Source organism: Arachis hypogaea, chromosome 10, assembly GCF_003086295.3.
Source record: "Arachis hypogaea cultivar Tifrunner chromosome 10, arahy.Tifrunner.gnm2.J5K5, whole genome shotgun sequence".
Taxonomy (NCBI): Eukaryota; Viridiplantae; Streptophyta; class Magnoliopsida; order Fabales; family Fabaceae; genus Arachis; species Arachis hypogaea.
In genome coordinates, this window is record NC_092045.1 from 6643559 (window position 1) to 6705532 (window position 61974).

At 32.9% G+C, this 61974-nt stretch overlaps 3 protein-coding genes across 13 annotated transcripts; 1 reads left to right on the forward strand and 2 right to left on the reverse strand.

Annotated features, from left to right (window-relative positions):
* Positions 1 to 25974: 25974 nt before the first annotated feature.
* On the reverse strand, positions 25975 to 30662 carry LOC112714981 (deoxyuridine 5'-triphosphate nucleotidohydrolase). Of its 9 annotated transcripts, none has more exons than XM_025766694.2 (5): positions 30340 to 30662; positions 28883 to 29231; positions 26678 to 27000; positions 26496 to 26587; positions 25975 to 26408 (listed from the first exon to the last, which is right to left on the reverse strand). In XM_025766694.2, exons 3-5 carry the CDS (start codon positions 26875 to 26877, stop codon positions 26164 to 26166), a joined length of 537 nt encoding a protein of 178 aa, XP_025622479.1. In that variant the 5' UTR covers positions 26878 to 27000; positions 28883 to 29231; positions 30340 to 30662; the 3' UTR covers positions 25975 to 26163. The 9 variants fall into 9 exon arrangements, with proteins under 9 accessions (XP_025622479.1, XP_025622476.1, XP_072060628.1 ...); XM_025766691.2 differs by having other exon boundaries at positions 26678 to 27007; XM_072204527.1 differs by having other exon boundaries at positions 28836 to 29231.
* A 489-nt stretch (positions 30663 to 31151) lies between these two features.
* Positions 31152 to 39757, forward strand: LOC112714983 (protein VACUOLELESS1). 2 transcript variants are annotated; one of them, XM_025766698.3, is made up of 16 exons: positions 31152 to 32167; positions 32754 to 33044; positions 33821 to 33960; positions 34118 to 34223; positions 34309 to 34401; positions 34501 to 34590; positions 34706 to 34819; positions 34980 to 35087; positions 35177 to 35250; positions 36557 to 36611; positions 36752 to 36933; positions 37150 to 37279; positions 37454 to 37556; positions 38150 to 38247; positions 39161 to 39352; positions 39524 to 39757. In XM_025766698.3, the coding sequence occupies exons 1-15, from the start codon at positions 31379 to 31381 to the stop codon at positions 39323 to 39325; spliced, it is 2538 nt and encodes an 845-aa protein (XP_025622483.1). In that variant the 5' UTR covers positions 31152 to 31378; the 3' UTR covers positions 39326 to 39352; positions 39524 to 39757. The 2 variants fall into 2 exon arrangements, with proteins under 2 accessions (XP_025622483.1, XP_025622482.1); XM_025766697.3 differs by having other exon boundaries at positions 39161 to 39757.
* Positions 39758 to 48078: 8321 nt separating this feature from the next.
* On the reverse strand, positions 48079 to 54713 carry LOC112714984 (3-hydroxyisobutyryl-CoA hydrolase-like protein 5). 2 transcript variants are annotated; one of them, XM_025766699.3, is made up of 16 exons: positions 54426 to 54713; positions 54259 to 54334; positions 53666 to 53749; positions 53501 to 53569; positions 52388 to 52451; positions 52128 to 52201; positions 51946 to 52029; positions 51644 to 51728; positions 51422 to 51507; positions 50657 to 50778; positions 50506 to 50566; positions 50313 to 50411; positions 49875 to 49976; positions 49708 to 49749; positions 48968 to 49074; positions 48079 to 48344 (listed from the first exon to the last, which is right to left on the reverse strand). In XM_025766699.3, exons 2-16 carry the CDS (start codon positions 54289 to 54291, stop codon positions 48299 to 48301), a joined length of 1158 nt encoding a protein of 385 aa, XP_025622484.1. In that variant the 5' UTR covers positions 54292 to 54334; positions 54426 to 54713; the 3' UTR covers positions 48079 to 48298. The 2 variants fall into 2 exon arrangements, with proteins under 2 accessions (XP_025622484.1, XP_025622485.1); XM_025766700.3 differs by having other exon boundaries at positions 54259 to 54321; positions 54426 to 54637.
* Positions 54714 to 61974: the final 7261 nt, after the last annotated feature.

Genomic DNA, 61974 nt, shown 5'->3' on the forward strand with positions numbered 1-61974 from the left:
AAATGCTAAAGGAATACCCGGAACTACGTTCACAAAATCTTCGTACCAAAATATACAAAGAAACCATCCAATTGATCACGACGCACAACGAGGATCGTATCCATGTGATGTATACAAAAAAATATAAATTACAAATATCGAATGATGGTAACTAAAATATCTGAAACAATGCTAACTATTTTACGATCACAGAACTATGTTTATAGTCACTACAATATATATTACAAATACAATTAGGTTTTTAAAGAAATACATATTACAGAACAATGTTTACATTGACCTTAATCAGATTCATCATCTTCTTCCTCTAGTTCACCATCATCCTCTTCTGATATAATTTTCTAATTATCATCGAACTCATCTTTCTCTTCTTTGTCGCCATCGATCCCATCTTCTTCTTGAAAATCATCGTCCTGTGATGGAAGTGCATCAGCATCTAGTCCAAGGTCAATGATGTCATCATCCATAACCGCAAACCTAATGGTGATGGGCTCACCAGTATCAACCACTGTTCTCGTAGGAGTAGTGTCGTCAATCTGGTAAGGTTGTTGACCATCTGTCCTATCATCAGACTCGATGCATCCTCTTGGCTTAGTCTTAATCACAACCACCCAACAGGACTTGCATGAACCGAAATAAGGCCAGGACTTGCATGAACCGAAATAAGGCCAATAGTATCCTGTCATGCATTTTGAGGTAGAATAAAAGGATCATAGTACCTATACTTCTTGGTTACATTAATTTCAATGATATCGTAGTCCTTGTGCTTTTGTGTTCCTTGCCACGAATTGGGATCATACCATTCACATTTAAATACACACACCTTGTACATAGTGCGACAGAAATATTCTAACTCAATTATGTTGTGCAAGATTGATGATTAGATTTTTGACGGTTTAGAATTTCACTAATGAAATCTCGTTGTAAAGTATAGTTTCTAAACCAAACAATAATCCTTTCATACAAAAAGTTGTTTGTCACTAGTACAAACCCCTAAAATTTATAAACCGAAGTATTGGACCTCGGGTCGTTCTCCCTAGGAATTGTAATGAAGTGTCTTGTTATTGGTTGTGAGTTATTTTGGGGTTTTGATAAGAAGCATGAAAGATAAATGACAAGAAAGTAAACTGAGGCCTAAGAAGATCTTGGCAAGGGTTGGTTGTCAAGGATCTCTATCCTAATCACTAACCACAATATGAGAATTGGCAAGGATTAATCTCATTAAATCATCCTCTAACTAGTAGCAAAGGAAAGTCAAATGAGCTATATCAATCCTAGTCCATAAGTCCTAACTCTCCACTAATTCAATTAGTGAGAACTAGAGTAAATGGCTCCCAATCATCAATTACTTCGACATTAGTAACTCAAGAGTTCCTAAGTTACCTTTCCAAGCCAAGAGTATAAAATGCTATTCTAAAATCCAACCAAGCATTTCATCAAACACTTGGAGGACACAAAAGAAAAGTATAGTAAATCACCACAAGAATGAATTCTAACTACAATTGAATACAAAGAATTAACAACAACAATCAAGGAAATCACAATTATCATGAATTACCTCAAATTGCATTATTGAAAGAAAACAAAGAAACAACAATCTATCCAAAACAAAATGAAGAATTACAATTATTAAAGCACATAACTAGAAAGAGGAAGAAGAGAAGATTAAGATTTGGTAAAGGAGAAATGAATCAAAGCATGAATTAAACCTAGATCTAAGAAGAGAGATTAACCTAAACCTAATCCTAATTCTAGAGAGAAGAGAGAGTTTCTCTCTCTAAAACTACTCTAAACTAATCCTAATGATGCTAAAATGATTCTTCCATCTCTTCCCCCTCAGTCCTTGATCCTTTTGTTCCTTTCTATCAGCAATTGGCACCAAAATGGGTTCAAAAACCCTTCCAAATCGCCAGGCACGTGTTGCTTTAATGAAGTCATGTGCGGACTTCGACGCGTGCGCGCACGGTACGCGTGCGCGTCCCTGGCCGATTCTGCAATGTGCGCGCGGGCGCCTTGTGCGCGTGCGCGTGCTTGGCCGAGATCAATTCTTTGTCTTTTGTTCTTCTCTCCACTTGCATGCTGCCTTCCTTGCTCCTTTGATCCATGTCTAGCCTATTTCAACCTGAGATTACTAGCAAACATATCAAGGCATCTTATGGAATCAAAAAGAATTAGAATTCATCAAAACAAGGCTTAAAAGGCATGTTTTCACACTTAAGCGCAAATACGGGAGAGATTACAAAACCATGCTGATTCATAGGTTAAATGCGAGAAAAGGTCATCAAAATACTCTAAATTCAATACAAGATAAACCCTAAAAATGGGGTTTATCAACCTCCCCACACTTTAACCTTAGCATGTCCTCATGCTAAAATAAAAAGGAACTACGGGGTAAGACATTCATTAAATGCAACTAAACTATATGAACCTACCTAAATGCAATTATTTAAAGCAAGTGGGAATGCTTAGTCCAAACATATCAATTCTCAAGAGACATGTATAAGCATAATAGCTAGGACAATAGGAATTAAGTCCAGACCACAATTGTATTGAATTATCAAAAGAAATTCATGCTTGCAAGAATATAGATAATATGAGTGAACACATGTGATTGAACTTTTGAACCCTCACCGGATGTGTATCCGCTCTATTCACTCAAGTGTTTAAGGGTTAATTCATTCAATTCTCTTCTAATCATGCTTTCCAAAAATTGATTTTCTTCTAACAATCAACACCTATTCAATGCATGCATACATTCATCATGAGGTCTTTCATTTAGGTTGTAATGGGGTTAGGGTCAAGGTATGATCATTTATGGTTAAGTGGACTAGAGTTTAGACCTTGGATTAGCATAGACTTTCCCACCTAACTATATAATAATCTATTCAAATTCAAACTACTCTAACTACCCATTCTTCACTTTTTCTTACATATTCATGCATCTTGTTTCTTGATTCGTAACACTTATGCATTGATTCCCTTTTATTGAACTTCACTTTGGGGCATTTTGTCCCCTTTTATTATTTTTCTTCTCTTTTTTTTTACTATATTCTTTTTTTTTCATTTTGTTTTTCTCTTCTCTTCTTTTTCTTTTTTCTTTTCTTTTCTTTTTTTTTATACTTTGTATAAGGACATCAATTGCATAAGGTCTTATACATTCAATCAATACATGAATATGTTTCCAATTCCTAAATATGGAAGTGTACCACCCCTTTTGTTTTTATCCCCTCCAATGTTCCCAAGCCTCACCAACTTTGAATAATAAACACTCTCACTAGCCTAGGCTAATCAAAGATCCAAGCAAGGGACTTTCATTGGTTTTCCGCCTTGGGCTTGTAATGTGCTAAAATGAGAACAAGTTAGTTAAGCATAGGCTCAAAATTGGCTAACAATGGAGAATAAAAGGTAGGCTATTTGGGTGAGTGGGCTAATGAAATAATGGCCTCAATCATGCAAATGCATGAATACAAGAAATAAATGGACATATAGAATCAAGCAAATCAAGAATCACAATCATAGAAAGAGAACAATTTCACACAAGAATGGAAAATAAGTGGTTATGAAGTGTAACCACATCAATAGGCTCAAGTCTCACAAGCTTGTGTTCTTAATTCAATACATGCTTCACAAAGTATGAATTCAAGCAAGTTTCACCAAATATTTTTTTCAATCAATTGGGTTGGTGCCCTATAATTAAATTCCTTGAAAAATCTCAGTATTTAACTAAGCAATCCAACTAAAAGTATGAAATCTATCATCCAAAACATCTAAAGATATCCAAAAGCATCAAAATATCTAAAATCCAAAATAAGCAATAAAGGTATTCAAAATAAACTCAAAATAGCAAGAGTATCCAAAATAAGCTCAAAATGTATCAAATATATACAAAAGGTATGCAAAGCAAGGTAACTAAGAAAGTGGCCAAAATATTCACCGGTCCTCTAATGATGCTACCGGTGACCTCCCCACACTTAAGATCGAGCATCGTCCTCGATGCTAAACTGGAGGATCAGTGGAAGGTACAACGGTAGGTGCTGAATCTGTCTGAGGCTGTGGGACTAGCTCCTCATGGGTCTGTGGAATCTCTGTAGTGTCAGGGGCAGCTGGAGGTGCATCTTGCTGAGTCGGCTCACCAACATCTGCCTCCTGATGATCCTGCTCATCGGAGGTCGGAGAGTCGGGAAGCAGAGGTAACGCAGCACCGAGGGAGATGAGGGCCTGATCCATCCGGTCCAATCGGCGCCTGACATGGCGCCTCTCATGCTCTAAGAACCGAAACAGACGCTGGACCAGTAGATAAGTCGGCTCAGGTGCTGAAGAAGGGGCTGAAGAAGATGGAGCTGCTGCTGCAGAAGAGGATGGGGCTGCTGGAGGTCCGGCTGTCCCTGCCACCGCCCTAGCCCTAGATCGGCGTCTAGCTGGGGGCTTCTCGTGCACCCAACCACCCCAAGGAATAGTAACCTCCTTGTCATCGTCATCTAGGGGTGGTGGTGTCACATCATCATCTGACCAGGGGACCTCAGCTAGGGCGGCCATGCTGATAACCAAGGTAGGGAACGGAAGGAGGCCACGAATGTGTGCTCGCCACATACACTGTCGGATCACTCGAGGAAAATAGACATCCTTCCCCTCCATAACACACCCAATCAGAAGTAGCATCTCTATAGAGATCTCAGAGAAGTGAGTGGTGGGTAAGACATAATGGGCAAATATCATCTGCCAAGTCTTGGCCTCTCTAGTCAGATGAGCAAAGAGCATCCCTTTAGGCTTAGTGTTGTTCGCATCCATGACCCAAGTAGCATCTGGTAAACTGATCACGCGCCTAAGCGCCTCATAGTCAAAGGTCATGCTGTGAATAGCCAACTCAGCCTGCTGATAGGCGCAGGTGCCATCCGAAAGATGTCGGCACTGCAATGCCTCCTCTATAGCAGTCTCAGTAATCATAACCTCTCTACCCCTCAACTGAACTGAATCCAAAGTGGGACGGAAGAAGTTGCAATAAAATTCCTTCACCCAAGAAATGTTGATGTCCCCCAAATCTCTGTCAACAAAATCCATACCCAACTCTAGGATCCGACTAGTAATTGACCGTCTCACATCATTGGGAAGGACAAGTTTCTTCTCGGTATTTAGTTTCGTCGTCCGATACTTAGACAGGCGGAGCTCACAGTAAAGATTGGGAAACTTGGTTGGATCGGTAGAAGGTAGCAACTGATTTTCCTTTTCTTCATCATTCAAAGGATTCTTAGCATAGTTCTTGTAAATGGAGGGAATAGAAGGTGTAGAATGTTTTCTTTTCTTGGAGGCAGTGGCTATAGCCTTTCCTTTATCCGTCATCCTGAAAAAAAAATATAATAGAATATAAGCAATAAAGCACTTAGCACAGACACGAAAACATGTTCAGGATGTAAAATAGATGGCAAGCAAACATGATGTGAAACATGGGCAGCAAGTAAGAACAGAAAACATAGCCATAAACCAAGAATTCAATGTTTCAAACAATGAGTATAATGCTTAAGGAATAGGCATGTTCATCATCATGACTCAAAAGAATGGTTAAAAGGTTAAAATGCAAGTGAAAGTGAAGTTAGTAAGTAAAGAAGTCAGCGAGTTAGAAAAGTGGAGGTAGAAATTAGTAGTATGATGAGAGATGAACCTATCAAGCACACGAATCATGTTCACAATCATGAGGGTAAGGACATAACAGAATTCGCTTTCACAAGAATTGGTGCTGTAAACACTAGAAAGTGAATGTGCAACTATAAACAAGTAGAAATCGAATTTAGAAGAAAGAAGAAGTTGCACATAGAAGTACACCAACACTTGTGAAGGAATGAGAATGGGTATACAGAGTGTTGGGAAATTCTTGATTCCATTAGGCCAATGCCGATTCCAGGAGTCAAATAGAAACGGAAATTAGCCCACTATGAACTTGGTATGCATTAAGCAAAGGTTTAGAAAATGTATATGCCAAGTTCAATTTGTCAATAGAAATTAGAAGGGAAAATAGTTCTTGAAAATTGGGCAGCATTCCGGCTTAAAATTGGACGGTCCCGGATGGAAAAATAGCACAAATAGCAAAAAGCAACATCAATTAAGCACAACAGTAGTGGTACAGCATTCAGGCAACAAGAAGTGCATAAAAAGCAGTCCAAAACCAGCATACAACATCCATATAGACAAACAGCGAATATGCACAAACAGAGCACTTATCAGGCCTAGAATCCTCTATCCAGTCCTAGCTACCTAACAGCAATTATTTCTATCTATCCTAACATACAAAATTCCAATTCTAACTGGCGGACAGAAAATTAACAGTAACTAACAGAATCAATCAATTAATAGCAAACAGACTTTGAGCAGGAACCTGGGAGCGGGGAAGAACTGAAAATGGAAAAGGAATTTGGAGTCGGAACGGAAACAACAGAATCAGTGAGTCACGCCGCCGTGGATGGTGGCGGTAAGGGCAGGGCGGCAGCTGTGGCGGCGTTCGGAAGAGTGAGGGACTGAGTACAGGGGAAGCTGGCTACGGTTGTGTGTGTGTGAACGAGGGAGTGAGGTTAGATGGGAGAGTGAGATCGGCGGCGGTCGGAGGGTGGTCGACGGCGGCGTGTAGTTTGTCCGAAAAAGAGAATGGGAAGAGAGGTAGAGGACGGTGACAGGGAGAAGAAGAGGGATGATAGGGAAAGGCCGAGGGGATGGGTGGCGACGGCGGCGCCGCTGTTAGCGGCGGAGGTTGGAGGTGGGAAGAAGAAGAAGATTATGGGTGAAGAGGAAGTAGACGGTGAGTGCGTGACTGCGCAGTGCTCTTCGCGCATTAGGGTTATCCTATTTTTAAATCCACGCGAGCGCGCACCATGCGCGTCCGCGTACATTGAAGAAACTAGGGACCCACGCGTGAGCGTACAACGCGCTCAAGCGTGGATGGGCAAACTATACCAAGGCGCGTGCACATACCGTGCGCGCACGCGTACATTGGGTTGGGCTGGAGGCCTAGAGTGGGCTCAATGCGCGCCCAACTCTCTGGACAAAGGCTAAAACGGTGGCATCATCGAGGGGACGCGAACGCGGCATGTGCGCGTTCGCGTACATTGGTAGTGCAACATAAAGCGCGCAAGCACGAAATGCGCACTCGCGTCCTTTTCCTTCTTTTGGCATACGGGCGCGCACACGGCAAGTGCACGTTCGCGCGAGTCGAGTTGGGCTGGGGCTTAGAGTTGGCCCAAATCCAGCGCAACTCTCTGGATAATGGCTCAGAAGTTGCTGCAGCAGAGCGACGCGGACGCAGCAGGTGCGCGTCCGCGTACATTTTCTTGTCCTCGTGATCGACGCGCACGCACGTAGTGCGCGTCAGCGTGGGTTGTGTTGGGCTCAGGGCATAATGTTTGCCCAAAAGAGGCCCAACTCTCTGGAATGTGGGTGATGGTGCATCCGCTCATGGACGCGTGCGCGTGCATCGTGCGCGCGCGTCCACCCCCTCTTTCTTTTTTTTTTCAATTGCTCTTTAAGCAGAAAAGTTGTGCTCAGGTGCTCCCTATGCTGGTCACAACTCTTTATTCAATCAACCATCATACAATTCACAAAAATGCAATTTGATATTAGTCATCTACTACTAAACACAACATACATGTGACTAGGCTAACAATTAAGTTGTACAAACAAATTTATATGAAACATCTACCTACAATGGCAACTCAAATCACTCATGGAGCAAAAATAGAAGGGAATGGAAAGAGTGTACCATGGTGGGGTGTCTCCCACCTAGCACTTTTAGTTTAAGTCCTTAAGTTGGACATTTCGAGGCGCTTATTGTCATGGTAGCTTATGTTTGTACTCATCCTTGAATCTCCAAGGATCTTTGCTCCTCAATTGGTTGACAGAATTTCCAATCATCTTCATCAAGCTTGGGCAAAGTTCTACCCAAGATATGAGTCCCCATAGTTGGTCTTCACATAGCGAACCGGGATCCCATATCTTGTTTTCGCACCCGTCTTCGATTTGATCTTCATGCTCTCTCTTTCCGGGTGGTTGACATATAGAATTCTCTTTAACATACCAAGCCTTCCATCGAGACCCTTGTAAAGTGGCATTCTTCCAATTATCGTTCCTATACCTTGAAGCTTTGACCTTAATAAGCCTAATTCCTAACTTGCAACCACTACACAACTCTCTTATACTTTTAACTCCACAAAGAGCTCTAAGTTGACCATCATTTTCAATTAAACCATATTCAAGTGAGAAAGTAAAGCTTAGGGATAAGAGTTTTACCCACTTGAATGTGGTGTTGGATGGTGACTTGGGAAGGGAGACCTCCCCACACTTAGACAATGCAAGGTCTACTTCCTTGTGCTCTTCTTTGTGTATTTCCACCTCTTTACGAGCTTCTTTAATTTCAACCTTTTTTCTTTTATCACTTGGCTTGGTGTTGTCTTCAAGAACCTTGATTTCTTGCCCAATAGGAGGTGATTCAATTTTGGATAGGAATTCATTGATGAATGAATCCATTTCTTGGTCAACCTCTTCATATTCCTCGATTTCGATATACACCATGCCAACGTTTTCCTCTTGGTAGTTCCCTTTCTCATTGCGCACCAAGGGTATGGGAGGTTGTGCACACTCTTCTATAATTTCAACTTCATGTCCAATGGAAGAGGATTCCATTGTAGAGAGAAATTCATCCATGATTGAATCCATCTCTTGATAAGCTTCTTCCAAGTCTCCAACGATGATATGTCTTGGAGGTTGCGCACCCTCCTCAACATCAATATCAAGCTTCTTGGAAGAGTGCTCCATGATGCTACATTCCCATGGACTTTCAATATCTCCTAAATCTTCGACCACTTCTTCCTTTTCTTCAATAATCATGGCTTCCTCTAGTTGCTCCAATACAAAATGGCATCCCTCATCCCCCACCGGAGTTTCCAATCTCTCCTTCATGCTTTGCTCTTCTTTAGGTTTTCCACATGTGGCTACGGGGGAAACTTGAGTATTCAAACATTGGTGGGCTAGAGCATGCACCACCTTGGTCAAATTGGTCACAAACTCAAATGTATCCCGCTTCATGGCTTCTTGCCCTTGAAGTAACAAAGTGAGAGAATCGTCCATTTGGGCTTGGGGTAAGTAGGAAGGTTCATTATTTTGGAGAGAGGATTCATGGTAGGAAGGTGGTTCCTCTTGATAAAATTGTGGAGATGGTGTGTATTGAGGTGGTTCTTGGGAGTAATCTTGATAGGATTGTGGTTGTTCTAAAGGTTCTTGCTCATAATGATCACAAGGATGTGGTATGGGTGATTGGTTATATGATGGATAAGGGTCACATAAAGGTACTTGGTAGAAAGGAGCTTGTGAGTATGGTTGAGCATCATGTTGAGGATAAGATTCATAGGTATATGGTGGTGGTTGATTGTCATAAAAGGAGTCACCAAAACCATTGAATTGACATGCATTATAGAATGGCTCTTCTTCATAATGCATTGGGGGGTTGTTGCCATGAAGATTGATCATATGCATATGGCTCCTCCCACCTTTGAATGTCCCATCCTTGATACACATCCTCATTGAAGCTTTCATCACCTACAACATAATTAGAACCAAACTCAAAGCCAAAGTGAGAATTCATAATGGAAAAACAAAATAAAACTAACAAAAATTAAGGAAGAAACAAAAGATAAACCTATTCACACTATTCACATATGTACAATAACCAATAACATAACACCATTACAAATCCTCCCCGGCAACGGCGCCATTTTTGATTATTAGATTTTTGACGGTTTAGAATTTCACTAATGAAATCTCGTTGTAAAGTATAGTTTCTAAACCAAACAATAATCCTTTCATACAAAAAGTTGTTTGTCACCAGTACAAACCCCTAAAATTTATAAACCGAAGTATTGGATCTCGGGTCGTTCTCCCTAGAAATTGTAATGAAGTGTCTTGTTATTGGTTGTGAGTTATTTTGGGGTTTTGATAAGAAGCATGAAAGATAAATGACAAGAAAGTAAACTGAGGCCTAAGAAGATCTTGGCAAGGGTTGGTTGTCAAGGATCTCTATCCTAATCACTAACCACAATATGAGAATTGGCAAGGATTAATCTCATTAAATCATCCTCTAACTAGTAGCAAAGGAAAGTCAAATGAGCTATATCAATCCTAGTCCATAAGTCCTAACTCTCCACTAATTCAATTAGTGAGAACTAGAGTAAATGGCTCCCAATCATCAATTACTTCGACATTAGTAACTCAAGAGTTCCTAAGTTACCTTTCCAAGCCAAGAGTATAAAATGCTATTCTAAAATTCAACCAAGCATTTCATCAAACACTTGGAGGACACAAAAGAAAAGTATAGTAAATCACAACAAGAATGAATTCTAACTACAATTGAATACAAAGAATTAACAACAACAATCAAGGAAATCACAATTATCATGAATTACCTCAAATTGCATTATTGAAAGAAAACAAAGAAACAACAATCTATCCAAAACAAAATGAAGAATTACAATTATTAAAGCACATAACTAGAAAGAGGAAGAGGAGAAGATTAAGATTTGGTAAAGGAGAAATGAATCAAAGCATGAATTAAACCTAGATCTAAGAAGAGAGATTAACCTAAACCTAATCCTAATTCTAGAGAGAAGAGAGAGTTTCTCTCTCTAAAACTACTCTAAACTAATCCTAATGATGCTAAAATGATTCTTCCATCTCTTCCCCCTTAGTCCTTGATCCTTTTGTTCCTTTCTATCAGCAATTGGCACCAAAATGGGTTCAGAAACCCTTCCAAATCGCCAGGCACGTGTTGCTTTAATGAAGTCATGTGCGGACTTCGACGCGTGCGAGCACGGTACGCGTGCGCGTCCCTGGCCGATTCTGCAATGTGCGCGCGGGCGCCTTGTGCGCGTGCGCGTGCTTGGCCGAGATCAATTCTTTGTCTTTTGTGCTTCTCTCCACTTGCATGCTGCCTTCCTTGCTCCTTTGATCCATGTCTAGCCTATTTCAACCTGAGATTACTAGCAAACATATTAAGGCATCTTATGGAATCAAAGAAGAATTAGAATTCATCAAAACAAGGCTTAAAAGGCATGTTTTCACACTTAAGCGCAAATACGGGAGAGATTACAAAACCATGCTGATTCATAGGTTAAATGCGAGAAAAGGTCATCAAAATACTCTAAATTCAATACAAGATAAACCCTAAAAATGGGGTTTATCAAAGATACCAAACCAATTAGAGTAACCCCATGCCTGAATCCCCACAAACCCAAACTCCAGTGTTATCTGTTATTTTTTTTTATCGACCACTGTAAGGTATGGAACTGATATCCATTAACAGTTCACATCGGATAGCTAGTGCCCTTATTTATCGAGCCCCAACTAATTGCAACTAGTTCCGAATCTGTTTAGTTAGTTGCATCTTGACGTATACGTGGAAAGTTGTTCAATGAGATATCATCAGAATTTTCCTCTTGGGTATGATTTGACTCTGACTTAATACTCATCATCCTAACACATGCAGACAACTCCGAATGAATGCACCCTTCGTATAAAGATTTCATAGCAGATTCTAACAGATGATAAAATGTCTTCACTTCCGGGTTAGGCTCTTCTTCAGCCTCTTCCAATTCCGTAACACGTGTTACATCACACACCATCTCGTTGTATTTCTCTTGGATAGCCTCCCAAGTCATGTCATCCATGTTTAGGTCTCTCGACATCTGAATCCTCGTTCATTGACAACCAGACCTATTCAAATTAGAGGCAGACCAGTTAATTCCCTACTCATCCACTTCTCCGTGTTCCGTCCACATCCAATACCCATCCTTGAACCCGTTACGGTAGAGGTGAAGCGTTATGTCTACCGGTCCTAACCACTTAGTCATTCGACATTTTTAACACGGACACCTAGAAACCTCTTCAGACATAAATGGTTCCATGCTCAAAACATGCGTAACAAACGCGTCAACTCCCTCAAAGAATTCCTGTTTTAAACCCCTGGTCATCGTTATCTCTCTCATTCATTCGTAGACGATGACTTGGAATCATATCAAAACACACACCCTAAAATTCAATGAACAACAGAAATTATTTAAGTTTTTAGAAAATTCGCCAAAGTGTCCCCTATAATTAGAATCTCCTGTCGAATACAATTAGTTTCTGACATACCAAACACGTAGCAAACAATTTAAATGATAATTCATAGACTTTCTCCTTAATTCAGCAACATCTGTTAAATAAAGACAACAATTTTCACATAGGAAATAGCTATAGGCATAAATTATTAAAATACAAGCATTTAGTAAAACATCAAATCCTAATCGTTCTAGTGTGCAACCCTTTATAACTCCACATTTTTTCTAGCAAACAAGAGTTTCGAGAAGGTGCCATTACGCAACATTTTTCCACTTCCGTCCTAAAACTCTATCATAAGAAAAGTAAGTCCAACATAAAATTTAAACAATTTATTATATATTCAGAGATAGAAAACCAACTTGAAATATTACTGTACAGACAACGAAAGAAAAAAACTCTAATTGAGCTCAAAGGCAAGTGCACCATCCTAACAAAATAGATTACTTATTAAATTCACAAGTTGAAACTAATTCGAAAACTAATTTTAAAAAAACGTAAAACTCATTATTCTAATTAATTAAAGCTTAATTCTTAACTCAACCAAACTAATAAAGAGGCATGACAAATTTAATTTTTACTTACATTAAATTAACACAACTCCTCCTAATAACATATTTCATTAAGCAAATTTAATCATTGATTTAACAATAACTAACCCCAACAAAATGTTAAACTCACAAAATAATATGAAAAATTATAATAACCATACCAACAAACCAATCTGATGATAGTGGCTGTAGATTCTCTTTAATATCGTGATGACAAAGGCAGCGACAACGGCAAAGTGAACATCAACTGTGCAACAGCAGATTCGCCAAGCACGTGTAGGGGCAGTGACAGTGGGTGCTTCCTCCTCGGTGGCAACGTCGGTGGCAAGTTCCGATGGTGGCCACGTTGATTGCTGCCCTCGGAAGTGTGAGCAGACTAGGAGAGAGAGAGAGAGAGAGAGAGAGAGAGAGAGGGCTTCACGTTTGAATTTAGCCTCAAATTTACTGTGAAAATATTTTTTGCGTGTCCAAAACGCAACGTTTCCCTAAACAATGTTACCTTTAAATCTAATCTCCAGTAAATTCGACAATAGTGAGCACGTTGAAAATTTTTTTTCCCGCCAAATGTTACTGTCGGAAATACTATTCCGACAGTAATAAATTAACGTGACGAATCTATTATTAAATTCGATGGTAAATACGATAGAAAATTTGCCATTAATATCTGATACTAAATTCAACGGTACTCAATATTTTTTTATAACAAGTTTAATCACCCGTGCCATGCACGTAATAAGATTGAAATTATAATTTTAAGTTGTTATGTTAAATTTCATTTTAATTATAATAATTTAATTAATAAAAAAATAACTTGTATGCGTTGTTTTTCTTTTCTTAATATAGTGTTAATTGTATTAACTATAAAATAGTTATTTAATCTACTTTTTTCAATAAATCAGGCATATATACTCAATATGACCATAAATAATCTAGTAATACTTAAATCTACCAACAAAGTTTTATATATTGGTATACTGTGAAGTAAAAAAATATTAAAATTAGCTCAAAATGAAGAACAAATTGATAGAGAATCCTAATGCAGAAAATTTTGTAATAAACAATAAATAATTTAAACCTACTGAATAACAATTCAATGCTATCCTTTAATACCTGCAAAATATATACATGAAATAACATTGTATCAATGTTTGTATATAAAATTATATGATTAACGTAATTATAAAATTGTTTGTCAAGAGAATAAAATTATACGAATTTTTATGATAATTTTAATATTCTCAAACTATTAATGTACAATAAGAATTCATCTATTAGTTCCTAAAATTTCTAAATTTTTTTAAGTGATAGTAATAAATTTTAATAAATAAATAGATTTAGTAAGACATTTTGTTATTACCTTTTTATTATAGGCTCTCAAAAACTTCTCTATATACCACATTCATCGTGCAGTAATTTCCAAGTGTATTAACCCATGCCATGCATGTGATAAGATTAAAATTATAATTTTAAATTATTTTGTTAAGATTAATTTAAATTGTAATAATTTGATTAATAAAAATATAACATGTTATGTATTATTTGTTTTTTATTAAGCTAGTGTTAAATATATTAACTCTAAATAGTTATTAATTGATTTTAGTAATCTACTTTCTTCAATAAATCAAACATATATACTCAATGTGACCATAAATAACTTAATAATACTTAGACCTACCAACAAATTTTTATATATTGTTTTCCTGTCAAATAAGAACATATCAAAATTAGCTCAAAATAAATAATAAATTATTGAGAATTCTAATGCACAAAATTCTCTAATAAATAATGAATAATTTAAATCTACTAAAAAATAACTCAACACTTTTCTTTGATGCCTGCAAAATATATACCTAAAATAATATTATATCAATGTTAGTATACAGTTTTACAATCATCGAGCATATTTACTATACATGACTCCTTCTTAAAAGTTATTCTATACACGTGTGCAGTCGGAAGATAAATTACTGGACTTTATTTTATTTTTCTAAATTATTATAATTATGCATTATTCATTAAATACTAATTGTAATATTATAATATAATTATAATAAAGATATTTTTCTAAAATAAATTTAGAAGAGAGAATAGTACTTTTTATTTTTGAGGAAAAATAAATTCATGAGGAATTGACACTTCACTTTTATTAGTTGATAATGTATTAAATATTAATTTTATATAATTATAATAAAAATATTTCTCTAAATTAGTATAATCGTACATTTCGTTAAATGTTAATTGTAATATAATTATAATAAATATATTTTTTAAAATAAATTTAGAAAAGAAAATAGTGATTTCATTTTAGAGAAAAAATGAATTCATGAGGAATTAACACCTCACTTTTATTAGTTGGAGAAAAAATCCAATTTTAGTATATTTTATCATTATTATACATTTTTCTCTAATCATATATCCGCTGTTTTCTTTTCTTTGTTTCAGCATTTTGAACTTGGGTTTAACTTCTCGTAGTTCTCACTTCTAAGTCATTCTATTAGATGTAGTTAATAACAATTGAAATTTTTTGATTAATATAGGAGAAAAATATATTATTATATGATAGAATTAATATGAGTATATTTTATTATTAAATAAACAAAGTTAATATAAAATAAAATTATACATAAAAAACAAAGAAAATAAAATTAAAATAGCAAAAGTGATAAAAGATTATTCTTATAATTTTGTTTTGTCATTTTTATGTATAGAAGATTAGAAAATAGTAAATTTTTAACTAAATTAATTTATATTTGTTGTATTCAATTTAAATAAGTAATAAATTATCTTATTTTAATTTATTCTTTAAATTTATATATCATAAAAATTAAATCAAATAATTAATATACATAATTTTAAATTGTGTGATACTTAAATATCTATTCAAATCAATTAGTTGATATAATTAATTCATCATAATGAATTGACTTTAATGAGTTAAACAAAATAATACAGAAGCATGCTACGTTGATTCTATCATTAAAGGTAAAAATTCGATTTTTATATGATAGGATAGATAATATAATAGACGGCGAAAAAGAGAAAGATAAACATTTTAGATCCTAAGTTGTTTTATTTAAATGTTGCAATGTGGGTATCACATTATTTTACTTATTTTATCCTATGGACCCTTTTGTAACTTTATTTCAGTATCAATAGAATTTCACTACATTTGAGTACTAAAATAAAATTCAAAATGAAACTTTAAAAAAAAGTAAAGAGTATAAAATTATTGATTGAAAAACACTCTAAATAAAAAAGCCAAATTAACTTTAATATTAAATTCATTAATACGATTTTAATTTTATATAATAGATAGAAAATATATTAGTAAAAGTAAATAGAAGAATAGCTTTAATTAGTATTTGATAAAATATTCATTTAGAATAATTAAAAAATATAAAATTATGATATTATTAAAAATAATACATTTTTATGTTAAAAAAATATATTTAAATAAAATATTTATAAAATATAAAATTTAGAGTAACATAGCTTTATAAACATTAATCATTAATCAATTATGAACTAACATAAAATTATAATATAATTTATTTATGAAAAAATAATTAATAATTAATATTAATAAATATAAAAATCATCCAAACACTTTAATTAAAAGTATGAATGGTTAATTATTATTCATTATTAATAATATTTTATTCATAAAAAAACTGAAAATATAATTATTCAGATTTAGATTTTAGAAAAATAAACGTATAAGTAACAAATAATCTGTTTTATCATGTATATTATAAATTAATGAATTAAACTAACTGATATAATGAATTATAATTAATTAATTGGTATAAATTATAATAAATTATATGATATTTAAAAAAAATAAAATGAATAAAAGAATAAAGAAAATAGAAGAATAGAAGACTACAATAAAATAAATTAAATGTAAGTTTTTTTCTTTTTACAAATTTTATATCACATCTGCTTCAATAATAATAAATAAAAATACATCAACTTAATATCTAAGAAAAAAGGATGAGATAAAATTATAACACAATTCTAAAATAAAAGCTTAAATTAAACCATAATATCATTGCACAACACAAATAAAAAGTAATTTCACACTATAATATACCACACAAATAGATAAATGACTTAAGCTTAATTATGGATTTTGTATTTATTTATGCAAACATGATAACACCATGGTCTATAAATGCTTAATGGATAACATATCATATATTGCTCTAAATGATGAGCACGGAATTGAAGAGTGTGTGCTGATTTGTGTTCATGATAGTTGCCTTCTTGTGATAGCGCCTCATAGGAAGAAAAAGAATTGTTGTAAAAGCTACCCAATGAAAAAGTAATTGGTAAATGAATGATATTTTCTTCTAGCATATATGGTCTTTTATAATAGTAAAATAAAAATGGAATGAATAAAATTTTGTATTTTTATATTAGAAATAGAATTTGATATTTATCCTAATAAAATTAAATAATTAATTAGTTATATTTAAATAAATAAAATAAATTAAATAAAAATATTTTTAAGAATTAATCAAATCAATTAGTCAAATACAAATAATTAGTATAATTAATTTTATTTGATTTATTGAATTCAAAAAATAAATTAAAAAATAATTTATTGAATTAATTAGTTGATATAATTAATTTATTATAATTGATTGGATTTAATGAATTAAAAAAAATAAATAGAAAAACATAGGAGACAGTGATTTTTTTTAACTAAATTAATATGTATTTATTGTATTTAATCAATATAAATAACAAACCATCTATGTTATTATATATCTTATTTAATCTTGCATGGCACGGGTAATTATAAGTTATATTTTGATTTCTAATTATTTACGTACATAAATGATTAAAATATATAACATAAATATCGTAATTATTATAATTCTATGATATAATTATAATTGACATATTTTATCATAATTAAATATTAATTTGATATAATTATAATGAAAATACTTTCCCCAAAATAATATAATCTACTATTATTCATCCACTAATTATTTGGCAATAAACCTTAATATGATTTTTTACATCTCCACTGTGGAAAATAACTACTTAGATATACCAAATAATATGTAACATATTACTACCTGTATAAGTTAAGGCACAAACACAGAATTTAATTAAGGTGATTGAAACTTTCACCAAACAGAATATGACCTACTCAATCGAATAAAAAAGGATACTCAATTTTGCATTAATTAGCTAGTCGAAGAAATAACATACTCATTTATTATTCATGTTTCATTATAATTTTTTAAATAATATATAGAAAATATATATCTTGTGCATAAAAATGTGACTATTAGTAATTTTATTAATAAACCTTTTTTTAAACTATTACTAATTTCAATTTTAATAGAAAATCTGAGAAAATAATTTCGCTTGCCATAAATAATATACTAAAACTGTTAGTATATTATCTTCTATATAGTTAATTGAATTTAACAATGATTTTTCCGTGTAAATCGTTATTACCCAATTTTTAATAACTACTTAATATACAAAATTTGAAATTGGAAATTATTATTACTAATTCAATTAACTGGTTAATTGAGTAATAATTGTCCAATTATTAAGGTACAAAATCATTGATTTACTCAATAAATTTTCATATATTATTTATATTTCAAGTAATAATTTAAAATTATATTATTTACCCAGTTAATAATACTATTATTAATAATTATTTTTTGCATTGATTTTTAAATCAATTATTAAATAATTATTTTTGTTAAGATAATTGTTTATAAATTATTTCAAGTTATATTTTGTTAAGATATAATTATTTAGATTATTACTGATGGCACGGGTATAATTTCATTTTATACCAATTAATCAATTATAATTATATGACACGGGTGTAATTTTAATTTTATTCACCGTTTATTGGTAAATAAATTTTATTCCAATTATAAATAAAATCTGTTTTTATTGGCAAATAAATTGTCTTTAGGTCAACGATTTAATATATGTATAGATTAATTTTTTGTCAAATATAATGAAAATACAAATAAAGAAATAAAGAATAAAAATAAACTTAATAATATCTGACACTACTTCATTTTATTAAATTATTTAAAAATAGCAAATCCACAAAAAATAATCATAATATATAAATTGAGGCAATAATTTAAAATTCTATAATTATAATTTAATCAAATACTAATAGTAAAACCAAATTACCTAAACAATATTGAACCTATTCTAGTTCTTAGTCACGTATAGTATAGAATCATTCTTATAACGAACCAACTGAAATAACATCGTAAGTTTCAATATTTAGAATTCGTGCAAAATCATACTATCCTCTTGTTAGATAAGCTTCATCATCCGCTATCCATGCAATGCGGCAAGATATAGAATTATCACACCGAGAAATCAAACTAACTCTTATTCCCCTCAATGGCATTGCATGCATGCAAAAGAAAGCTAGTAATTTCTGAAAAAAATTAAAATATGTTAAAAAGTTATTCTAATAATTAACAGTTTAAACTAAGAAAATTTAAATATATTACCAATCATTGAAATTGCATATCTGAATTTGTCACGAATTTAGCAAAACTTAACTGAAACTGAGGGAATTCAATTTCATTATGTGCTCCACTTCGAAGATTTTCGGGCAGAGGTAAAAAGTATGGAGGGGATGGAACTTGAACTTGCCCTATAAAGTTTCGTAGATGCAATTCCTCAATCAAAAATCGAGCTCCTCCTAAGAAATCTAACTTTAACCACATTCCATTGGGTTGGTCATAATAAGTGAGTAGATCTAACCATCCTTCGGTAAAGTAGAGACTATTGCCTCTTCTTTGAACGCTTACATCCATGTAGTTGGAATCCGAATCAGTGAAGACAACTCGATGAGGTATTTCATGGATGTGATACATTGTAAATGATTGTGGCAAAAAATAATCGAACTAGAACATTAGACGATAAGAATAACTTAGAGTAACAACAAATAAAAAATTATCAAAAGAATAATATAATAGAATGAGTATATGATATTATAAAAAATTATAAATTGTACCTTAAAAGGATCAACTTCAATAAAAAACGAAGAATATATTCTTATTCTATGAAGTAGTAAAAAAAAACACTAAATATAAAATTATGAATTGACTCTCAAATTTAGATTCATATACCACAGGAAAACACTATATATAGACTTTAGTAAAACAAAAATAAATATGTAAATTACTATTATTAAGGTAATTTTTTAATAATACATTAAATTTTGATTTGATACCATTATAATGAAGATATGTTTCTAAATTAGTATAATTATATATTATTCATTAAATATTAATTACAATATAATTATATTAAAGATATTTTTTATAAAATAATTTAGAAAAATTATTTGATATACGTGAATCGAGTAACAAAGATTTATTATTATTATTATTATTACTATTATTGATATTATTATTATCATTAAAATTATTAAAAGTATTTTTAATTGATAATTGATAAGTAGTTTAATAGTGCATTAAATATTGATTTGATATAATTATAATGAAGATATGTTGTTAAATTAGTATAATTATATATTATTCATTTAGTATTAATTATAATATAATTAGAATAAAATAATTTAGAATAGAAAAAAGATTTTATTCGTTTTGGAGGGAAAACGGAAGCATGAGAGATCGACACGTCACCTTTAGTAGCTGGGGAAAAATCCAGTTTTAGTATATTAAGTAGATATCTGTAAAAAATACTTTGACACTCAAATCAACTTAAATATTAAGATATCAGCGATATGAGCTCAAGTCTTTTATAAGTAACTTATTCATTCAAGATCAATGTAAAAAATAATCAATTATGTGTGCACTGTATATGCATATAGAGCTTATTGAGAGGAATATTCAATTCGCTATTATTCAAAAATGTTAGTTATGACTTGTGAACCCAAAAAGAAGAAGGCAAATAAGATCATTAGCTCATCAACAACTTGCTTTCCTTATTTCAAGGGGAATCTGATGGAAAGTTTAAATTGATTGGAACCCCACAACAATTTGTTGTTTGAAGTTACTTGATTAGTTTTGCTTTAGATTTTAGATCTTATCGTTTTCTAGTCTTTATATGCTAAGGGTTGAATATTTTAACCAATAAAGATGAGGAAACTGTCTTCGCTCGTAATGAAACTTCTCCGCAATTAAAGTCGTTTGTCTTAAATGAAGCTCCATATCGTATAGCCGTGTTTTCTTCTTCAAATATTTTCCAAGATTTTTTTTTACCTCGACTACTCTTTCAAAGGCTTAAGTTTGGATGAAGTTTTGATGCACTCCCTAATATTTAGACAAATTTTTATCTCTAGCATTTAAAGTTGTCTTAGTTTTGTTCTAAAACATTTTGAATGAATTTAATATTATTTTTTTCTAAAGTCTAGATTAAAAATTCTAAGATGCCTAAGACACATGTTTTATCATGTAGTTGAGAAAATTAAATTATGATTAAGATGACGATTAAACATTATTAGATTATTGTCAAATTATTTGTGTAATATATTTTGTTTAGTGTCAGAATTTAAATTAATTATACTAATCTAAAAAACATAAAAAACAAGTTCATATTGCATGTGGCCCAACATGAATTTAAATAAAGTCCTCATATCATATGTTGCATAGCAATGAAAACAAGCAATCATAAAGAAAGAAAGAAAGTGAGACTATGTCCATGACAAGCCCAATCAGTGAATCAAACTCAAATTCTTTTACTCTAACTTAGTCACTAACTAGGTAATCAAAATTCAATTCAATCTAAACACCACACTTCACCTACCGAACTGAAATTCGCTCTTCTCTGTTCTTTCACATCATATCACTTAAGCTTTCAAGAAGAAAGAAAAAAAAAACTATGAAGTTAGGGAAAAAGTGAAGAACAAAAAGTCCATTTTCAAGCAAAGAAAAGAAGAAAAAAAAGGGACTAGAGCAAAAGAGAAAATTTCATCAGAAAAGAAAATCACAAAAAGGAGATTTTTTCATTTATGCTTCATCAAAGAATATTGAAAAAATCAATTGGGTTATAAGCATCGAATTGGAAAATGAAAAAAGTAAACACAAAGGTGTTCTGCTGCTTATCAACGATAAAAAATCAAACTTGGAGCCAAAGTAAGAACGTACGACTCAGATTCAAGAAACAAGATGAAAAAGGTTGAAAGAGAAGATTGAAGTTATGGTTACATGTCATTGCTACTGTCCTCTCTCTCCTCTGTGAACGTCACTGATTTTGATTTTGGAAAAAGAAGTCAAACAAGGTGCTAAAGCAAATTTCAAGCCTAAGAAGCTTCACTCTTCTATTAAAGGAGAACGGCCCAAGATTGGAGTAAGGAGTGAGAGCACAACGTTTGAATTTTCATAGCTCACTGAACTGTTTATTCTTCTCCTTCGTCATGGTTTTCATTGAGTATTTATTTTTTCTCAATTTAGTCTTTCTGTGTTTCATTAGTGAAATGCGAAATGGTGAGGTTAGTAAGAAAAAATCAATTAATAGAAAAAATACTGAGAGTTAAACTTGGAGAAAATGCCTAAGTTATCTTAGAAATTCTGTTTTGCTATTTGTGTCATGATCCTGAGCAGATTTTCTTTCAAGTTGGGTTAGCACTTTGTTGTTGAAAAGTTAGGATAAGTTTCTAGTCAAGTTCGGTTTGGGTTAGAAACTGGACTTGTTCCAGATAAGATTGGGTAGAATCCTAGGGAGAATTAATGATTGTAATCTGTTGAAAGATAGTAAAATTCCATCACTATTGTGATAGAAACTGGATGTAGGCTATATTGCATTGAGTAGCACTGAACCAGGATAAATTTGTGTGTCATTCCTCTTTCTCTTCTCTGTTTCTGGTTCTGCATAATAGGAGACAAAACTAAATAATCTCCTATTTATTCTATTCTCCTGCACTTCTCTGCATCATTCATTGCTTATATCTCTGTTTTGGCTCTTAACTCGTCCAGAGACAAATACGAAATATCTTCAGTTTTCTATTTAAGATAACTCAATAGAATCCAAGCTTAAAAACAAATTAAAAGAAGTTAAGATTCACTCTCTTTTCTCTTAGTCACTGATAATCATCATAACCAACACCTAACTAACTAATTACCAATTAACTTGTCATCAATTAGTAATTCTAATTTTTTAAATTATCATTAATTAGTGATTATTTAAATTTTATTTTTTAAAAAATATAAAATCAATAATTATTAATTATAATTTTTTAAAATTAATTGATTAAAAATTATTTACCTATATTTTTTGTTTCAGATATAAGTGAACTTTAGCTGTATACAAAGTTATATTTGCCAAGTTCACTTTCCTCCATGTAATTATTTTTGTCTAAAGAGTTTTCTCTCATTAATTATTGATAAATTTTCTGTCTATACTGCAATTTGAAAAACATAAATTATTTTATTTTATTTGAATTTTTCTAACTTAAGGTTTTGCATACAGTAGTGCTACGTTACCAACTTTTTATCTGCTAAAATCTGCCAACTTGAGTTGGGTTGGACATAAAGCCCATCTACTAAATAAAGCCACATCTAAGTTAATCATGGTTTAATCCTAATTTATCACGTGTTGGTAATAGTTGGCAGACTCTCTCTTAGTACCGTATACTTTTCCTTTTGCATATGTAGTTTTTCTGTGGGCCTTGGGATTTATTTTCTATATATATTTGTATGTATTTTATAATTTTGTATTATTTGAGTTGAAACTCTCATTTAAAATTTCTTTCTATTATTTCACCCGTGTACTTTTTCTGTTGTTCATGAATGTTATATATGTATGATAAAAGAAAATTAGCTCGCAAGTTTCTATTTATGCATTATTAACATTATTAATATTATTATGATGTATATCTAAGAGTGTTAGGTTAAGGGTTGTATTAATATCCTCACTAATAACCTGTTATTACTGCAGCACAATGGACTTATTTGCTAGAATGTTACAGTAGCACTAGACATAAATATATAAATAAATATTTAATAAAAATTGAAACAATTATATACATGTTTGTTAGTCAAGAGATCGATACTAAAATTTTACTCTTTATCTCTAAAATTTCAGTATTTTAGTATTTTCAAAAAGTAAAAACACGGGCTAAAATTTTTAAGGACGAAAATTAAAATTTTAATAATATTTTATACTTAAAATAATTTTATTTTAATTAATTAATTTTAACTTTATCTTTTATGCAAATTAAATTAGAATTTCATTTTTTTTTTCTGTTTCTGTTTCTCAATCTCTATCTCTCAATCTCAGTCTATTCTCTCTTCTAAATGCTACCTCTAGCCTCACCATAATGTATAATTCCTAAATAGACCAGAGCTAGCAAAGTGCATCGAATGAAAGCCCTAATTTCTCTAATCAAGTAATTAACCGATCAAAGAGTGCGACTTATCAAAGAATTGCGGAAGGACATTGCTCTATTTATCAAAGATACACTTAGCTGTAAGTATATATGTGTATGCATGAACTCAAGTGTTTTAGGTATGCGGTTTTGATAAATGTCAACCAAAAAAGATTTAGGCTCATGCAACACAAGAAAGGAGACAAGATCATGAAGACTTTAGTGCAAATCCAAGATCATGAAGATTTTACTGCATCGGACTAAGGTAAACTTTCTTTGTTAAGAACTATAATTTTAGTATCTCTCTCAACACACATCACTAAAATGATTTTAAAGTATGTACCTTTGAGAAAAGATGTTTGACGTTAGTTTAGAAGCAAAGGTTTTAAAAAATACTAGCCTAAAGCTCTAAATATTTTAAATAATAGAAAAGGCCAAAAGCACAGTATAGAATCGATTTCAAGCTATGTGAAATCGTTTCCCATACTATTTTATTGAATATTAGTATAGTGTTTACTTTTTACGAAAAGAATTGATTCCAAAACTTCCAGAATCGATTCTCTGGGATTATAAAAATAAAATTTGATTTTGTAAAGAAAAAAACCGATTTCCTATAAAAAGAATTGATTCCGATTTAAAAATTCAAATATTTGATGTAACGGTTAATACAGAATCAATTTCCTAACCAAAAAATTGATTCTTTCTCTGACAAAAATCTTGTAATGGCTAATTTTGACAAAATGACCTATTCTCCAAGGTTTAGAATGCCTATAACTACATTGTTTAATATCTCATATCACAACCAAGCCTCTCTCCAACCTTTCTTGTAATATACTTCAATTTCTACACAAATCAAAGAGCTTCATTTGTAATTATCTATTATTTCAAGAGAGTTTTAATTCTTGTTTTGTGAGGGTCACAGATTGTAAAGAGAGATTTGTGTGCCTTTTTTTTTGTTCATGAAGTTGGGATTACTTCAAAATTGTGGTAAGATGCTGTCAGTAAATCAAAATTAAATTTTTAAATATATATAAGAAAGTTTTATGAGATAGATTATAATTTCAAATAAGTAAAATAAATAAAATTTAATGACTTTATAACTTATATACCAATAGAGCATGTTAAATTTCTAATAGTAATCATAATTGTCATTTATTGGAAATATATTTTAGAGATTATAATTAATGTGTTTGTAGTTTTACAAGAAAAATACATTAATTACTTAATGATCTTATCAATATAATTATTTAATGATCTTATCAATATGCATGCACAGTTAACCCAAATTAACATATATAGGATTAAAATGGGCCTTTTTTTTAGATATTGGATAATTGTTGGTGTGATGTCTTATTATTAGATGTTGTGATGTTTGACAAGGTTTTAGGGGCTAACAATCGCACTTCCACAGGTAAAATTCTATCTTCTCACCAATAATAAAATAAAAATTCGTTAAAATGGGTTTTGATGATGTTTTCTTTCTAATAATAAGGAAGTATTGTAACAGTCACCAACTTCCTCTAAATAGTCCATATAACACCAATAAAAATGATTTATCTTCATTTTTTTTCATGCACGCCGTTAATTTTCATGGTCAAACATTAGCGTATTCTTTCATTATTTGGAATCAACCAAGATGCATTCCAAGTATTTGGACAGTCCCACGACAAATTGTAATGTAAATTTTGTCTTGATGTATACCAGTTGAGATAATGAGTTAATGACATTTCCAAGCACCTCAAAGTTGGTTTTTTCGACATTTTCACATAATCCAACTTTTGCAGACTCTTTAAAGAGAGCTAATACATTTGACATAGTTGTAAAGGACGATCCGCAACCAGTTCCTCTTAAATTAGATAATTCCAGTCTATGATATTCTTTTACATTAGGCAATATTTAACATTTACATATATGAATTATATAATATAATATAATTAGTTCTAAAGGCCTAGATGAACCAAACTGAACCAAGTTTTGAATTGATTAGAATATTCAAAGTTCCAATAACTTAATAACTTGATTGATAAACCCCTGCAACAAATTTTGAGATAAATATCAATTAAATCACGTTCGAAAAATAAAATATAAGCCCAGGAAAACAGAGAAATCTCAACTTAGAACCCCAAGCCCTAATCCCTAAATTCAAACACCGGTTGATCCAAACCCACCTTCACCCCTAACAGTTGAATCCAAATCCTCAACCTCAACAACATCAGGAGTCACAATCTTCTCCAAAATCAGCTGTGCAACTCTGTCACCAACCTTCACCTCAAAATCAACATCCGAATGGTTGAACAGTATCACCCCAACCGGTCCTCTGTAATCGGCGTCGATCACCCCTGCACCAACGTCAATCGAATGCTTCAACGCAAGACCTGATCGCGGAGCTGCAGAGAAACAAAACCCCCCAAAATCAGCACCAAAACCAATTTCCGTAACCTGAACAAAAACGAAGAAATTGGTAATTTAATCACCAATGCGCGCATAGGTGCCTTCTGGAATCGAAATGCTGAGATCAGTAGCCACCAGAGCCTTGCCTCTCGCCAAAATCTTCGTCTCCACAGCACTAACAGAAAAAACAAAATAAAACAAAATTTTCAGCTTCGGTTTCTCTAACAGAGTAACTGTTTCGGTTTAACTTGAGAGAGAGAGGTACCTGGAAAGATCGTAACCGGCGGAGAGAGGAGAAGCCCTAGAGGGAAGAACGGCATTGTTGGAGAGCTTCTTTACACGGAGGAGAGAAGCAAGGTTGGTGGAAATGTCAGCGTCTTGGTGGATCTTGAGGATCTCGGGGGAGGGCTCTTGGATCTCGACGACGATGGAGCCGTTGGTGGCGTGGGAGTCTGGTTGGGCCATGGTGAGAACAATGCGGTTGCAGAAATGAGGATAGCGGTCGTTAAGAAGCAAGGTTCTGAAAACCAGACTAGCCACCGAACCTCTCGTCACTGGTTCACTGATTTACTGGTCCAATCAATTCAACTGTGGTCTAACCAAAAAAAGTGTTTTATAATAAAATAATAAATAAATTATAAATAAATACTCTAAAACATAATTATAGTCTAATATAAATTTTAAAATCTCTTCCAAATACTACATCAGCCAAAATCTAATACAATCTTTAATTTCATAATTATGAACAATTTATCATTCATTAGTCATTATATCACTATTGAACTCATTAAGATAGTCACAAAAAAACAAAAAACAAATCCATTGAATTAAACAAACCAATAACAAATATTCCATCATCTACTCAACTAGTTAATTGAGTTAATTCAAATCATCTATTCCATATAACATAGCAATAAAGCACCCTCAAAGAAAAAGCATGCTGGAGAAATCGAATGCAAGTCAATCTGTATGGTGGATGCATCAAAATAGATGAAGATTTACGACAAGCCAACTTCAACCATATGTTCGTAAGTCATAGGAACACAATGATATTAACATAAGGCATCCCAATTATGACAACGGCTAGAAATGTGAACCTATTGCCATCAAATGGTGGTGTGTCTTAGATATAGGTAACAGAGTAGAATACCAAATGGCTCCTCATAAGCATGATAAGCTTTTAAAACTAGTAAACACAAGCATTGAATCTAACTCTCTACCAGCATAATAAGCTTTTAAAACATGAGATCACAAAATAAGATTAGTTATTGATGCACGGATGTCTGATCTTTTTTTTTTAAAGGGAGTTTTGTTACAATTCATATCAAGATGTTGCCACTTGCCACAGAACAGTCACCAGAATTTTTCTGTACACATAATAGTTTCTAGTATGTAGTAACTGCAAAAATAAATAAATGAATAAACAAAATGCAAACATTAACTTCAAAATTATTCCTCAATTATACACCATGTTTATAACTGGTAATGAAAGCACAAATTACAGTCTCAAAACAGAAGCACAAAGAATAATCATAGGAAAAACCATCAGCATTCAAGTAGAATTCAACTAGTTTCATCTATGAAGAGAAAATGGAAGGGAAGAACAGAGAATTGGCTATAGATAGAGCTGGCACAAATGCTATGAAACCACCATAAAGAAAAAAGTTTCCACGAGAGTCGAGACAAACCTCCAAATGCAAATAAGAATCAGATTCTCAAAGGACAATAGCAACAAATGAAAATCCATTTCAACAATCAAGCCAGTGGAAGGTAAAGACCGAAAGCAAAAAATGAAAAGGGTAATAGGACATGGAAATCTTTTGCCAGAAACTGAAAGACGATCAACCAAAATCATTTGACGTCCCGGGAACGTCCGCAGCAACACATCACTACACAAAATAATCACAACCCACACTTGGGCAGTAACAATTAGCATAATTTCAGCATAATTTTAACAAAGCATAATAAACTTTTTCAAAGATTAACAATGAACACTTGGGCAACAGCAATGAGCATAATTTCAGCATAATTTTAACAAAGATTGATAAAACTTTTTCAAAGATGAACAATGAGCACTTGGGCAGTAACAATGAGCATAATTCAGCATAATTTTAACAAAGATTAATAAACTTTTTCAAAGATTGATGAGGAGTAGCAACAAGCATAATTTCAGATAAATTATTTTCAATTTTCAGCACAGCACCAAAAAAAAAAAGCAACTACGCAGAGTCCAGCACAACTCAACACATCACAACACAACACAACAGTAGCAATGAACAAAGCTGATCAACTAATCATTCATCAATCTGAACAGCACTAGCAGCAGCAGAATCCTAAATCGACGAACAAAGAACCAAGAACGAAAATTTCAAAAAAAAAAAAACAAAGAAACCAATATGAGTAGCACTAGCAGAATTTTAAACCTTCATTCTGACTTCTGAGCAGTCTGAGCATAGGGGCAGAAGCGTACCGGAGACGGAGGCCAGGTGACGAGCACAATGGTGGTGGGTTGGAAGAAGCTGCGGCTGACAAACGAAGAGCAGACTCCAACACGCCGAGCTCGAGGAAGAAGCCGCGATTGGTGGGTTGGAAACTTCAAGCACCACGACTAGACGAAGACGGTGGTGCCTGAGCGCGCCGGACGGCGGCAGGAGCGTGATGGACGGCGGTAGGAGCGCGACGGAGCAGACGAAGTCCAGGGACTGACGCTGAGCTCCAGGAAGGAGGTGCGATTGTTGAATGAAGACGGGTAGACGACCAGACAACGAAGGTGGTGCTTGAGCTCGATGGATGCGGCAGTCCTTGCGGCGGTAGTGAAGCTAGGATTTCAGGCGTAGTTATCAGAACCGAACCGGTAATCAACCCGGCCATATGACCGGATTGCCGGTTCAACCGGTGGGTCACTGATTTACCCGGTTGACCCGGTTATAATTAAAAAATATATAAAATTATATAAATAAAATTAAAAACATGTGTTAAAACCTAAAATGCAAGTCTTTACAAAAATAATAATCAAATATCAATTCTTAGACATAACTAATGATGCAAAAAGAGATAATAATCTAGTCTCTAGAACAAAATACTTTCTCAATTTAAATGAACAAGAATGGGCAAAAATATAACACAATCGGTAAATCAAGTCCAATCGGTAAATCAAGTCCAATCGGTGATTTCAAAGTCAGCATTTATATCTTTATAGGACAAATTTGGAATTTGACCAACATTTCCCTCATTTTGATTTACATCTATATCTTTCATAGCATTGTTACTCAACTCAGCAACAAAAAAAAAAACAAAAGATTTACGGCAACAAAATATTTAGCTAATTGATTTTTTAAGCAACATAATAAATTCAAGGTTCAATGATAATAATCAGCAACAAATTCAACTCAACTCAACTCAGTGATGTTATCCGGCAACAAAATTCAACTCAATGATGTTATCCAGCAACAAAAAACTTTGCCCAGTGATATGCTCAGCAACAATTGAACCGAAGACAACAAATTCAGCTCAACTCAGCAATGTTATCCAACAACAAAATTCAACTCAATAATGTTATCCAGCAAAAAAAAACTTTGCGCAATGATATGTTCAGCAACAATTGAACTTACGACAGAAAATTCAGCTCAACTCAGCGATATTATCCAGCAACAAAATTCAACTCAATAATGTTATCCAGCAACAAAAAGCTTTGCTCAGTGATATGTTCAGCAACATTTCAACATACGACAATAAATTCATCTCATTCATAATTTGCAACATCAAATTCAACTATGATAATTTTCAAATCCCTAGTATTCACAAAACAAAATTAGCTAAATCATATTTCAGCAATAAACTCAACTTTCAACAACAAATTCAAGATGTACTAATGATTTACAGCAATGAAATTGAAAGAGAAATAACAGGGCCGAAGCTGAAAATCACCTGCCAAGAAACCAACTCACGGCGAAGGAAGCGTTGATGGCAGAAGCAGGAAGACGATCTTACGATGGTGACAGAGCGCGACAGAGCTTGCGACGGTGATAGAGCGCGACATGCTTACGACGCTGACAGAGCGCGACGAGCTTGAGTCCGAAACGGCCGCGAGAGAAGCGAGATACCGGAGAGAGAGATGTCGACGACGACACCAGCCGTGAGAGAGAGGTGAGACTCAGTGAGCTTGAGACTCAGTCAGAGAGAAGAGAGAGGTTTGAGAGGTGGGTGATCATCCATTTGGGGTTAGGGCACCGCGGAGGGAGGGGGTTGATAGTGAACGACGCCGTTTTCCGATGTTTTTTAAAAAAAATGACCCGATCTGGGTTACATGAACCGGCCGGGTCACTGATTTTTACAAGTTCTGTCCGGGTCGAACCGGTTTTCACTGGATTCAAAGCTTAAGCGGTTTGACGAGTGGTTCAGCCCGACTGAATCGAGTCGAGTTTGATAATTACACAGATTAATAATATAATAAATATAAACGAACTAATTAATTATTAAAATAAAAAATAATTATTTTAATATAAAAATAAAAATAAAAATAAAAATGTTTATTTTAAAAAATACTAAAATTTTATATATTTATTTAATAATAATTAGATTATAATTTGTTAATTATAATTTGTTAAATTTTAATTATTTTTAGAATATTAATAAAAAACATATTTTAAATTTTTTATTATTTTATATTTTTTATTTATACAAAATTAAAACTGCGGATTCAAGTCATTCAACTAATAACTCATCTCATCAATTGAACTAATAAACCAACTTGTTCTATCACCAATTCTGTTATGACTAATCTGGCCTTTTTTTTTTGCACTCCTACTCTAACTAAAAATACCTGTCAATATAAATTAAAATTGGTATCTGGTAGCTTTTCAGATTCCAAAAAAGTACATGTCACACAAGAAAGGCAGAAACTCTTCCTATAGGGGTATAGCCCGATAGCCCGCAACCTCCCCACTTTCACTCTCTCTCTCCCGCAATGGCCAACGTCTCAGTGGCCGCGGAGTGGCAGCTCCTCTACAACCGCTACTACCGCAAGCCAGAGCTCTACCCAATGAGGTGGAAACACGTGGACCTCGCCCGCCACAAGGTCGCTGGCGCCCCATTCGGCGGTCCCGTCGCCGTCATCCGTGACGACTCCAAGATCGTCCAGCTACACGCTGAGTCCGCCCTCCGCAAGCTCCGCCTCTTCAACTCCGCTGGTCATCCCCTCGCCGACGCCGTCTGGCGCCACCCGGGCGGCCGCCTCATCGGAATGTCTTGGAACGATGATCTCACCCTCGTCTGCGTCGTTCAAGACGGTACCATCTACCGTTACGACCTCCACGCCCAACTCGTCGAACCTAACATCTCCATGGGCAAGGAATGCTTCGAGCAGAACGTTGCCGATTGCGCTTTCTGGGGAAACGGCGTTGTCTGCATCACTGAGCAGAATCAGCTCTTTTGTATTCCCGATTTTCGGAACCCTAAGCCCGTCCCCCTCGCCGATCCGATGATTGACGAGCCGCCGCGGTGCATCGCCGTGATCGAACCACAGTACACCATGTCTGGAAACGTCGAGGTGCTTCTCGGAGTTGCTGACGATCCTGTGGTGCTCGTTGTGGAGGAGGACGGCGTGCAGCGGCTCGGGGAGGGTTTGCTCCGGGGGCCGCTGCAGAAGATGGTTGTGTCCCGTGACGGCAAGTGGCTTGCTTCGTTCACGCACGATGGGAGGCTCTTGGTTACTACCTCGGACTTGACCGGCATCATCATCGAAAGGGAGTGCGAGGTAGTTCCTTTTTCCTCTTTAATAATTGGAATTCGTCGTTGATAATTGAAACTTTGGAAGCATCAGCTTTTTCAATTACAATATGTGGTTCATAGTAGTTATTTTAGGGGGCATATGTGTCTTCGTCAAGCACTAACAAGAACTAATATGCAAGAGTAAGACTAATACACAAGGTAGATGCTTTTTCCCCCCTCCTGATTTGTATAAGTTTGACTGTTTACTGTTTTGTTGTGCTGTGATAGGTGGTTTTTGAGCGTTGTGTAGTTTTGAGAATTATGAATTTTGAAGCTGAAGTGTAGGGAAGTAGGAGGGTTACTTTTTGTTGGTTTTGTATTAACATTGATTTGCTTGTTATTCTCATTTTATTTTTGTAAATATTTGAGCATCATGATGCCGGAGAAGTGTGATTTTGTAAATGATGTAGAAATTAACAATAATTTTAAGCTTTCTAAAATGATAATGGTGCTATGTCTAGGTAACAGAAAAGAAGTGTATTGAATCTTTAATGAGTTATATGTAAACTTGTTAGGGTTGGAGCGGTAGCTTAATTGTGCCCTTGTCTCAATAATTGCTTTCATCTGTGCAGTCCTCTCTTCCTCCAGAGCAGATTGCTTGGTGTGGAATGGACGCTGTGCTGCTTTATTGGGATGATATGCTTTTAATGATGGGTCCCGATGGAGATCCGGTCCACTACCTCTATGATGAACCTATAATTCTTATACCTGAGTGTGATGGAGTGAGGATATTGTCCAACACGAGTATGGAATTTCTACAACGGGTTCCGGATTCCACTGTTTCAATCTTCACAATTGGAAGTACATCTCCTGCAGCTTTACTATATGATGCCTTGGATCATTTTGATAGACGAAGTGCAAAGGTAGGGGAATTTTCTTTGTGCTGTTCTTTTACTGTTGCATGATTAACTTCATCAGGATTCTTATTTACTCATTATATCTTAAGGTTTGCTTGTACCCGTAGCAAACATTTCTGGAATTGTGAGGTGCCATGTTTGCTTATTATGTGTTATTGCTCAAATTGAAATTTCTACTCAGTGCCTACTTAAGTTTTCGGATGCAAAATTTAGAGTACCATTATAAATAGGGAGTGGGGAAAGATTTCAGTCAGTTCAGAGAGCGAGCGTGCGTGTGTGTGTGTGTGTGTGTGTGAGAGAGAGAGAGAGAGAGAGAGAGAGAGAGAGAGGATTGTCAGTACAATTTACTTTTTCTGTAGAGCCCTATTTAAATTTTCATCAGATAAAACCATTAGTTTTATTTTATTTCATTCAACATATTATCTTTATAAAATCATTTTGAAGAATCTAACCAAGGAACTAATTAATAATTAGTAGCTAAAGCAATTAATTTGTTGGTACTTGGAACCTATGAACTTATGATTGGACCTTGAGAAATTCATGGATGGGCCACTTACCAATACTTTATATCTGTTGAATTATCAATGTGTCCTACAAATATTCTTAATAAGCTTATGTTCTGTTGGGCATTGTGATTCTATTTCATATTTTCTGTAACATAAGCTAGATTGAATGCATATTCAAACTTATATTATATAATTTTATTTAAAGTGGGACTTAATTTGCAATATATTATGGAATCAAAATTAGTTCATGCTTCTGATCTTGTTATTATCCCCCAGGCAGATGAAAATTTGAGATTGATAAAACCATCCCTTCCCGAGGCAGTTGAAGCATGTGTTGATGCTTCAGGTCATGAATTTGATGTTTCACGCCAACGTACTCTATTAAGGGCTGCTAGCTATGGTCAAGCCTTTTGTAGGTGAGTTTGGTTTGGAATTTCTGTATTTACTGATAAAAATCTGATAAAAGGGAAGTTTTGTCAAATTGAATACACTATTTTTCATTAAGATCTTAAGATGGATCAGCATATTTTCTGATATTTGCTCTCGGTAATGATATCCAGTTGACTTTGACAGTAATTTCCAACGTGATCGTATCCAAGAGATGTGTAAAATTCTACGAGTCTTGAATGCAGTTCGCAATCCCGAGATCGGCATTCCTCTTAGCATTCAGCAGTATAAGGTTTCTAAGATTTACTTGCCTATTTCCCAATCTGATAAAGTTGCATTTGTTGACATTTTACTGAATATGCCTATTGTCATGTCAGTTGCTTTCACCATCTGTTCTGATTGGGCGGCTGATTAATGCTCACCGACATCTGCTTGCACTGCGGATATCAGAATATCTTGGAATGAATCAAGTAAGAGCATATACATTGTATTTTTTTTTTCTTGAATAATAGATTAATAGTCTTCTACTAGTATACTAGTCAGTTTGATGTTTATATTGGTTCCTGTAGGAGGTGGTGATAATGCACTGGGCATGTTCAAAGATAACTGCTTCATTGTCTATTCCTGATGCAACACTTCTAGATATTCTGCTTGATAAGGTTGTTTCTCTTTTTCTTTTATTTTTTATTTCTGTTTTTAGAAAGCCATACTTCAAACATGTTATGTGCATTCTGTTTCCGGCAGCAATTATTAAATTGAATTATTTTCATTCAGTTAAAATTGTGCAAAGGTATATCGTATGCTGCAGTAGCTGCGCATGCTGACAAAAACGGCCGTCGAAAGTTAGCTGCTATGCTTGTTGATCATGAACCACGCTCTTCTAAACAGGTGGTATTCCAACTCTTGTTCTATCCCAATCAATGTTCAGTTATCTGCTTGTCACTCTTAAATATTTGGCTGATGTCTACTTTCTCCTTTGTTTTATCTAAGGAAATTTTACATGTCCCATTGGAGATTTACTTGTGTACTCATTATTTTTGTTGTTCAGGTTCCTCTCTTGTTAAGTATAGGAGAAGAAGATACGGCGTTGATGAAGGCAACTGAGAGTGGTGATATAGACCTTGTTTACCTGGTCCTCTTTCATATTTGGCAAAAGGTCTCAAAAGCAAAACATTATAATTTTCGTAATGTATATGAACAACATTGTTTGTCTCTCACTTACACATTCTTCTGTTGATGATGCAGAGGCAGTCATTAGAGTTCTTTGGAACAATACAGGCCAGACCATTAGCCCGTGACTTATTTATAACTTATGCACGGTAGGTGACCTAGAGCCATATTGAAGAAGGCAGTACAATGTGGAATTATATTGAGGTTGCTAAGAACCCTTAAACAAATACCAAAAAAATAATAAATTAAAAATAAAAGATGCATATGATAAATGTGTTTTTTTCCTAGCAGTCATTACATAGAAATGTGACTTGGAATTTATCTACTGCATATGGAAAACTGTGCATTACAAAAATAACTAAGCCTTCTGAAAGCAATATGAATGGGGTCATGGCTTAGGACATAGGCCTAAGGTTTTTTTCCGTTTAGTTTTTTGTTTTTTTTTAATGCTATTCTAAGCTTAAAAGAGTGTTCAAACAAGTTGGGCTAGTAAGGCATCATGTTAGAGTTTGTTATACTTTTAAATAAAAAATGATATGTATACACTGAAATCAGCTACCATATTTGTGTATACATGTGTTTTATACAGTTCCAATGTGTATTTTGTATTCCAACATGTATTTTATATGGATGACTGATTTAGTGGTTGATTTTTAATGTACGCATAGCATGATTGAATTTAAATACTAAGGATATTCAGATTGCATGTGATTGTGTCCCTTGGGCATAACTTGGATGCAAATGCTACTTTCTTTTTCCCTTTGTATTTTATTTTAAAATACAAGTTTAAAGAAAAGATAATAGTATATTAAAAATTGGAACAAATAATAAGTGGAATTTCATAGAAGAAAAATAATAGCAGCATGTATACCATAGTTGCTGCTTTTCCATGCATTTTGGATGTTAAACCTTTACTGTTAATCATGTTTTTGTGAAGTTGAAGTGAGTAGAAGCTGTACATGACCAGTCCAACAATAACATATAGTTCACTCTGAATCTAAAATAGACTAGATGCACTATTCTCTATGTTGTTGTATGCCTAATAATTTATCTAGATTTGTTTTATCATATTCTATTTTTTCTTATTTTTCCTGTTAAATAATTAAAAAAAATAGTAATTGAGTGGAAGTTGCTGTCAATAAATTGTGGTTAATCATGGCTGTGTGCCATGACATGACTTGGTCCTAGGCCACAACTCTAGGATAATTCTTTTATTTTTTTAATTATTATTTAAAAAAAAAAACTATGAGGCATGGTGAAATGTGATTGTTGAAGATATAACCTGATTGGCTTTTAGGACTATATTTGTTTCTAGACCAGGCATAATTGAACTTCTAAGATAATCAAATTAGAAACACATAAATTTAGATTAAAAATTATAATGATTTGAAGAGTGAAATATGTTCTGTTGAAATGTTATACTATTCTTGCATTGCTAACATGTCACATTTTCAGGTGCTATAAACATGAATATTTGAAAGATTTCTTCCTATCAACTGGCCAACTTCAAGTATGTTTAGTTCAAAGAACTGCATAACCATAACATGCACAAATTATTAATTTGGTTGGATACATATGATTAAATGACTGGTATTTTCCACAGTTGCATTCTAATGTCTCTTTTGTATTGGACTTGTGTGATCCATGTAGGATGTTGCATTTCTTCTGTGGAAAGAATCATGGGAATTTGTGAAAAATCCCATGGCAAGCAAGGGATCTCCACTTCATGGTCCACGGATAAAACTTATTGAAAAGGCCCAGAGTCTTTTTGCAGAAACCAAGGAACATGTCTTTGAATCAAAGGCTGCTGAAGAGCATGCAAAGCTGTTAAGGTATGATCAATATCATCACATGATTATATAAGAAAAAGAAAATCAGTTCTAGCATTTGTTAGGCTCATGGTGCAGTTTGATGTGATATATCCTTGTATGTATGAATATTTGAACTTTGGCACTGGATATAAAGTGCTTATTGGATATATATATATATGCCATGCAATCAAAGCAGAGAGTTATGACACATTGACACTGGCACTTTTGCCATTGCAGAATTCAGCATGAACTTGAAGTGACTACAAAGCAGGCCATTTTTGTAGATTCAAGTATAAGTGATACAATCCGAACTTGTATTGTCTTGGGAAATCATCGAGCTGCAATGAGGGTGAAAACAGAATTTAAGGTCAGTAATTTTAAGTTGACCCTTACTTATGGAACTTGAATAAAAAGAATGGTGCAATTTCTGTCTGTCCCAAAATAATTTCCAGAAAATTTTGAAGTAGGAACACTCAGTCTTTTCAATGGTTCTACATTGGTTCTTGAGGCACAATTTATGGCATGTAATTAATGACTTCAGGTGTCTGAGAAGAGATGGTATTGGCTGAAAGTTTTTGCTTTGGCTACAATCAAGGATTGGGTTGCCCTAGAAAAATTTTCAAAGGAGAAGAGACCTCCCATTGGTAAGTTTATTAACTTAAAATCTATTTGAAATTAAGATTACATCATTCCTTGAAAATTTGATTATCTTCATTATGAGTATTTCTTGTTGAAACTGAAAGGCTTGAGTGGGTATGATAGTTGCTTTTAGGAGGATATCTTATCTGTTTTCAGTTTAATCTTTTCTTACCTTAATGAAATTTTATCCATCTATTGAAAATGAAAATACCTTGTCCATCATTAAGTTTTTTCTTTAGAGTTCCTGCTGCTGTTTTAATTTTTGGTTCGGATCTATAATAAGAAAACCTGTGCTGATAATGACTGGGTAATATGAGAGAATTTTAGATGGTTATACCTTTATATAAGTAATGTAAGAAACTCCTATTAAGAACTGGTGTTTAGACCTGGAGTGTATCCAGTTGCATTGCTCTTAGAGGCACGTATGCATTCAGCTGATTTTCAATCGTGTTTCTTTAATAAGTTGCCGTACTTGTTAATCAAGCGTGTTGATTCTGTACTAAAGTGTTCCTTACATAGAAATGGTGTATTGCTTGATTTAGCTACTTCCTGGTAGCACTCCAAAGTTTTTAAGACCTACATGTTTTGACATTTATAGGTTATAGGCCATTTGTTGAGGCATGCATTGAAGCAGATGAAAAGGCAGAGGCTATTAAATATATCCCAAAACTCGCAGACCCTCGAGAAAGAGCTGAGGTAAGCTTGCTTAATTGTTCTTTTGGGTATTAGGTTGGCCTAAGATCCATGTTTCCAGAAACAATCCCGCTACGTAACCAATAAGAATTCTGCCAACTTCTGCCAACTCTTGTTTATGACTGTATTTAATGGAAGTGTCTTTGTGGATGTGTCTAATAAAAATGTCTTTTTTATAGCTGTGTCTAACAGAAGTGTCTTTGTGGATGTGTCTCCTCATACATATCAATGCTAATTGTAATTAAAATATAATAATTAATTATTGTTGGCAATAAGTTGGCAGATAGTATATTGGTACGCTATACTTTTCCCTCCAGAAAATGGGGCTGACAGCGAGTGAGGTTTAGCTCAAGTTTGAGCTTTATTCCCACCATGTTTTTTAAATTTAAGTATAATTTTGCTTTGTTGAAATGGCATTGAGTTTAGTAGCATGACAATTGTACTGCTTCGAATGTTATGTGTGGGAACTTTTAGATGAAGGAATGGAGTTCTCATTAATGGAATGTAAGAGAAAGGTGAGGAGTTGAGTGAAATATTATTACTTGTTTGATTTTTTTGAGTGAGTAGAATGGTGTATAGATTTTATTTTCCACTTTTCTCCTACAAGAAAAAAAATCAAAAGGAAGGATAAAACAGTAAACATAACAGCATATAGTATGTGACCATCCTTGATCTTCCTCGGTTTTCCACTCTTCCCATGGAAAACAATTCCAAACACTTTGGCCTGAGTCCTTTCCATTCCTTCGTTCCATTTTTTCTGTCCACTGAAGTTCCATTTGATCTTCGTTCCCTGTAACTGTAACATTTGAGGGAAAAAAAAAGGCCCTTGTTGTAAGATGAATATATGTAAATTTGCTTGGTTGTAAAAATGCTTATTTCAGTTTCTTCTAACTTCCTTCATCTAATGTTTTGACAGTCCTATGCCCGAATTGGCTTGGTCAAGGAAGCTGCCGATGCAGCTTCGCAGGCAAAAGATGGCGAATTGCTCGGTCGGTTGAAACTAACATTTGCACAAAATGCAGCAGCGTCATCGATATTTGATACTCTCCGCGATCGGTTGTCCTTCCCAGGTGCTTCGTGAGGCCTTGTCCCCTGGGTTTTTGCTTACGTGAGTGTTTCCGTACACTAATTGCCCTTGTTTATTTGATTTTATTTTTTTATATTTATCGTGTATATTGTCTTAAAAATTGTATCTTATCTGTTAATAGTTGAGAGTAATGTGTTCAAATGGTTTCTGCTTTTTATTTTTTATTTTTTATTTTTTCAACTTTGTTTTTAGATGTCAAGGTGCCATTTGCGGTGTGCATGTGTGTATTATATTGCGGGATTTATCGTCAATGTACTTGTGTCATACAGTGTCTGATGAGTAGTGAGTAGTGAGTACTGAGTAGTGACCAGAGATAAGTGTGTGGACCATTGCAAAGACGTCGTTAGGTATTATATTTTGTCCTAATAATGACCACATTTCCTGTTCAATTATCAGCATATTGGTCAATGTAAATTCTTTTGTAAACCTGCCTTCTCTTTGGTTTTGGTTACGAAATCCAGCCAGCAATAACTTTCTATCCAAAGGAAAAAGGGGTCCTAGGATCGCTTGTTTACTTGACAGAAACAACACGACCAAGTTTAAAAAGAAACATTTCAATTCATTCCAAAGGAGGCTAATTATGTGAATTTGTATTAAAAAAATGGAATGATCCTGTTTATTTATTGATAGAAAAAATCAGCTAGTTATTAAGAAATATTATTTACTTTGATAAATAAAATTATTTGACATTAATCTTTTTTTTTGTTTTTTGGGGCCATACAATTCGCACACACATTCACACTCAACACACTCTATTAAGGCTTCATGCACCGTCTCTAGTGAGGCTTAATCCAGATGCAGCACATTTGAGGCATGATGATGGACATAATTATTTAAACCTTTGATAACTTAGACATTTGAGTCTCTTATAGCTACTCTCCAACCATCGTGTCAAAGCTGACGTTAAGGCACCCCAAACGCCCTTCCATCCACATCCGACCTTTTCACAAAGCCCAACTACACAGCAATCTGTTTTAGGTACACTTGGAAGTTGGAACATTGGCACCATGGCCAAAGACCTGGAGCTCAACCCTTGATAATGGCAGACGATCCACACCAAGACGGGTGCATGGTGTCTGATTCAAGATCGCAAACTAGAGACCACCACAACGATGATTGAACACTCTTTGTTTACCATAACTCCTCGAAGGACAAAGGGGAACGTGGTGGGTGTAAAGTGGTTTCTTAGGTTCACATCATAGAAGGATTTGGAAATCGAAATGCTGTAGAAATCATGGGGACTCTTCCATGGTCATCAAGGTCAGTTCGAGCAACTAGAAATCGAGCTAGAACAACAACAAAAAATTAGAGAGACAACTCTGAAGAGAACTACACATCAGATAAAAGAGATGGAAGATAAATTGTGAAAGTTAGAAGTCGAGCTAAGAGGGACAGGAGGTCGGGAAGGAGGGATCTGATGTTCTTGAGAAGCGATGACCCGTTCTCTGAAGGGATCATGCACCCAAAGGTCCCTAGAAATTCTAAGAGCCTAGACATGGATCTTTATGATGGTTTAATGGACCCACGACATCATCTCAACAACTTCAAGAGTCGAATGTATCTAGTCGACACATTCGATGCGATTCGATGCAAGGCATTCTCGACTATTTTGACCAAAGCCACGACAAAGTGATTTGATAGTTTTTCCCTTAGGTTGGTAACTTAGTTTGAAGAATTGGCTAAGAATTTTTTTACTCATTTTTCAATACAGAAAGACGAAACTAAGCATGCTCCGAGCTTGCTTAGAGTAAAACAGGAGAGTAATGAGTCATTGAGAACCTATACAGAGAGGTTTAATATAGCATGCCTTGAGATTGAAAGTCCCCCAACAGAAGCAGCCATCAAGAGGGATCCAACTTCTTTGGTTAAAGTTCAAGATAAGGCGGAGAAATACATTAACTTGGAGGAGACTGCACAGTTGAGGAGGCCTCATCAAAACAAAGACAAAGAGCAAAGGAAGAATGACAACTACCCAGGTTGGACCAAAAGGTACCATTCTTATACACCACTAAGCATATCCCTAGTTGACGTTTATAGGGACATTTATCAAGTAGAGAAGCTACAACCACCATGCCCAATAAGCAAGAAATGCAGCAACAGATTGGAATACTGTGAGTAACACCACATTTATGGCCACTATACAAGTGATTGCTATGATCTCAAGAACGTTATCGATAATTAGAAGTACAAATCCGGAAGATTCCTGAGCAAACCACTAGTATAGGAGTTGAACATATCACCCAAATTAATGTGTTGTCCATCTGACCTGGCTCCAAAAGTCAGTCCAACAAAGAAGGAGAAGATTGAGTGAAGCAAAAGCTCGAGTAGTGGAGGAATAAGTAAAGTCCCTACTTGAAGTCGATTTCATAAACAAAGTAAAATATCCACTATGGTTGGCCAATGTGATTTTGGTCAAGGAGCAAAATGAAAAACAGAGGATGTGTATCGATTATACTGACTTAAATAAGGTATGTCCCGAAAATCCTTATCCATTACCGGTACTGATGCTCTAGTGGATGCTGCATCAGGTTATAGTTTTTGTCCTTCATGGACACATACTTAAGATATAACTAAATACCAATTCATGCTCCAGATTAAGAGATGACGTCTACATTAACTCGGAAGTAATCTAATTTCAAAACTAAAATAATCCAATTTCAAAATTAATTAAACCCTAACCAACTAACTAACTGAGATAAATTATACCATCGAACCATATTATCCTAATTAACCTAAATTATCCTAAATTTTTAAAATATATAAAAATTACCCAATCTAACATAAATATAAATTTATCAAAAAAATTCAAAACCCTAATTTTTAATGATTTAATTCTTAGCATGTCATGACCAATACTAATCGTCAGGTGTTACTATTCAGTTGGCTTATGAGACTCTAGACTCTGTAATACGTGTATAGATATAAGCATGTTGATAAACTCCATTTTATGATGTTATTTTGTGCTAAAAAGTGTGGAGTTTATGAATTAACTTGTGTACTTTTTGACATTTTTAGAGATGTTTGTGTATATTTTTCTTATTAAGTTTTATGGTTAAAATTATGCTTTTTAGGATTATAATTTATTAATTTTATTCCACATGATACCGTGATGTATTCTTGTTTAATATATTTTAGGTTTTAGTGGTATTATTAGTCTCAAAATTGAAGAAAGCATGAGCAATGAGAGAATTGCATGAAGAAAATAAATGATGTCTAAAAATACATAAATGTGTACACATCATCAGATGTACACACATGATTTGTACGTACATACCGCTTCATGCGTACGCATTATTGGATGCACGTGATTTATTAAAAATTGCACATTAGGGTCACATTTTGGACCAAAAAATGCTCCCAAGTACCAGATTTTTGAAGCATTTAAGTGAAAAGTATAAGGAAAAACATCAAGTAATTTTTAGGTTTAATATTTTTAGTATGTATTAGCATAATTCTAGAGAGAAGCTCCAATTTCTAAAATTTTTAGAATTTTTCATAAAATTCTCTCTAGTATTAGTTCCTAATATTGTTAAATTTTAGTTTTATTTATATTTTTTGTTCCACTATCTTATTTTAATAGAATTTTCTAGTTAATTTTTTGTTTATATTATTTAGTTTATGAATTTTTATTGAATTTATTTTTTCATGCATGAATTTGATGTTCTATATTTTATTATTGCTTACTTGAGTTGATATTATTGAATTCTTGTAGTGGATAGTTGTAGCTTTTGTTAATTCTTATAATTTATGATGCTTTATGTTTATGTACACCAAGTTTTGATAAAATATCTCACTTATTTATAGAGTAGATTTTCATTTTTGGTTGGCAATGAGTTATAGCTCAAATGACATAGTTTTCTCATACTTATCTAAGAGGTCGCGGGTTCGAGTCTCCCTATCTTTGATAAAAAAAAAAATAGATTTTCATTCTTGGCTTAGGTTAGAAACTTGAGTAATCTTGAATTACTAATATCCAAGTTGATTAATAATTTAGAGATGTTAATTAATCTTGTTTCTACTAACACTAACCTTTGAATAAATTCAATTAGTAAGTTGGCTAAGATATGTGTATTAAAATTAATTAAGCCTAATTGACTTTTCTCAATTCATAAAGGTTAACGAATTGAGTTTGCTCTTTATAATTATCATGTTGTGGTTAGTAATAAGAATAGTGATCCTTAACCCTAAACCCTTGTTAAGATCTTTTTAGAACTTGAATTTACTCTCTTTTCCAAGTTAATTGTCTTAATTACCTTAGTTTAATTTGTCTTGCTGTTTAGATATTGTATTGCTCCTTAATTTTTTGCTATTTCAATTCACGTTAATTGTGATCAAACCTCTAATTTTTTCATAGTCAATGATTATGCGCTATATTGTGATTTCAAGAGAGAACAACCCATGATTAAACTCTCTGTTATTATTTTAAATTTGTAAAATCTTTTTAAACCAAACTTTGAAAGTGTTAATTGTTGATTTTTAACTTAAAAAATTTTAAACCGATATTTAGTACTCATCACTTGTTGCGCTTATCAGAATTGCGTTAGTCAAGTTTTATAAATTTGTAGTTGAGATTAAAAACATATATAAATAAAATCATACATCCATATAGCAGAATATATAATAAAAATAGATATCATACATGAGTGCCTTAAGAGTTCAATTTGTATATCACTATAGAGAATACAAGTCATAGCAAATAGATCAGACCCAGATACATACTGTCCAGAAGCTAGTACATATTAAGCTTATATACATATATTAAATACAACACCCCAAGACTTGACCCAAGTAGGAGCCCCTAATCTAGAACTCAAGCTAGCTAATGATAGTAAAAGTCTTAACCATCAGAAAATACTATAAAAAAAGAGTGAAAAATATCTAGCGTTCAGAGCTAAGATCATCGATAGGTGTCATAAAATAAATCCCTACCTGATGATATCTCACAGGTGGCCTTGGACAAGGACCCCGGCTCTCCACCTTCCCCAACTACACTCTCCTCAGATGAACTAGAAGCTAAATCTGCTACCATCTGATCCTCCCATCCAGGTACGAATACGAATACGAGGTTCTCCCTAAATGACGGTACTATCCCAAATTGTGTCCTCGTAGGTGAATATATCCAGAATTTGAAAGAATATAACTCCCAAACTCATCTATAAGAACGATGAATATAAGGGAATGAGAATCTAAGGTTTCCAACAGGGTATAACAAGGGAAGGTCGAGGTAGTCTAGTACTTTAATCTAGAGTTTATATTGTTATAGTCTTAACTTTAGACAATCATATACAGTACACAAGTATAAAACAATAATAGTAAAGAAAACAACAATCATAAGCACACACAATCACAAGTCATAGAAAAAATATAACAAACAATCATATGCATGTCTATCCCTATTACAAGTCATGAGCTCACACGTCGGTTTACTATCCGTAACCCAATATTACCTGGGACTAAGTCCGAATATGACTTCTCAACTATATACACTTAGCATACGTGCCTCACTAGCCGAATCATATACATTCAGGACATTTGTCAATCATCTTAGAACTTGGCACCACAATAAACTCCCAGTTAAAAAACGGTTTTCAACATACAGATGAGTATCCCCACATCATTTGACACTGGCTAGGCATGATAGAACCTCCACTCTGCTAAGTGGTTATAAGTTCATAAGCATCTTGGAACTTTATCATTTCGTTTTATAATTTTTTACGGCATTTCTGTTTAACTTTCTATTTTCTTCTCTAAAGGATCTTTTTTCCTTAGTCATTTCATATAACAATCAACTATGTCCTTTTTATCTCTAAAGAAGCCTTTTGTCCTTAGTCTTTTGCATATTGATTTTTATGTCCTTTAATATTTTTTAAAAGATTTTTATCCCATTTTTCTTCATATTTATCTTTTTACCCTTGGTATTTTATAATATGATAATTTTGCTCTTTAGCATTCAATTCTTACTATATTATCCTCACATTTTTTAGAATTATTATTTCACCCTTAATATTTTTATTTTTACTATTTTAATTTTATATTTTACCGAAATAACTATTCTACCTTTTTGTTTTCAGATTCACTTATTTTAACCTTATCTTTCGCTAAAAAAATAATTTTACCCCTTATACTTTCTAAATTACTAATTTACCCTTAAATCTTTTATTTAATGATAAATTTATCCTTTATTAGTCTAAATTATTATTTTACCCTTATTCTTTTATCTTTATCCTAGTATTTTATTATATTTATAACTTTATCCCTAAATTTTACTAAAATTATTATTTATACCCAAAATTTTATCTTAATTATATTTTTTACTCAAATCTTTCATATAATTATGGTTTTACCCGAATCTATATTCATATTTTTATTTTTATACCTAATCTCTTATTATTTGCACTTTTAACCCACTCTTTACTCTAAATTACCTAATGATCATATTTGGTGCATCATACAAATTTTATATTTCTCAAAATCTTTTGTTTGACACTTTTAGGCTCTTTTACTCACTTTTCTTGGGAAATAGATCCTCTCCATTTTTTTTTGTCACTGGAGAGAATAAAGTGTAATCTCCCACCTTTAATTTTACAAGTGGGACCAGCAATAAATGAGAGAGAGAATGTATTGAATGGTGAGATCTTCCACTGGATATCATCCAGTTTTTTTTCACTGGAGAGGATCCACTCCCACTTTTCTTGAATTCTTTCAAACTTTTACACACTTAACTTTAATGAACATCACTTTATGAGTTTTTTTACTTGATTTCTAATTTTTATAAAATTATAATTTAGCCCCAAGAGCTTCATTACCATACATATATATCCATCCAAATTTCATACTAAGTACTTATAAAGGATATCAATGACCCATTCATCATTCAATTATCAACATAAATATAAATATTCATAGTCATCAATAATCATCAAATCATCATGAAAACATCAATAAGAGTGTATTAATCATATATGGGTCATTCTAACTATTCTAACCCTTACCTTACTAATTCTTCCAAATCACTTTAATCCTTGTGGTCACCAAAACCTCTTAATTTAAAATTAACACGAATTTTAATCACTATAAAGCCTTATGGCCGAATGGTCATGGAGGGAAAAGAGAAAGATTTCTCACCCTTTAGAGATTGAAATTTGGTGTGAAATTTTTTTGAGGTCCCTAATATTTGTATCATGAACAAACAACATCAACAACAATTTCTTGTTCCTTAAGAAAATGTGACTGAATAGGAAAGAAAGAGAAAAATAAATTCTTCTCACCTTGAACTTAAGATTAATGTTCTTTTTACTCTTTTAGAAGCTCTTAGAGATGATTTTGTACATAAGAAAAAAAACAAACATAATTCCATAGAGTGACATGGATAATCGAATTTATGAAAAAAAGAAAAGATAAATTTTCTTCACTAACCTTGAAAATTTTGATATGAGAATGGAGAAGACGAAACGAGTTGTTTGGTTTGGTTGGTTTTTTAAGGTGAGGTCTTATTCTAGTAAAGATTGGAGATGAAGTTGGATAAACTCAAAATTTGTTTGCTTCTCTATTATTTCTCTCTTATAACTTTGGCTACCTCTTTCTCTTTCTGTTTCTTTTCTTTCTTCACTCTTAGTAACTTAGTAAATATTTGTGATGATGAGATAAAAATGAAAGTAGTAAAAGTGAGAAAAATCAGCGTTGAAGACAGGGAAGATAAGGATAAACCCGATTCAATAAAGTTTTATAGATTTTGAACTTTTAAATGGGTAAATATCAAAGTCTCTCAATAACTATAATCACATTCTTCATGTAATTTGGGATCAGACCACACAATATTAAAAGTATTTGACATACTAACTTTATATGAACAAACAATTATATGATAACTATCCCACACTTTACAGACACTCAAATGATTGGCGCTAGATTAAACAAATTATGATACCAAATGAGAATCTAACAACCACAATTAATTATCCCACGATAACTCACTAACATAAATAACACTATTTTATTTTTCTCTTAAACTTACCCATACACATAAGAAAAAAATAGAGGAGACTTTCTAATACTAATTCAAGGCATTTTTCATTCATTGAACATATATTACTTGACAAGAAAAACTTAAAACTAGTGTTTAAATATTCTTATTATATAGTGATATATTGGCAATGGCTGCAAAAAAAAAAAAAAAAAAAAAATCTGCTTTGTAAGTTTCTTACACTTTTCAACTTGTATTAGTTGGCTATTCTAATTCAATTTGACTATGTGCAAAGACTCTCCTAGCACCTGTATCAATCTAACAAATTTGACTTTTATTCAAGTTTCTTTTCTTGCTTTCTAGATTTTTGTTGTGTGTAATACATGAAGGCGGTTACCAACATCAACTTGTGCGAGTTGATTTATTAATTACTCGCATAAACATAATTACAGAATGGACACAAGAATTAAATCTCTGCAAAAATCAATAAAACTAGTTAATACTAAAAAAACATCAACATTTTCACCAACAGTTGCCATTATACAAAACTTTTAAGATGCTATAACTCCTTATTTTAGTCATGCGGCAAGAACGGATTCACTCATATAGTTGAGGCCAAAGGCCTATTAAAATTTGAAAGTATTTAAGCACTACATAAAAATTATGTATAATTGCCCTTATTGTATTATTAAATTTGACCTCACTACTCTCCCTCTTATTTTATTTCATGTTGTATATTTTGTCATCACTACTCTCCCAAAATTGTATTAACAAGAAAGAAAAGTTCTTCATAAAACTCCATTGATCCTTTTTTTTCTTGATATAATAATAATAATAATAATAATAATAATAATAATAATAATAATCTATTCAGCACATCAAACAGTAGCTTATTTATATCCAAGCTAAGAAGGTAGAAAAATTCATGACAATCTTTTTGAGTAGTATTTAAAGAAGTAGCATCCAACTCAGAGACAAGCAACACCCAAGCCTTTTTATATTGCTCAATTTGGAACCGCATAAGCTGAATTCTCATATTTACCGGCCCACCTGTTTGGAATACACACAAGAGATTTTGCTTTTACTAATGAATTTGGTTTAACTTAATAATAATAAATAAATAAATAAATAAAATTTTGGTTTAACAAAACTTGATTATTTAACCAAGAGTAAAGTACGAAAATTATCTACAAAAGATCATTTTCTCAACCAAATTACTTATAAAGAAAACAGTTAAATTACTCCAGTAGTCTTTATAGTATTTCCAAATTTATAATTAAGTCCCTACATTCTAAAAGTTTTCAATTAGGTCCTTACATTAATTTTAAATTTGTAATTATATCATTTTTAATAGTAGACCTTACAAAAACATGTTTCTCTATCCCAGTTAGTAGCGAATATACCTTAGCATATTCCGTTAAGTTTAATGTTTTTAGAACGATGATGATTACAAATTTAAAAGTAGTATAGAAACCTAATTAAAAACTTTTAAAAGGTAGTGACTTAATTACAACCAATACCCTGCCCCTCCACAAAAAAGACTTAATTTGTTCATGGGCAAGTTTAGATTTCTCATTTCTGTCTTTCATGGTAACTTTATTAGCATCATAAATTCATAATCATTCGTACTTTAGTTCTTAATCAATCAATCAAAATTCAAGTAGAAACCATACCTGCACGCCTCACTTTCTGGAATCTGCAACTCCAAATTCTTTTCAAATGGTTGGAAAACCAAGTCCAACTTTTCATCATCTACTTTGTCTAGCGACGGAGGATCCCACTGATAATGTTACTTAGTAATTAGTATTAGTGAAAGAGAAAAAAGAACAATGCCTTTTATTTTTCATCTTTTAAATTGAAAACAAGTTTATAGACACGATCCTATTTTTTTTTTCAAAATTAGAGAAAAGAGAAAAGAAAAGAGAAAAAAGCACATTTAAAAACAGATCCCTTGTAATGATAGACTTAATAGCAAGTCTTGTAATTTACACAACATTCAAGACTTGTTCTGTAAATCATACCATGTCCATGGTTTTCTTGGACATAATTTCCATTTCTTAACTTGATTTTGATGCATATGTAAATGTGCATTTGCCATCCAAACATGGACAGTAGTTCCTAGTAAAGTAAAGGATTTCACCAGGATCAATAAAATGCAAAACAATTTCCATTTTTAATGTTATGCAGCATCCCATGGTAAAACTCCTTTTACTTTAGAGGATCCAAATTCGTGTTTTGGAAGCAATTTTTGTTTGTCACAAGAAATGTTCTTTGATGTGGGTTGAATATAGTTAAGCTAGCTAGTTTAGGATAAGACTATTTAAGATTAGAAGAATTTAATAAAATGTGGAAAAGAAGTCATTAATCTTGGGGCATGCATATTTAGAACAAAAGAGAGAAAGAGAAAGAATACCTTTGGAGCATTATCCTTATCTACTGTGAGAGCTCTAATACCCTTCTCATCAAAAGACAGAAAATTTTGCCTCAGATTTTAGTACAGATGACATCAAAAAGTAAAACTGAGCAGCCTCTTTTGAGTCTAAAATTTGTTCTGAAATTCAATAAGCATACTACAATTACCTCATACATATCCTCAGATATTGTGCTTCTTAGTATATTCATTGTTAATCTAAATTCCCTTTTTAGACATTCAGACAGTGTTTCATTCCTTCCTTCGCGAACCTGCACATATATTCAAGATGCTGCTTAACTGCATTTCAAGCAACACGAAATTCTAGAAGTAGCATGTAGAACTTATTTTCTTGATTCATTCACATAACGTCCAAAGGCTTGGGATTATTTCTGTTTTTTGTCCTCGTTAATCTCATTTAAATTCCAAAAGGGAGTAATTCGGAAAACTAGCATAAAAAACATTGTAGCTTTTAAATACAAAGAAAAACTTAAAATATTCTTCTGCTTCATTAAGCATGAATTTTATAGGCCCAAAAATTAATGAAATGAATGGAGTCCTAGAATCCAGTCTCGGATCATGTGAAATATATATCACGAAGTCCTTACCGATCTTAATACTATTTTCAATGCGGTCGGTGATGTTCTTTTCATTCCTTTCAAAGCTGTAGCTATCCATTCATTTCCTTCTTTTTGTGCTTCAGCTTCCTTTAGATGAAAAGCATACAGTCATATCATATGTAGCCGAAAGAGGACATGAGCAAAATAAGAAAATAATGTAAGGAACTTGTAAGAAACTTACCAAAGATTTTATTATTTCTTCAATGGAATTTTTAGAGAAGCATTCATCAATTACTGACTGCCTGAAAATCTCCAAATACTATCGTTAATACAGTGCAATTTTCGGTTAATCAGAAAAGAAATTTGGATATCATTGATGAAATAGTGATTACTTGTTTAAGATACTGTCTTCATCAGGTTTGACTTCTGAAGAAAATTCTTCAATCACTGATCTTACAGCATTCTCATCACCGGAATTTAGGCTAATCAGGCGCTTCTCAAGTTCCACAATTTTCTGGTACATATAAAATGTTATCATTATTTATCAAATTAACCCTTGAAGTCCATTTTATATCTACTGATTAGAAAATAGTATCTGACAATGTTCATCTTTGAATAGCCAAATCAGGCCTCAATTAAGCTGTAGCAAACTATAAATTAAAAAAAAAAATACTTAAGTTGTAGGAGTGCAGATCCTTATAAAGCACTTTTTTGCGAAACATCCGCTGTATTTCACCCTACCCCACTTTGTTCTCTCATTTAGTATAAAAATATTCAATAATGAGATACATATTATATCAGGTAAGGGAAAGTGGAAATAAAATAATTCAAGTTTCTGAAGTTTTGGCATAGTGTTGGAATGTGTTCAACTACAACACAAACTAGTACAATTGATAGTTAAAGTAGTACAATTGATCATGAAAGATTATCACACTCATGAATCTGATTATGAATAATTAAAACTAACTTGTAACCATGAAAGATTTCCTCTGTTACACAAATCTAACCAATTGTTAACTGCTCAGTAATATGCCGTTAGTGAATGATCCCGCATATACGGTTAACAATTGGTTAAATTGCCTAACGGAAGCAAAATATAACCGATTGTTATAATCTTTTATAGTCAGTTTCGGTACTTTAGTCGGAGATTATCGAACCTCAGAAGAGACAAAATGAGTTGCCAATCCTGCTGCAACTAATTCCTTCCCATTCAACCGTGCTCCAGTGAGTGCCAAGAATTCACCTACAAATTTTATTGTGCATTATCATCTCTACAATTTTGTCTGTGATCTACTAACATGTTTCACTCTTCTTTTCTTTAATATCATTTAACAGGAAAAAAACATTAAGAGAAGGAATTCTTAGGTAAATGTGGTTACCTAAATGACCCGGTAAGCGAGAATGGCGGTAAGAGAAACCACAATCAGTATGAAATCCAAAACTTGCTTCAGGAGTGGCAAAAACCTGTCAAAGCATTTGTGTTTCACACACCACAAAATCAAAACCAATAACACTTTCTATACAAATTTAATCAGAAATTATGCAGAAACTAATCTCTAATAAGATTCTTTAAGTAGTTTTGTACAAAGATTCTTTAAGTAGTTTTGTACACATGATAATATACACTTTTCGTTTGTCTGTGAAAGAATTAATCAAAACCAAGCAAGTGCTAAATACCCACAGTTTTTTCAGTAACAACTGAGAATTTCATAGGGACCATCAAAGCTGCACCTCCACCCATTGAAATTCCATGAACAAGAGCAACCTGTTATAGGAATAACAACATTGTAGACATTGTAATATCACTTTCTGAAGCATATTGGTAAACAAGAAACTGCAATTAATTAAGATCCTAAACAGAACCTGGGTTTTCTTGTAGGTCTCAATGTGATAGCAAAGCCAATAATATCTATAGACCACTTCAAGGCATGAATCCTCTGTCCAAAATACTTGTCCAGTTATAATTAAGCACATTGATTATAAATTAAGGAAATGATTAGGAACATCTTGATTTTAGACCAATTCAGGTGATACACATAAATTACCCTTTCTAAAAGAGTGCAATCGCTATTACTTTGTTTCATCATATTGCTCTAAAACTTTATAGAAAATGATGTACATACTCTTTTTCTTGCCATCATAGAATACTCTCAAATCACCTCCGGCACAAAAAGCCCTACCAGCACCCTGGAAAAAAAAGTGTGCAGAACCAAGCATGCATAAGTGCCAATTAAACCAACAACAATTACTTATTAGTCATTTTAATTATTCTAAAAAAATGAGATAAAAAATGTTAGTTCTCTTTTTAGTTAATAACATCTATTCTCTTCTTTCCTAAGGCAGAAATACAAAGATGAAGAGACATAAACATAGATATTTTTTGTCCCCACTTTTAGGGTGTGTTTGGAACCAAATATTTCTGGAACTGATTTTTTAATTTGTTTTCCAACAAATTGAATTAGAAATGAATTATTGTGTTTGGAATTGATTATATAAAGTAGAAATTGATTTGATTTGAGAGTTATATAATGATTTGAGTTTACATTTTCATCCTTTATTTCCATACAAATTTTTACCGACCCCACTTAGTGGGACAAGGCTTTGTTGTTGTTGTATTTCCATACAAATTTTTATCACTACCAATAACCACCGCCTGCTACTGTTAGACCTCTACCACCTTTTCTCTTCTCCAAACCCTTCTCTTTTATATTAATATACGAAGGGTAAAATCGATCTTTTTTTATATTTTTAACATACTAAATCATTTCAATTCCAACCAAATTATATAAAAATAGGAAGGGATTTGAATTTAGTTATAATGTAAATCCATGGAATTTACAAATCAATTTAATTCATATTTTTATGGATTCCAAATAAAGACTTTGATTCTGCAATCAAATCAATTCTAATTCCATTAGATTCCAAACAGTAAACACACCCTAATGGTTTTTCTATCTCTAGGACAGAAAAGTTGTGTCTCTTTCCCTATTTCCATAACCAAACCAAATGAGTTTGTATATCTTGTCACTTCCTCTGTATCAAAGACTATATCCAAATGCAGCCTAAAATATTTTTTGAGCAATGCTAGAGAGCCATCAAAATTTATTATTTTTGGCCTCAGTTAAAATTCAATGTTTAAAAGTATGGGATAAAGTAAGTTGTTGGATTACAGCGAATTCATAACAAATAACGATTTTATGCCAACAAATTCAGAAGATTATAAACTAAATAACAACCTTTATGATGATTAGTTCTGCTTTGTCATCTATCTCCCACTTTTCCAAATATGATGCCAGCAGAGAAACCTGAGGTGAAATGAGACAGTAGCAATTAATTAAATGCTGAAAAATAACTTAGCCAGCAAGCATGAAATACTAAAAAAGTTAACAGGAGTGACTTACCAGTTCAGGTGAGATAGCATTCAATTGCTTAGGTCGGTTCAAAGTGATCAACCTTACATGATCCATCTCTTCTCCAATAACAACCTTAACACCAAAACCAGAAAAACCCTTTCGTTATTTACCATTACCAGTTACCACCACATGCTGTGTCAAGTGCCAAATAATCGCATGCATTCACATCACTAATTTTAATCTGTAATCTTAAAAAAGTATACGAGTAATGCTACGTAACCAACAAAATTTATTATTTTTTTGCCAACATTTGGCCAAATAAAAACATTTTATTTTAGATGAAAATTCAAGTGCAGTCAACTTTATATAAAGATGATAGCTGAGAACGGTGAAATAATTTGACTAAAATTTTATCAAACGGCTGGTGCGCAAATATTTTTCATTTTGATAACCGAGGGTGTGGCTGAATTGAAGAAGTTAATCTTTCCTTAACCAACTGTTAAGAGAGTCCAATGTGCACCCAAACTAAGATATTTTGATAACCAATTTTGCAATCAATTCTTGAGAGAAAACAGAATGGAAAGTGTAGATAACGAAGAAACAAATGGGGAAATTGGAGACATTATTTTAGACTGGCTTGCCTGTTCATCTGGTGATGAAGCTGTAGGTGCCATTTACAGTGGGAAACGAGGTTGATGCAAATTCTGTACAATTAAACTGCAGATAAGAGGTTATCTGATGAACTAACTTAAGAGCATAAAGGAAAGTGAAAATGATTTGAGTATGCCAAGAATTGTTGATTATTTACCAGGACAAAATGCAAATGGAGAACTGAACCTCCAAGATAATAAGATGTGTCCACTTTTGATCCATAGAAATTGGGGTAGGAAACTTTCGGTGTCAACGTACAGTCAACCAAACTAAATGTCAGAATCTAGAGCCAAATTTTCAACAACCCATTCTTTTGAAGATTTTGTTAAATTTTTATGGTGTTATATGGGTAAACCGACTCGGTACTCCTATTATCATATTCACCGGAGAGAGGAATAAAATAATAAATTGAAAAATTAATTACTATTAAATTTATATATAGAATAAATATTTATTTTTTACCACAACAATTTATCCGAAAGATAAAGCGTTTTTTGAAGAATAGTAATTGACCAATTGAATTCCAACCACATATAAAAATAGTTATAGCGGACCTGCGATTAGTTGGAAGACGGTAGAATGATGAGATGTTATTTTTTCAACCCGTAGATATTGTTAGAATAAAACACGAATAAAATTCAAAATAGCTGCTGACTATTATTTTAAAAGATAATAAAATTTTTAACAAAAAAAATTTAACTCAATTTTTGATAATTATTTTAAAAAGATAATGAGATTTCTGTGCCAAAAAAATTCAGGTTGTTTTTTTTTTGCATAGGGATTAATCAATTCAAAAAAATATATCAAAGGTCGAATTGAGAGTTTTTTTTGGGCCTTATTGTCCTTTCGAGGTAATTGTCAAGGGTCAGATGTGGTATTCACTCGAGTAAATACCCAACCCCGTTCTTGTCTATTTTTACGAAAGACAAAGCGATTCCTGTCGAAAAAAAGGGACACTTCGACCCTCAATCTTTTTTATTTTGGGACAATATGATCCCTCTGTTAAAAAAATTATTTAAATAATAATAAAAATTAATTTTGTGAGAGTTTTATTTGCATTTTGTGGGGTTTTAAACCTCTACAAATTATTAATAAGTTTGTTTTTGAAAAATTCCTTCACCAATGATGATTAAGTGAAGAAAAACTATCAATAAAAATGATGCCACAAAAAATAGTAATTATAGTACAAATACTTTTTAAAAGAAAAAAATAACATCGAATAAGAAATGAAAAAAAAGAACTTTAATGTTGATAATATTAGTATTAGTGATGATGACGGTAGAGAAGATAATGATAATGATAAATCATTAAAAATAATAGAAGTAGGAGCCATAATAATGAGAATGAAGAAGGTAGTGGTAGTAGTGGTAGTAATTAGCTATATTATTGAAAATAATTTTGTGAAGATTTAAAATCCCACAAAATACAAATAAAACTCCCCACAAAACTAATTTTTATTATTATTTAAATAATTTTTTTAACAGAGAAATCGTATTGTCCCAAAATAAAAAGGTTAAGGGTCGAAATGTCCACTTTTTGGGACAGAAATCGCTTTATCTTTTATGAAAATGGACAAAGACCGAATTGGATGTTTACTCGATATTGTTAATAATTGGGACAAATCGATTCCACCTCCGTCTTTTAAATTCAAAAATGAGACCTATTGCTTGGGTTTGTATTTTCATAAAATTTCCCATTCTTCTTCATCATTTATGTTTTATTCTAATAAAAAAATTGTTAAATAGATAATAATTTTTGTAAATAATATGAATAATAAATTTTAAAATTGACCTAATAAAATAAAAATAGATTATACTCTCAAATAAACACATTTTAAGAGTGGACACAATTAGTAACATTGTCGTCTTATTTTTTTTTCTTTAAATTTTTTATTTAGCGTGAGTGAAGAACATTAAATATACATATTTTTTAATAGGTTTTCATGATGATAATTTTTGTATGGAAAGATATCGAATTTCTTAGAATTTAGGATTTTGTAATATTTCTTTGTAGAATTTAAATTTATTTTAGCAAAGCATATGTTATTAGAAAAGTTACATTTTTTTTATCTTTGGTCACAGTTTTTACTAATTTCAAATGGTTTTCAAAAAATAAAAATTATTTATTCATTATTTTTTTATAAAATTATTTTACATAAAATTTTATTTTAAAAAATTTGTAAAATTTGAATATCAACAACCAATATAATCCAAATAAAATATAAGTCTGATTAAAAAATATTAGAGTGTTACTTAAAATGGGATGCGAACTTTATCGATCAAATTTATCCTAACGGTAATAGCAAATAAAATTGACCACCCTAAAAGCTTCGGACAGTAATTAGTATCGAATCCATAAAATTTGTTAGTAATCAATTATCAGCGACATTTATACTGTCAAATTTTTTTAAGAATTTTTTCAGTAAATTCGACGATTTTTGACATTTTTTTGTAGTGTAGATATATAATAAATGAAATACTCTTTCAAATTCAATGTCATTAATGTACTCTTGTCAAACTTAGAATTATCTAAATCCCTTTTATAAGTGTTTTTATTGCTCTTAGTTTTTTTTTCTTATTGACTCCTCTCTCTCACTATTCTCTTTTTTTTTGTCAAAATTCTCTCTTTTACTTAAAAATTGACTCTTTTCACTCAAGCACTCACTTTTTTTTTTCCACTTACTTCTTCTCTCAAATTTGTCTATTTTTTCTTTTATTTTTCAAATTGTTCACACTTTAATGACCCTTTTAATAACTTTTTTATTTTTGGTTTCTCTAAATATTCATCTCCACTTAGAGCATACTCAACAAATTCTTTTATTATTGGCTTTGAAGAAAAATTAGAGATAGGATTAAAAGAATCCTTCTTCTTATGGTGATCTATGTGATTCTTTTTAAAATTCGCAATTTTGAATTTTGTCTTATCATCAAACTTTGCTCCTTTTGAAACCTTATAGAATTAGCTTCTAAAGAGAGTCAAGTTTTTTTTGTTGATTTAAGAAGATAGTCAAATTGCCATAAGTTGATGCGGCTTCTCCAACTTAATGATCAAATTGACTAAATACTTCATTATTGTATAATAGTTGAATTTGACCTCATCTGTAATTTCTTGATTTAATCAAATAAAAAATTACCCCATAAGAACTTTAGGACCCTTTTTAATATTAGTCTTACTCATCAAATACAGCAACTATACTATTGAGCTTTAAACAAGTGGTACTTAAAAAAAAAAACAGATACTAAACTAAGATAATCTTAATGATAGAAACTCTAAATTTGACACTAGAATAATTTCTAAAGAAATTTGAAACAAATCTAAAATTTTAGATACTTAAAAATAAAAATTAACAACCTTATTAATTGTATGAATTTTTTCCCTTTTTTGTACTATTTTTTCAAAAATACTATCTCTTCTATTATTTTTGAATTTTTTTCTTTTTTTTTGGTTTTTTTTGGATTTTTTTCTTGAATTTGACTTTAAAGGAAAAATTTTAGAATGGGTAGGTAAATAAAAATTTTACTTAAAATCTATAACTGATACTAAATTATAAAAAAATGAGTAACAAAAAATACACAATAAAAAAATAAGAGAAGAATTTTTTTATTAAATCTCTAGAAAATTTGTTCTTAGTAACTTAAGACGTTGAAAATTTTTTTATTAAACCTTCAAAAAACTTGTTCTTTAACTTATATTAAAGAGATAAAACTGAAATTAAAGAAGTAACACTAATAATTATTTTAGGTTGAATCCTTTAATTTTTTCATACAATAAATAAAGTAAATCACTCATCACCTCATTTAAATACACATAAAAACATACATAAAACAACTAAAAAAATTTTATTCATAAAAAATATAATAGTCATCAACTAAAAATGTAATTTTATTCTATTTTTAACAAAAAAATTTTAAAATATAATAGTCATCAACTATTATAGTATAATAGTCTAGCATAACGATAATAATTGTGATATTATCATATTAATTGTTAAGAATGTGGGAGTTATCAGCGGAAGGGAGAAAGAGAAGTTTCCAGAGAACACAATAAGAAAGAAAGATGAATGAATTGAAAATTGGCAATTAGTTACACATTCTGTTAGTTGTCTAGTTATTTATATTGGCTATGACTAACAAGTTCATTACAAGAATAGCTTAACTAATTAACCTGATAATCATCTAAACAATACATTATTAATTGCTAATCATATTCTAGCTAAATCATGTAAGGGGTCAGGTAATATGCCCCCTCAAGCTAGCAGTGCTTGGTTGATGGAAATCAAGCATGCCAAGCTTGAAAACACAAGAAGAGAAGGGAGCTGGTGACAAAGGTTTTGTAAACACATCAGCCACTTGATCAGTGGTGTGAATAGGTAAGAGATGAAGCATCCCACTAAGAATTTTATCACGCACAACGTGGCAATCGATCTCAATGTGCTTGGTACGCTCATGAAAGACTGGATTAGCTGCGATGTGCCGGGCAGACTGACTATCATAATACAAGGAGATGGGTTGAGGATGAGGAATCTGAATTCTGCTCAGAGGATGATCTAGACACTATTGATTATTTTTTGCTTTTCCAAGAGATGAGGGATGAGCCAAGAAAGAAGCAAAATCCTGTGATAGAGCGACGAGTATCTGGACATTGAGCCCAATCAGAATCTGCAAACCCAGAGAGTCTGAGTTCTGAGGATGCTGCGAAGAATAAGCCAGAGGCTGGTGCAGACTTGATGTACTTGAGGACACGAAATGCAGCTTGCAAATGAGAATCTGTTGGTTTGTCGAGGAATTCACTGAGCTTGCCTACGGCGAAACTGATGTCTGGCCGTGTATTTGTTAGGTACACCAAACGCCCAATAAGTCTTCTATACTACTTAACATCTGTGTGAGGGGAACCATATTCTTTTGAAAGCTTCACGGTATATTTCATAGGGGTGGAGGCTGGTTTGGCACCCAATAAGCCACATTCTTCCAAAAGATCTAAGGCATACTTCCTTTGATAAAGACTAATGCCAGCTTTAGTTCTTGCAACCTCGAAGCCAAGAAAATATTTGAGATTACCAAGGTCCTTGATCTTGAATTGAACATCAAGGATGGTTTTGATTGATTGAATTTCAGTTAGATCATTGCCGGCCAATACTAAATCATCGACATAAGCAAGTATGACAGTAAATGAAAAATTAGCAGTCAACTTGGTAAAAAGGGAATAGTCATTCTTTGATTGTTTGTAACCATGAATGAGAAGAACGGAACATAACTTGAGATTCCATTGTCGACTTGCTTGCTTGAGTCCGTAGAGGGACTTGTCAAGTTTGCACACTAGGTCAGGAGATGAGATGGGTAACCCTGGTGGAGGTCGCATGTACACTGTTTTCTTCAAGTCGCCATGTAAGAAGGAAGTGTTTACATCAAGTTGGTGGCAGTGCCAACCATAGATGGCAGTGAGGGCCAAGACTAGTCTCACAGTGGTGATTTTAACCACGGGACTAAATGTATCCAAATAATCCAAACCATAGCGTTGAGTGTAGCTTTTCGCCACTAATCTTGCCTTATATCGCTCCACGGAACCATCAGGATTGAATTTCACTTTGAAAACCTAACGTCATCCGATTGCCTTCTTGCCATGTGGTAAAGGGGTAAGAGACCAGGTTTTAGTCTGTTCAAGGGCCAAGAGTTCTGCACTAATAGCCTTCCAACAATCTTCTTTGATAGCATCCTCATATGTTTTTGGTTCATCAACAGTAGTAACAGCAAGAGAAAAAGAGAATTGAGTAGATGATAATGAAAAGTAAGACACAGAATTAGAAATGGGATATTTGCAATTAGATGATTATACAGATTGTTGAGTAGTGATGCTATTTGCACATTGAAAATCTTTTAGATACACTGGAGGCCTCTTAACTCTAATAGATCTTCTAAGATGAGATGATCTATCTATATGTTCTACAGGATTATGCTCTAAGGAATGCAGTGGCAGTGGGGGTGCGTTATTTTATGTGGAATGCAGTGATATTGACGGAGGAAGAGGGGAAACATTGTTAAGAGGAATGACGGGATGTACACTTGTGTGATTTATGTTATCAGATTGTGTAAATTGTAAGTGTGTGTATGGGTCATGTGTGAAGAGATCATCCCAATGAACAGAGGGGTTTGGCATAGCATGCATAGTAGGTGAAGGTGCTTTTGAATTGTCTTTTGAAATGAAAGGAAATACAGACTCATAAAAGAAAACATTTCTCGAAAGAAAAAATTGTCTTGTTTTTAAATCATATAGGAAAAAACCTTTGACACCTTCTTTATAACCCAAAAAACAGCATTTATTTGCTCTTGCATCTAATTTCTTTCGATTATGAGTTAAAGTGGAAGCAAAAGCTAGGCATCCAAAAATTTTGAGATGAGCTAAATCAGGTAATTGTCCATATAATTTTTCAAATGGAGACACATTTTGAATAATTGGACTTGGAATTCGATTGATCAAATGCACAGCATGGGAGATAGCAAGATGCCAAAAACATTTAGGAACATGAAACTGAAATAAGAGTGATCTAGTTACTGCAAGAATATGTTGGTGTTTTCTCTCAACAACTCCATTTTGTTGAGGAGTTTCCACACATGAATTTTGGTGTAAAATTCCTTTTGAAGCATAAAAATCAAGAAGGTTAAATTCCGGACCGTTGTCAGATCTTATACATTTTATTGACTTTGAAAACTGATTTCAATCATTTTTGTGAAATTTTGCAGTGAACTAGAGACTTCAGATTTTGTCTTCATGAATCTTATCCAAGTAAAACGACTATGATCATCTACTATGGTTAAGAAATACTTATAACCAGAAACGGATGTAATAGAAATTGGTCCCCAAATGTCTACATGTATAAGGTCAAATATAGACTGTGCAACAGAATTACTTATTGGAAAAGAAATTTTCTTTTGCTTAGCTAAGTGGCAGGGTTCACAAGGTGAATTGCCATTATCACAATCAATAAAAGGAAAAACTTTCCTCATAGTTTCTAAAACAGAATTGCTTGGATGCCCCAATCTTCTATGCCAAATTTGACTGCCTTGGGCTTGTGATGATGATGCATGTGTGTTTATATGATGATGTGTATTTGGTGATGAATGAGAGACCTCAGTGTGTGTTTTTGTGTGACCAAGCGCATATAATCCGCCATTACTCTCAGCTGTGCCAATCATCTTCAATGGATGATGGTCCCAAATCTGACAGAATTTGTGAGAGATGAGAAATAGACAATTTAGTGATGAAGTGACTTTGGAAATTGACATCAAATTAAACTTGAATGATGGTATATAAAGGACATTTGTAATGTATAAATCTTGGGAAAAATATACTGTTCCGGCAATTTTTGTAACAACTGTAGACCCATCAGGTAAGTGTACTGAAATTTGAGTGATGTTAGTGAATGAATGAAAGAAATCAAGTGAAAAACATACATGATCTGTGGCACCTGTGTCTATAACCCAGGCACCAGACTTGAGAAATTTTTTATTAACAGATAACGAGACAACAAGGATAGTACCTTGAGTGATATTGAGATCCTTGGGTTGTTGTGCAGAAATTTGATTGATTGTGGATGATGGTGGTGTGGACTGGTGAAGGAGAGACATTAGTGCATTCCTTTGGTCATTGGTCAGGCTATAAGCTGAGCTCTCACCCTCTTTAACATTGGCATTTTGAGAATCACTGGTTTC

What these genes read in the sequence shown, in the direction of transcription:
- LOC112714981 (XM_025766696.2), bottom strand. Translation starts at nt 26,877, where the DNA reads ATGGCCCAACCAGACTCCCACGCCACCAACGGCTCCATCGTCGTCGAG. An exon ending in GCCGGTTACGATCTTTCCAG is followed by an intron (nt 26,588 to 26,677) that starts GTACCTCTCTCT and finishes TTTTTCTGTTAG; the next exon opens with TGCTGTGGAGACGAAGATTT. An exon ending in AGGCACCTATGCGCGCATTG is followed by an intron (nt 26,409 to 26,495) that starts GTGATTAAATTA and finishes GTTTCTCTGCAG; the next exon opens with CTCCGCGATCAGGTCTTGCG.
- LOC112714983 (XM_025766697.3), top strand. Translation starts at nt 31,379, where the DNA reads ATGGCCAACGTCTCAGTGGCCGCGGAGTGGCAGCTCCTCTACAACCGC. An exon ending in TCTTTCATATTTGGCAAAAG is followed by an intron (nt 35,088 to 35,176) that starts GTCTCAAAAGCA and finishes TTGATGATGCAG; the next exon opens with AGGCAGTCATTAGAGTTCTT. An exon ending in TATCAACTGGCCAACTTCAA is followed by an intron (nt 36,612 to 36,751) that starts GTATGTTTAGTT and finishes TGATCCATGTAG; the next exon opens with GATGTTGCATTTCTTCTGTG.
- LOC112714984 (XM_025766699.3), bottom strand. Translation starts at nt 54,291, where the DNA reads ATGGCACCTACAGCTTCATCACCAGATGAACAG. An exon ending in AAGAAATAATAAAATCTTTG is followed by an intron (nt 50,412 to 50,505) that starts GTAAGTTTCTTA and finishes TTTCATCTAAAG; the next exon opens with GAAGCTGAAGCACAAAAAGA. An exon ending in CCAGAAAGTGAGGCGTGCAG is followed by an intron (nt 48,345 to 48,967) that starts GTATGGTTTCTA and finishes TATTCCAAACAG; the next exon opens with GTGGGCCGGTAAATATGAGA.